The sequence below is a fragment of the Pholcus phalangioides genome, unplaced genomic scaffold (assembly GCF_987345545.1).
Source record: "Pholcus phalangioides strain wild (caught in Gottingen) unplaced genomic scaffold, Ppha-v1.0 ptg000013l_1, whole genome shotgun sequence".
Classification (NCBI taxonomy): domain Eukaryota; kingdom Metazoa; phylum Arthropoda; class Arachnida; order Araneae; family Pholcidae; genus Pholcus; species Pholcus phalangioides.
Genome location: NW_028301606.1, coordinates 25,063,679 through 25,135,767, shown reverse-complemented (window position 1 = coordinate 25,135,767; position 72,089 = coordinate 25,063,679). Strand labels below are relative to the sequence as shown.

Genomic DNA, 72,089 nt, shown 5'->3' with positions numbered 1-72,089 from the left:
GAAAAAAAAATTATCACAAAAATTAGAAACTTTGCCTGGTTCTAATTTATACAAAAATTGCCATGTTTTCAAGACAAATAAAATTCAATTGGTCGACGCATTTCGGCTCTTCAATTCTACTTCATTCCATGCAAGAATTGCGAAAATGGATATATTGGCCAAACTAGGAGAAATCTAAATATTCGAGTTCTCGAGCACCGAAAGCATGTTGAGAAGGGACAGACGGATAGTTTGGCTATTGCCCAACACTGTTGGCAACGTTCACATTATTTTGATTTTGATAAAGCGTTTCTTTTTAAAAAAGCAACACACAATTCCGAACTGAATTTTCTCGAGGGATACTTCATCAGAACATGCCAGAATTTCCTCGTTAATGATGGAAGAAACACGCCACCTATTTCGTCAGCTTGGACAGGCTTTATTAACCTCAGTCGTGACAAAACGTTCAACACTTTGCAACAGATGGCTCCCCAATTCGCATCCAAAGACCACTCGGACGCAGCAAATACAAAGGCGAACTCTTCGGACGACCAGACGTAATATCACCCCTTCACGCCTGCCCACGAGGTCCTGATGACGGCTCTCCATTGAATAGCCCAAACGCGTCGGCCATTCGACCAATTGAATTTTATTTGTCTTGAAAACGTGGCAATTTTTGTATAAATGAAAAAAAAAAAATTGCTGGCGATGGAACAAAAAGTTCGGAAAACTATGGTATACAGCATTTGATGCAGAGTTTGTTCCCTAGTGCCAAACTTCCATTCATTTCAGTCTCGGTCAGTCTGGTGGTCTCTATCCACGAGCTGCTAGAACTGATCGATTTAGAAGAAGGGCCGAAAATTGATTTGGAATTCTTGTACTACTTACACTTTGAACCAGACACTATGAGAATTCCTAAAAGATGTTCACGTGTAGCAAAGAACCATGTTTTTGTGTTGGGTAGGTTATTATATTTTCAAAATAAAACCGAGATAAAAAAGGTGATGAAGGGCAATGCACGTTTTGTTGCTTTTCTTTTCATAGTCGCGCAATGGAAAACACATAATATGGTGGTCTTTTTTTCCGAACGTGAGTGTATATGTGTGTTATTTTTTTCTCTCTACCTCTTCACTGCCCTAAATAATTTATTCTCATCTTATCTCATATCCGTTCGTTGCTCCTTAACGGAAGGCAAAAATCTCTTCCGGAAACGTGATTTTTCTCTCACGTGCTTTTTTAAACTTGAAATGAATAGTTTTTAAAATAGATATCACAAGTATACACTTGATATAGTCTCTGGATGTGGTACCTATTGCCAATGACGATGCTGCAGCTGCCGGACACAAATGACCCACGGAAAAAGTATCCATCAAAATGTGAAGACTTAGATTCCCGCCGGGTGAAAGTGAACTACTGAAATGAAAGAAACTCTCTCGCTTTCCTCCACTTATAACAAAACAAAAAAGTGCCTTCCATTCGAGGTTCACATTTGTTTTTGATTCTGGATGACGCGTTTTCACTCTTGTTCCTGTGTCTATTCCATGAATTCTGATTTGATGGTGGAAGTGAACTCTCTCTCGAGGACATTTTAAATTGCCGACGTTAAGTTACGAGAGTCGCCAATTATGAACCGAGCGTTTCTTCTTCTTCTTGTCAGCTAATTTGCATGAATGCGACATACGCGTTAGAACTGGTCGTTCGAGTCATTTCCCAGAACGTCTGGTTCAGAAAAAAACAAAATCGAAAGCAAAAGAGCCATACGCATCGTTAAGCAGTCGAAAAAATACCCCCCTTTAATAACACATACCGTTTGAAAAAAAAAAAACCCCATGGATTTTCGTTCTTTTATCTCATCCGTTATACACGTAATGGCATCGATATACTTCCCAAGAGGCCTCGGTTTTCTTCTTTTCTCAAAGAATAAGGAAGTCACTTCTTTCTTTATTGAAAATTTATGAATTTTTCGGGGAGCTGTGGATCTGACAGAAATCAGAGGCTTAAAATATCACCGGCGCTAGTATTATTAGAGCGATAAAAAAATTAAGGACAGTGTCCTCTGCTGCATCTAGGTCATAAATTAGACCCTTTCGAATAGGTTTATATGCAAATCAACTAAAGTCTGGTGGATCCCCATAAACCTGCTATTTACTTATAGATTTAGCTAGTGGTTCACATTATCTGAAACAATAAGCTCATGCAAAGGTATGCCAGTTGCAAAGGGTGGGAAAAGTGAGTAAACTACTGTTAAAATCTCTTTCGGAAACGTGATTTTTCTTTCAGTTGCTTTTAACATTTGAAATAAAATAGATATCAAATTTACTTGATATAGTCTGGATATGGGACCGTTGCCGACGATGCTACAGCCGGACACGAATGACCCACGTAAAATATCCATCAAAATGTAAGACTGAAATTCCCGTGAAAGTGAAATAATGAAATGGAAGCATTTCGACTTTCAAAAGGACTCAGCGTGAATGAGTTTAGGAAATCACAGAAGAGTCAACCACGAGAAAGGGTATAAATAAACAGGCTATTTCAAAACTATGAAGGTTAACGTCTAGGTCCACGAGTTCGAATCCGGACAAGAACATCAGAAACATGTTCTTTACCTACCGATCCTGGGACGACCACCGATAGACGGCGCCTTCATTTCCCACCAAACTCCACTGGTTGGAAATTGCCGTATGGCGATATATGACTGGAGTTGGTGTGCGGTAAAGTAGCCTCAGCATATACAGTATGTATCCAAAGATGATGTCATTCTCCACTATTAATACGAAGGTTTCGACAGTTAAAAGCGTAGGGGTGATAAAACAGGCATTTTTTTGCTCGGAAAATACATAGTTGAATATGAAGAGGATTGAGTTGCAAACACATGAGTTGCTGGGATGAAATTAAACTCTTTTAATTAATGCCACAGTAATCCGTTCCTTTCCATACTATAGCCATCTCTCTCCCGACGCATATTTGTTCTGTTCTTCTAAATGGCTTTCCTTATTTGTAATCTTTTCAAACTCTTGTTTTCTTCGGTCACGGTCCTCTGTCAGCTTAAGCCATTAGTTCTTTTCCGACTTTGCACATTCCTCCCAGAAGCCGCCTGTACTTCTGATCTTCGGCTCTCTCTGAAGCGGTCTTCTCTATTTCCTAAATTATCCTTCTTAATTCGTTTTTCCTCTATTCTATTTTGACAACTATTGCATCCCGGAGACGTGACGTTCTGACTCTTCTCTCAGGTGTATATCTGCCGGATTGTCACGACTTACCAAACGTTTCACATGCCCCAAAAGCCAAAAATCCCATGGATTAAGGTCCTGGGATCGGAGAGGCCATATATTAGGGAAGTGCCGGCTGATGACACGTTCTTCCGTGAAATGTGTTTTAAGAACATTCTAAACCAGTAAATCCCTAACGTGGAAGTTAACGCCCCCTTGGGGGCGATGAAAAGTTCCAGGGGGGCGGTAGAAGCCATGGATTTGACATAGGATCTTATGGGTTAGATTGCGTTGGGGGCGATAGAAGAAAAAAATTTCTGAAGAAGGGGGCGATGGGACTAAAAAGGTTGGGAAACTATGTTCTAAACACACACTGCAATGTGTAGAGGAGCTCCGTATTGCATAAAGATTGTGTCTGATATTTCCGTAGACCAGATACTGCGGAATTGTTGTTTTGGTGAAACAATTTGATCAAGAAAGCACGATCTCGTAAACTTATCGTCGTTGTGAGCAGCAAACGCATTGAGAAACAAGATCTCCGCGAATGTTTCTAGGTTTTATAACAGCTGCTGCGTGACATCACATAAATTTATATGTTTACTACAGGTATTCAAAGTGAAACGTCCTCTGGTGGTGACATGTGCAACTAATTTTTCACCCCGAAACAAATTCCCATCACTTCATGAAGTCCTCCACAAAATTTCGCACTTTTCTGTGATGACTTGTTTCGCCTGTAGGCTACTTTAAAATAGGGTATTTTAATTATGAACGCCCTGTACTAACCAGATGGCTCGTAAAATTTCTCTGTGGTTGCAAGAACTTCGACGATCAGCGAATTCCGATCTTCAGAATTACGAGTAGTAAGCACTTCGAGATTATCAAACAAGATTCACATCTCACAGTCCAAACGTGGTTGGACACCTCCACGATTTAAGCAACAAGAAATGCCGTAAATAAAATTATTAAAATACATTGTACGCTTTTGAATCATTCTTTACAAAAATATTAAAGACATAGTTTGAATTCTGTTTGCCAATTTAGATGCCCAAAATACAGCTTATAGATGTGATGCGAATATTACACACACCGTTCTATTTCCAATTTATTTCTTCACTAAAATGTTTTTTGAATCCCATGTGTATCTTATCAGGTATCGGGTTTTTCCCTTGAGGGGGGGGGGGGCTAATAGCAACTCCACCTATCTTATAAGGCAGCAGTGGCCCAGATCGGAACCTTTTAAATCTTGCGAAATATTTTTTCGGAAGCGTTACAGTAGAGAGCAAGCAGATACGTACTTTATGCGTGAAATCGAGGAGCCTCTCGCCACGAAGTACTTGTTCATTCCGTAATGACATATATATGACATTAACATCCAGAGGGAGACTTGGTAACTAGTTTCAGATTTATTTCCTCGTACTATATCTTTTTAGAAAGAGCATGGGGAGCCATAAATCCTCTAAGTAAAAAGATATGGAAAACGCTGCTGTAACAGAAGCTATTGGAGATTTTGGTCTTCTTTCTCGCTTTCGTTCAACTGAAGTCGCAGCAACGTCGTTGTCCGTTGTCGTGCCGATTAAAACTTAGAAATCATACAATGGGGTAGGAAAATGTTTTTTTTTCCTTTTATAAAATCCGATTCAATGAAATTAGTTTGTTTTCTCTTAATTTCTGGATGATTTTCGAAAGTCACCCTCTACAATAGAGTATCAAAATCGTATGTTATAAATCATTGGTTCTCAACCTTTTGAAGCCCGCGGCCCGGTAAATTTCTTTTGCGTGAGTGAAAGGCACGGTCATACACACAACTAACGAGAAATTAATGGGAAAATAAAACTGTGCGAATCACTCATGGCCCGGTGTGACTAATGTTAGGGCCCGGGGGTTGAGAAACATTGTTACAAACAGTACATGCTCTACCAAATGTGGCCCTCGGAGTAATCTGATGTGGCCCGTGACCTCGAACCTAATTTCGCAAAAAAATGAACTAAATTGCACATTACCGGATCATTTAACTAACCAGCGGTGTAGTTCCAAATCACTTAAGTGACCCACGGCATATCTACATAGAGAAAATAGTGCTCGTTGAGACGAATTTGATAATAATGGACGCTCGCAGCAGAAAACAATTCTCAAGGTATCAACTCATCTCGTTTTAATCTCACCGGCTGAAACTCAGACACATACTGTGAGAGGGAGAGAGAGAAAGGGAGTTGTCCTTGAAGAGTAACGGTTCCAGCTCACGTGCATAGCGATTCATGAATTTGTCTGGCAGGTGACCTAACACTGATGTAGTGCGGCTGATAAAAAAAAATAAGAAGAGGGGGAAACCCTTTAGTGCCATCACTTCATGATGGTTTCACCGGTCATGGGTCGTCCTTGCATCTCTCTTTCTCTCGCGTCCTTCCCTGAATCGTTTGTTTCCTTCACATCGCTTCTGAGTTATTGAATGACCATAAAGTGACGTAGGTGAGCATCATGGCAAGTAGGCAGTCTCCCTGGATGCGTACGTAATGAATTCTAGAGATGAATTTGCTGAACGGGATGTGCATAAGAAGGTTAGCTTTCATAAGATGAGGCTGAAAATTAGCTGTATTTTACTACACTATTATGTACTTGGTCTTGAAATATGAAAACGTTGCATTACAGGAATAAAGGTTATGCTACTATCAGAGATCAAACATGCTTTGGAATGAATATCTATGTCGACAAATAAAACCTATTCCAGTGGATTTATCAAGACAAATGAAAAGGCATATCCGATAGAGGGAAGAATTGAAGAAACAATCTATAAACGAAGCCGAAATGCATTTGTGTTCCTTTCAACACGTCATCTTCAGCATTCAGGCAGACATCAGAATTCCTAAAGAATAGGCAGATGCGATACGTCATTTTGTCAGTTTTCCCTCGAAGAACACATTGAGCAAGCCGCATAAAGCCACCACGAAGGTGCAGCATGCTCTTCGACGGTGTGGTTCTGCTGCACGCCAATGCTTATTTAAATACGAGCATTGAGAAGGATGCTTTAGCACAGAAAAGATGGGGAGTTCAGCACCACTGGTAGTATTGCGACCGTTCTTTTACCATGTGACTTTCATTCATTCTCCCCTTTGAGAAAAGCTCTGAGGGTGCAATAATGAAAATGACATGCATTGTGGTGTAACAAAATCATACCACGGTAAAGCATGTTAGATCGCTTAATAAAGACATTATACAGCTCATCCAATCTGTCACACTAACGAGCTGTGTGATCAATGTTCTTATTCACGGAATGATACCGTTATCTTTAAGAAGTTAGTGCCTGTCTGAATGTGTGTTCAATAGTGCATTCTGGCTTCCTAAGGTACGTCTTCTGTAAATGCTTACTTGCTTTGACGTGGGGAAATAAATAAATACCCTAGAGACTTTTGCTTTTTTCTCTTCTCTCCCCCCCCCCCCGCACCAACCAGTTTTGATCCAAAAGGTACAACTCAAGTCTTTTTGATGTACCGATCGATTGTCACAAGTTTGACGTTCATTTAGTGCGAATTGCGTGACTCGCAATGAAATATTTCGTGGCATCCGTACGCATTTTTATGGAAAGTTTCAGCAAACCACTCAAGGACAACGCACAGCACGTGGATGTAAACCACCTTTATACTCATAGATAGCTTTGTTTGACCCCTTCACAGGCATTTTACGGAATATCTCGTCAGCCTCTTATTCGGGCAATGACGAGCCCAAAGATTTTATAGAGTACACTTCTCACAAATGGAAATTTCGAATTCATTCCCCACCTTGTACAACTCAACGTCAGTAGGCGGGATCCTTCGTTTGTTTACATTTTGATAAGAAGGCCCGTGTTTGAAATCGGTCTTTTTTTCTTCTTTCCTTGGTCTAGGTTAGAGCTCCTTGAAATCCTTCGTTAGTCAAGTTTTTCTGGTTCAAGTTAGTGAAAGAATTTATATATATTCACAGTGTATTATAACATTTTCCAGGCATTGCCACGAAGTTGGACAGGAAGAGATCTCAGCAACGGAATAAGTCAGGTGGGAGGCTTCTGGCGTTCATTCATTCAGTATATTATAATAGAAAAAAGATAGAGTACCTCTTTTTTCTAGGATTATTGTTCTTGGAGTGAGGGGAAGAAGGTGAGGGAATTACATAATGTTTAATGGCAGTGAAAAGGTTATACGCCATTGGATATACCTTTTTATGTCTCCTAATAAATCGGCTCCAAGTTGTTTCATTCGACAGACCCGTAAATGTTAGAGAGAACCTTTAGCCTTCGACGCCAAAAGTAATCAATAGAATCTTTCTGTGAATTCCAGGAATACACGGAAAATATGGGAGATCAACAAGCCTAACTCTCACACGACTTCAGAAATGACCCTATCCATTAAACTGGTTCAAGAGTGTCAAATGTCCTGGGGAAATCACTAGTGCCACTGCTATATAACATTAGATCAAACTGATATTTCTCACTAATAGTTAAGTGCCCCGACACCTGTTGTTTTTTCTCGAGGTAGGAAAGAAAAGTTGTTTGGCTGTGATTTCGTAAAGTTTCTGGAAGTCGCAACTTGACTTGAGAATGACTAGTCATTTGCCTTGGGGATCCAAGTCGTTCCTCCCGGGGCGGTTTCAGTTCATAAGGCTCAGTATTCCGACCACATGATGATGTATTTCGTGCATGTGTATGTGTTTTCTAAAAAAAGATGAACTAACTTACCCTCGAAAACCCGAAGGTAAGAGTGAGTGACACCCGATGAGTCTTTTCAGATTCTATTGGAGGGAATCAAGAAATGCATAGCCCGAAATTCCATCAAGGTTATAGGATGTAAGTATTTACATCAAAACACCGTGACATAGCAAGATTTTGCCGAGATAATGTCTAGTTCCTTGCCAAGAAAGCGAGAAGGAAACTGGCTGATGTCCTCATTCCTCATCTGTCGTAAATTTCTGGTACTTTAAATATCCAGAGCTAATGGCTTCGTAGCCAATTTAGATTCGCATTTGTAAGCATAAAACGTACCCAGATTGATTTTGCCGAAGGAACGTGGCTGGTTAGAACATCTGGGCATTGTACGTCTTATAACACCGATCTGGTTTTCTAAAATTCTGTCGAATACACAGACCTATGTCTATTCTCTCACTCTTACTTGATATTTTGATATAAAAACTGTAAAGACAATTCCTTCCAACGGAGGAAATCACATAATAATGTTATCGTATGCTATAGGTATAGAGCGTTCATCTTCAATATCCACCATCATTCAAAGACCCACCATCAGCAGGTATTTACAACAAGACTAACTGAAATACTGGTCTAAGATAAAAAGGATAAGATATAACGGGACTAAAAGAGTAATATGTCCTCCTTAGTCTTGTATTAAAGTAACATCAAGCAACGCCAAGGAGAACGAAGACAACACTCACAATAGCGCCTCCACACAACGTGGATCTGTTCTAATCCTTTTCTGCAACAGGGTCAAAACTGCCTGACCCAGAAGCCTTGTAATATACTTACACATAACAGTGCCTTATAGTCCCATAGCCATCATCACAGCTTTATCAAAGATCGTTTCGCTTCCTACTCACTACTTGCTTACTTATTTACTATCCCATAATCGCCAACGTCACCCAAGGACTCTAATCTATCGAAACGTGCAGAGTTCGGAATACCTCAAGGGGTGGGGTATATACCTGTCACATAATGTGCGTGAACGAGAGCTTGTGTATGTGATCCCTGCATCAACACGTGTTTAGTCCTCACGTGTATCGAGGATCGGCCAATATTCAGTTGCCGGTATCACATTCTGGTCTTCATCTAAGCAGCTACCAACGACAACGCAAGTTAGTTATTTCACTGGACGAGTTCCGTTAGGTTAATGACCGTGGCTCGATCAGCAAAGAGAAAGGTTTACCTTCTTTACTTTTTACAATAGCGCCAAATATCACGTGAGGGGAAGTCGGCTGGGTGAATTCCTAATGAAGGAGAGATTTTTTTTCGTATTATGTACATAATGTTTACTTTTTATTTGAGGGAAATTCTCGACTTATTCGGAAAGATAATAGTGACTCTATTAGGATCTCGCTCGACTTTTTTGATAAATAAGAGGATCACTCTGTGAAAATCCTCTCTCCTAACACGGAGACTGGTAAAGCAAATGGAACTCAATTCGTTATTGGATTTTGGAGAGTTCAGTTACTCGACTCCGTTAACTCCACACAAGTCCGAATAACAGTTCGAATCCAAGGGGGGATGGTAACCCGGACTATATAGTTAATTGTAAGGAATTTTTTTTTTTTCATCTCTTTGAAAAAACGCGCTCGCCGTCCTTGCTCAGATGGTGTCGGAGCTATGATGGTCTTTGATCAAGCACTTTTTAGCAGACTACAAGCGAGAGAAGAGCAAACAGTCGTAGCCTACTGTATTGAAGAGGATTATTTCAAATTTTAGTCGCTTATTTTACTGTTTCAATTTAGTGATCTCTCGTTTATAGCGTTGTTTTTGTTTCGCGCTTGTGGTGTTTTTATAATATTTTTTTTTATTCTCTAGTGAAAATGAGAAAACAAAATATGCGCGAGTTCTTGTGCGATAAAAACGTGCAAGAACTATACCCGGAGGACAACGAATTTCGGGATTCAAGTTACTTATAATTTTCGTAAAGATCCCAAGAGACTCACAAAGTATGGGTGTCCGAATGTAAGAAGCTCGATCAAGTAAACTGTATGTACGCTCATATTTGCTGCAATGATTTTCAACCTAGTGATTATGAAGATGACCTGAAGAATCGTCTTCTAGGTTTACCTCAAAAGAAAATGTTTGAAAGCTTCTGCTGTGAAGTAAGGTAAAATATACCCGGTCAAGGTACACCAAATGATGAATCTATTCTAAGCGAATCTCGAATGAATAAGATACGAGTACGTTTGAATGCTTTGGATAGGATATTATATCTAAGCCGTAAAAAACCAAATCTGAAAACCACCGAGTTTTATTTTTTCATATTTGCTCATATTTTTAATATTAATTAATATTAATACACAATATATGTAATTAATATTATATATATTTTTATTATATTTTCTTCCCATGTTTTTATGTTGCAGTTGTATTGGTAATTACGAAGTTAACACTTCTAAAACCTACAGCTAATTCAAATGAAAATAACATGAGGTAACTAAAAATTATAGAAAGTTCGAAAGGTAATTGAAATTATTTGTCTCGAGTTAGCTTTCAATTAATTTACGTACGTGATTCAACTGAAATGGAGCCGAGAAAAATATTCTGAGTGGAAATTCCGTCATAAGCAAATGCAAAATATTTCTTACTTTAAAGGCTTAAATGGTTGGACGAAGCAAGCAAATAAATATACAAACCCTAATGGCAATAATCGAAAAATAATTTTGGAAAGAATTCAATAAAAAATGGACAGTAGAGCGATTGCAAATTTACAGGGTAGCAAAACTGGCGCACTCTCGGTTCTGCTTGATCAATGACTTCACTCCTGACGTCCAGGGCCGTCTTAAGAGAATCGTGGGCCCCCGGGCCAAGTAATGTTTTTGAGGCCCTACCTGGAAAATTTTCGAAAATTTCACCCACTTCTCATTTTTGTGAGGCCCCTCTCCTCTTGAGGCCCCCGGGCCGTGCCCGGGTGGGCCCATGCTTTAAGACGACTTGCTGACGTCAGCTGGTACCGACGCCAGCGCCTCATGAGACACCCCCTTATTACATAGCCTTGGTGATAACACTTCGAATCGGGAGCTTTCTCTTAGGGAGAATATATATATTAATCAATCGCACCAGTGAATCATTTTCAACTTGGGAAAACACACTCCTTAAATACCTAATTACTAACACTGCAGTTTTTGGATCTTCACATTATCAGGTAGCAGCATTAGGTTGCGGACCTTTGAATGTTATCCCGTATCGTGCCCACTATTATCGAATAGGTAAGGACGAATTAAAAATATAAATCTGGTTTCTCGTCCAAGGTGTCCTTTTACGTGTTGCTTTCGCCAATCACGTTTGTTTCGATTACAAGGGCGTTGGGTCATTACTATTCATGTCCTCGAACATCTTTATTTGAACTCGGGGGGCCACTTTCATCTTCGATATACCACGGTTTCACCGACTTGGTGTCACCGATATATCGTTCCGATATATCACACGTAACGAGTCCCGAGTTAATATACAATGTAAATGTGGTGTAGCTCTTTCTCTTTTCTCTCTCTTTCTTTGCTTTTCATTGGACGTGAGGGATATGTACCAAACCTGTATTACTTTCGATACCCCCCCCCCCCATTTGAACTCATAGTAGATTGTTTTAGTAACTGGATTTTTCTACACAAATTAATCAGTCGATTTCTTATCAGGTGAAGTGTTGCATTCCTCAAGAATGACTCGGCCAGAAAAGTTTGTTCTTTAGATTCCCACTGCATTGTTGCAAATAGTGGGAATTTCTCGTTAATATTATATAATACCCGGCGCTGCCCGGGTATCCTTCAATTACTGGGGGAATTGAAAAGTGACGAACCATTGTAAAGGAATGTGCATGTCTGAAACGCATTGTTAGGGAAACCACGGTAACCGAAGTAAACATTCCGAAAGTGACTGTTGGAGCCCAGGAACCATTGTTGCCCGACGGTTTTTCTCCTATTTTGGGCATTTGCCTTGCTCTGATGAACTTTGAACTTTTAAAGTAGCCTGTGGTTCAATCCCGGTCCTGTTTGGTATATATATGAAAAATTTGGCGAAGATCGGTCTAAAATTGTGGACTTTGTATAAAGGACATACAAACATTACATACATTACATACATACTTTCACATTTATTTATAAGATTATGCCATTGAATTTTTTCAATTCAATCTGCACACATACATAATATATCGACAATTTCATTAACATCCATGTTCTTTGATTAAACTGCTGACTTCGTATGTGTTTCATTGGACATTGAAGTCCAATGATCTCCAATGTCATGCATATCTTACCTACTTTAATATTTCACTTTAGTTAATTACTCCATATTTTTATATAATGCACATTTTCATCATATGTGGTGCATGTTCTCGATGATGGTGAGAATTTCTACTTTATTGTTGGTGGTCTAAGGTGAATGACAATATAAAATAATTTCTGTAATTTTTAATTCCTATTAGCGATTACTTCTACATTGTTATATTCTCAATTGCTTTTCTATTCATTCTATATTGCATATTTGATACGAATAGTAAAGTCTATGGTCAAGTCCGCTTGGGGGCCAGAGCTTTGGTCTGCTGGTGGTGGTGGTGGTCAGAAAAGTTTAAGGTGCGTCTACATATATAGGCTTACTCGCTTTAACTTTTTTTTTCCGCCTTGTGCTTTTGATTTCCTTCTTATCTTTCCCCATCTCCACGAACTACCGGTTCCGAACACCGCCTTACTATACAAAATCAAATAGAAGCAACGCAATCTCCTGTAATGAATGCATCGTCGGCGGGTCCTTCCGAGTTCGACTTCGTCTAGCGCGCGTTGCTTGGCCCGCGATGGAGAATTCCGTGATAGGCGTACACACATGTTGAGAAATCTCAGCAAACCACTCAAGGACAATGCATAGCGTGCGCATGTAGACGCACCTTTATATACACTCGTATAATTTGAAATTGAAATTACAAGGGTTACGACGATCGATGTGAAACTTTGCAGGATAAGAAGAGCACCTTGAAATATATAAACGATTAGACTAACAATGAATATGTAAAGCATATGCGTACGCATTGGAAAGGCTATTTCTAAATTCATATCGATTGAACTAGATTCTGAAAATATCACATAGGTGTACAGTTGCCACTTCGCAGGAGAAGACAACATGCGATTGACTAAAACTCTGAGAAGGAGAATCATTCGAAGGTAGTTTCTCATTTCTTGTGGAAAACGCCAGTACCGTAGTGTGTGTGTGTGTATCACCAATGGACAGAAGGAAAAGAAAGTACCACAAGGAGACCTGGAGATTCCGGTGCCCAAATGCTCACGACAAAACTTGGCGTTCTCCAGCACAGCTCGTTAAAGATTGCTCTCGACAAATCTGATAGCTCACCGTGCTTTGCTCCGATTGTCCTCGGCTTCAAATCGCTAGTGTAAAACGACTACAATGGAGCAGAGAACGAAGCTATTGGATCAGTGTATAGAGGGGAATTGTCCTTTCGGATGAATTCGGCAACAGGTTGATGCACCGTGATGATTGTATGCATTTCTGCAGATATCGTGACCTCAAAAGCTGCATTTTGGGAAGTTATGGTGGCTAAACGCCCAGCGTAATTTTATGTTAATATAGGAGATATAAGGGTAAGAGAGGGAAACACTATTTCTTTCCCACTGACATTGTGTCACGTGACTGTCGTCTTCTTCTGTGGTGTGGTAAAGTTTCTTCTACAGCCATTTACTATAGTGAACAGGACGAGCGGTTTGAAAGTACAGTAGACTCTCGCTAGTCAGCAAAATGTTCTTGATTTTATATATCTTATCTCTGTATATTTATGCTATTTGTAAATTGAGCGAATGAATATAAAATTTTTCGACACGGTCACGCCCTCCGGAGCAATGTGCTTAAATTGCGCAAGCGACAGAGCCTGGCCGTGTTCGGTAAGTAAGTAAGTATGTATGTAAGACTCTCGCTAATCCGGCACGTATCAGACAAGGTTGTGACGGGTCACCGAAATCACCGGATTACTGGAAGTTAATTGAAAAAGCCCATTTAAATAACATGAAATTCTGTGGAAAGATATGCAGTGACATGTTTTCCTCTTCTATACTCGATGAAAACCCGTCTAAGAAATGCCGGATTACCTCACGTGCCGGATTAGCGCATTCTTCGGTTGTTTGAAGTAATTTTAAAAATTGTATCTGTGTGTGTGGGTGCGCGTTGTGCTTACGGCTGTTTTGAAACACAAATCAAAGGAGGACTCTTTACGTTTCACGGGTGTCTATATATTTTCATGTTTTTGAATAAATAACGTAAAGCTTGCGATTGTGAAGGATGTTCATCAAAGCTCGTATTTTCTAGCACGATAAGTCTTTAGATCTTGCTTTTTAAAAATAATTGTTGTAACTTATGAGGCTATTAATAATTAGTCGAGAATAACGACGCATTTTTGAAATTATATCTGAAATTAGTTACAATTTGGTCCTTTTGTTTGAATGCTGTCCTAGTACGTTTACATGTTTCTGACCGAGTTTTTTGAGAAATGAGATTCGTATTTTCATAACTGAAACAGTCACATCGCCGTTAAATTTTTCCTTTGTAGGATAGCGAAATTTCAGTTTGTGGAAATAATTATTCACACATTTTTCACCATCTTGCTAAAATCTTGTAGCGAAAATTGAATGATCGAAAAAACACATTCTCTTCTTCAAACATATAAATGTGCAAATACGCCGCATCTATTATCTCCACGCTAATTAGGTATGGAAACAAAATCTTGTGCCACCAAATAGTCTAGTCTAATTTTTAAGAAATTTTTCCGGAAAATGCTCATATCTTTCCTTAAATTTTCGCTACAACGAAACGATGATTAAAAATTGTTCTTTCAATGGAACAAAAAGTTTTTGCTATTTAGAGACACACACACGCACACTAATGCACTGCGATATATTAGTAAACATTAACGATTTGACAAAACCTGAGAAATCACCATATAATTGCAGTAATTTCAAGAGCCCTTACAAATTTTCCATTAGAATTATTTAAAGAAAGGTAAAACTCGATAGTAAATTGAAAAATCAAGTTTAATTACCATAATATCCGGTAAAGAAACTACTGGGTTATATGCGTCGCATTAAAATAATAATAAACTGGAGAAAAACTGTTTTCGTAGAAGCTGCAGCTTCGTATAATTAGCACGTTAATTTTCATTCTAGAACCTTCATTATTTTTTTCAAACAATGCCGGTCTCAGGTCTATGTAGCCAATAGCCAGTTTCAGCCATTGCATCTGTTAACCTTTTATCGGCCGAATTGAGATTTGAATTCATTTCATCAATTGTTTTCTGTTAAATATGTTACTGCCAAAGCCGGAAGTTCCACCACTTCGCGAATTGACCAAAGTCAAAATTGCAGAAATCGTTCTGACTTTGACCGGCCATTTCGCGAAGTGGCCGGGGTCTCTGGCGAAAGCTCGATGTGCTGATATAAGACGACCTGGTAGGAGCCAAATCCATTCTTTGAATCGCCAACGTGTGACACGACTATATATATGGCAGCTGTATTGGATTTGCTCCATGAGCGAGAGATAAAAAGAGAAATTTGAGAGAAAAAATTTAAAAACAATTATATATATAACCATATAGTTTTTGGAGAAAAAAAATTATTACCGCATCGTGATTACAAGTTGATGGGTTACCATAACTAACGTGGACATAATTATAACGGAAAAATACGCCAACTTGACGATGATCCCGAATCATGTCTTTTGTTATCTGACTTTGGCCAGGGATCACCGGTCACTTCGCAAACTGGCCGGCCATTCGGACATTGGCTGGGTCAATATTTAACGAAATTGACCAATTCGCGAAGTGGCTGGCCTCGTAACGAATCGACCAATTTCAGGCTTTGGCATTAACATATATATTCATATATTTTTCCTCCCGAACCTTTAACCATAAAAGTCGTGAAAAAAAATTGCTTGTATATTTTCTGCATTTCTCATGTTCATAGAAACAGCACTAAAATTTAAAAAAAAAAATTAATTTTATTCTTTCTTGAAAATAAGTGATTTGAGAAAAATTTAATTCGTGACATAAGTCACGCCCTCCACACACGGGTTGCAATAAACGCCATTCGGACTACCTAGCAAGTTTTCCACATTTTGAAAAACACAGTATCCATCTTTTTTTGGCGTAGAATCTTCCCGATTGGCTCGCAAATACCGCATGGTGACTGGATGTGGGGGCATAGAAAACACCAATTCTGAGCCCGATCATTTCTTTTCCGTACAAGGATGAGCAGGGAATTTTTTCCCCTGGAATATTCTGAGGGAAAATGGACTACTTACTAACGTTACAAGCAGCGTGTGGAGTCCTTACATCTGTAGGAGGTGCTACATAAGTGCTGAAATGAATGAATCTTTTTTTTTATTCTGTAAATCAAGTTTCGAGGGTAGAACCGTGTCGGAGATAACTTTATTTATTACTGCACATATACAAGTGGACACTCACAAGCGAGACGATACAAAGGCTACAGACAACACAAAGGAGCATGGAAAGATGTATGTTAGGCATCACAAGAAGAATCACTTGGATAAGGAACCACACGAAGGTGTATGATATCATGGAAAGAATCAAACGTTTAAAATGGAAATTGGCTGGACATATTGCAAGAAGACAGTACAACAGATGGACCACAAGTCTTCTAGATTGGTAGGTACCCTCGTGGTGTTAAACGTCCGAGAAGGCGTCCCCACGCAAGATGGATTGACGAGATCAGGAAAGTGACAGGAGTCAGCTGGATGGCTAAAGTATCAGACAGAGCAGAATGGAAAAATTTAGAGGAGACCTTAATCTAGCAGTGGATTGAAAATGGTTGTTGATGATGGTTGAAATGGTTGATGATGATGATGATGATATACAAGTATAACCCAAAAAAAAATCATATTTCAAGTATTTGTCATAAGGGGTCATTCAAGTATTACGTCAGCATCGAGGGGGGGGGGGGGTCCGGATTTGCTGACTTTTGATGACGAGGGGAGAGGGGGCGTTTGAAAGTTGCTTACGCCACCAACCATCCTTTTTGAAGATATGAAATATCCTAAGCTGCTGACGAAATTTTGCTGACAAGGGGGGAGGGGGGGGGGGGGGTCAGTGTTTTGTTGACTTTTGCTGATAAGGGGGGGGGGGTCAAAAATGGCTAAAAATCTGCTCACGTAATACTTAAATGGCCCCTAATTGCAGTAAAATGAAAGCATAGCTATTGTTACATTAAGAAAAGTTACAACGTGGGTGCATGTGTGGTGTAGCAGTAGTAGGTAGGGCCTCCAAAAAATGGCTCGGGGAATCCATGATGTTCTTAAGTCAGCCACCTCGTTGGGCAGTTTGCCTGTTGTGGCGTTGTACTTGTATTTGTATTTGTATAACGTTACAAAGTTTTCAACATTACCCTAGAATAACAAAAAGAAATATATTTTTCAACAAAGTATGAAGTAGCCTACATGAAAAAACGTTGACAAAAAATTCTTCGGAAGTTATCAATAAGACAGTGTGGCTTTGAATAAATAACAATAGATAAAAAATTAACTTCTAGAGCCATATAAGCCACTGCATTACTACGGGAACTTGAGATAATTAGGTTTCGTACCCGAGCTAGAATGAGAGAGAACACCTATGCAGAAGAGTAGCATATAATAAAATAAAATATACACACACACACACACAAGGTGACTTCGGCACAGTCGCCTACAGCCCTGGAATATTTATTTATTTATTTATTTTTCGCAACATGCGTTCATATATTGACTTGATAACCGATATAGCCTGGGGTTTCCAAGAGGCTGCTGAACTGTGTTTGTAAACAATTTTAACATCGTCCACTGTTCCATGAGCAAAAGGTGACATTGAATCTCGGAGAAAAGAGAAAGTCACAAGGAGAAAGAGGGAGAGAACAACTTTTCACCACAGAAGGAATGTATCTCACCGGGTATCTCCGAAATTACCCCATTGCATGACAGGCCAATTTCTTTCTATTTTATTTATTTATTTTTTTTTAGGAGAAAAACAAAACTATTTTAATGCTTTTTAACCCTTTCTCTTTTAGTTTTTCTTCTCTATCTGTTTGCGCGCAGTCGTCGAACAACATTCTGCAGTTGTAATCCTTCAAGCCCGCTTTTAATTAGATTCTTTGCCTTTGGGTCTTGTTTCGCTTTAAGCTACAGATATATATATATATATATATATACCCCTTTTTTCTATACTATTTTATTTTTTAATCTTATGTAAGGTTGACGACAGATGATAGAAAAAAAAAAAAATGTGCTTGGAGCCCAAAAGAAGAAAAATGCTTTAGCAACAGCAACGCTCCAATGATTGTTATTACAGAGATCGAGCGGCCAATATTATGAGAAATAATATACGTTAGAGATACTGTGTACTTACTTGAACGTTTGCGACAGCTGAAACTGTCAGTTGAAATTGATAGTTTTTCAGTTTCTTCCCACGGAAGGGTTGCGTACCGTGTCGTATCCGTATCGTGGTTTCGGTATACACTTGATTTGCTAGGAGAACCAGTAGGCAATCCATTTCACATTTCGTTGTAACGTCATTTGCTACGTCCACTTTGTATATAAACTGATAAATATCGGAAGAAGCTCTTGTAGAGAGGTTTTTTTTTCCACGTGGAAAGTTATCGAGTTATCTCGGCGTGGCTTAATTGTAAGAACTCGTGCGCGTGTACCGTAAATAACGAAAATTCCAGGAAAAACATCAAAACGTGCTCTTTAGCAGCTTCGACACTGGAAAGAATTATATGTCTTTATAGGCGTGCAAAATTGCGCCGGGTAAAACCGAATTTCAATGATGAAACCTCATCAAGCACCAGTTCGAAGACTGCGCAACGTTTTTAGATCAGTGCTCTTCAAATGCTGGTTCGTAGGAGTTTTTTGCTGGCCCGCGAAACATTCCGCCGTATTCTTAAGCCATGACTGGGGAGAGAAGGATGCTTATATGATATTTCAATTTATTCAGAAAAAAAAAATTGTTCAGCCATGTCTGTAATGAAAACCAAACAGAGGAATCGAAATGAAAGTTAATGCAGCTTTCTATATCCCGCAAACAACACCGGAGCCACATACAATTAATTTTAAGAAAGAAGCAGCGGATGTCTGAGTACAGTAAAACCTCCTCTCACGGCCACCTCCGAACAACGGTAATCTCCGAATAACGGCCACATTTTTTTGGAACCGAACGCGTCCCATAGACTTATCATTACACGAAACATCCGAACAACGTCAACTTTCGACATGGGGTCGGGAAAAAAATATGCGTATCGGATGAGAAAAAATAATTTTTAAGCTGGTTTTTTTTTTTTTCAGGGAGTTTTTATGCTCTCCGAACTTTATGGGTTGTTGTCATCACTCTATTCACTAGACTCTAGTGACTAGAGGTATATGCAAGTTATCCGACTACAAGAAACTCTTTGTTAATTTGGCGCTCCCTACTCCAAGGGATGGTATCGTCTAAAAAAATGGTGCAAGCAAATAGAAATAGAAATGTGAAGTGTATTAATTTTTTGAGAGGGACGTGTCAATCTTTTTTTAACAAGAACCTATGTTAGCGCCTATGTCTTGAGCTACCGGATTAGACTTAGGAACGCCAAAAAAAAAAAAAGTCTAGTTCATTGTTTCCCAAAGTGGGCAATATCCCCCCCCCCCGGTGGGCGGTGGGATGGTCCAGGGGGCAATAGGAGCTGCGGATTTAACATAGGATCCTATGGAGTCACTTGAGTTGTGGGGGATGATGAGAGAAAAAAATTTCTGATTAAGGGTGCAGGGGAACAAAGTTTGGGAAACTATGGTATTGTTGAAGGTGCAGTGTGAACGAAGAACTATTTGGAGTTGCTGGTACACCGTCTTGGTCCTTATCAGTTTCTCTCCCTTGTGTTCTACCTGAGCACTACAAGCCTTAATTTTAGGATAGGATGTCATAATAGTGATGTTGATCGATTAATCAATTATTATAATACATTATCAACTTTGTAGTATCAAAATATATTCATATATTATAAAATAATCAATTATATAATTGTCGTAATCAATTACAGAATGGATTGTCATTTCACGTGCTATACATATACATAGATCGCAAATTTTTGTGTTTGTTTTTTCCAGAAATAAAATCTATCTATCCCAATAACGGCCACCTCCCAATAGCGGCCACATTTTCACGGTCCCGTTAGTGGTCGTTGTTAAGAGGTCTTACTGCACTAAAAAATTGTAATTCGGTACATCAAAAAGTAATTGCCAAAAATTTCGACAAACATGAAAGTATAGTAATGGGTATTATATGGCGCATATGAAATTTAAACAGGTATCCAGCATAAAAATTAAACAATTTTCGGTATTATATTCATTTTTATGCTACACTACACCGGTGATAGGTTCCTAGTGTATCAAATGTTAGGCCTGTGAAAATAAATAGCGTTATCCCAATATTCACGAAAATGGGCACAGTGCCTTTTAACTTCGGCGTACAGATATAACAAAATAAACTGAAGGCCAAAAAAACTGGTACAGGCATGCGTATGCAAATAAAGAGATATGGAACCAATCTGAGTACGGCGCTGCTGTCGGCAACGCCTATATAACACAATAACTATATAACACACTGGGTGCACGTGCAATTTTTCTCCCTAGTCATTGGATTCAGTCACCCATTTTTGTCAAATGGCTTGTACGTTGCATCGAGTTGATGGCTGTCTTCATGGGGAGAACGACGCGAGTAATTCGAAACTTGCGAGCACGGGGCAAGGGGAGCCACCACTATAAATCTTTGCTAACTTTTCCGACACAACTCTGCCTCTTTTGAGGTAACGGAAGTAAGGTGCTTTGCATCAGTCCGGGGCTGTGAGCGGTTCTATCTATATATCTATATAACACAACATGTGTCTGGCGTAGTTGTTAGATCGGTTACTGCTGCTACAATGGCAGGTTGTCGAGATTTAAGTGAGTTTGAACGTGGTGTTATAGTCGGCGCACGAGAGATGGGACATAGCACCTCCGAGGTAGCGATGAAATTTGGATTTTCACGTACGACCATTTCACGAGTGTACCGTGAATATCGGGAATCCGGTAAAAAATTAAATCTACGACATCGCTGCGGCCGGAAAAAGATCATGCAAGAACGGGACGACTGACGAGAATCATTAAACGTGACAGACGTGCAACCCTTCCGCAAATTGCTGCAGATTTCAATTCTGGGCCATCAACAAGTGTCAGCGTGCGAACCATTCAACGAAACATCATCGATATGGGCTTTCGGAGCCGAAGGCCCCACTCGTGTACCCTTGATGACTGCACGACACAAAGCTTTACGCCTCGCCTGGGCCCGACAATACCGACATTGGACTGTTGAGGACTGGAAACACGTTGCCTGGTCTGACGAGTCTCGGTTCCAATTGCTTCGAGCTGATGGACGTGTACGGGTATGGAGACAACCTCATGAATCCATGGACCCTACATGTAAACAGGAGACTGTTCAAGCTGGTGGAGGCTCTGCGATGGTATGGGGCGTGTGAAATTGGCGTGATATGGGACCCCTGATACGTCTAGATACGACTCTGACAGGTACGTAAGCATCCTGTCTGATCACCTGCACCCATTCATGTCCATTGTGCATTCCGGCGGACTTGGACAATGCGGCACCCCACACGTCCAGAATTGCTACAAAGTGACACCAGGAACACTTTTCTGACTTTAGACACATCCGCTGGCCACCAAAATCCCCAGACACGAACAATATTGAACATATCTGGGATGCCTTGCAACGTGCTGTTCAGAAGAGATCTCCACCCCGTCTTACTCCTACGGGTTTATGGACAGCCCTGCAGGATTCATGGTGTCAATTACCTCCAACACTACATCAGACGAGTCCATGCCACGTCGTGTTGCGGCACTTCGTGGTGGCCTTACACGACTTTAGGCAGGTGTACCAGTTTTTTTTTGGCTTTTCAGTAGATTAATGCTTGAGATATTCTGGAGGACAAACCTAAAAATATATGAACCGGTATTATACAATTTACGTCTCTGTGCAGCATAAAAATAATTTATTTTTTTTTAACATCATACTATATATTGTTTATTTCGATGCTGTGTGTGTGTGTGCATGCCATTTTTTAGTTTTGAACCAGCAACCGATTTTACTCTCAAAAATTTAAGATAGTTCTATTTGTACTCAATAGGTGGCAGCAGACTTTTTCAGCTCAACTCTGTTTTTTGCATTTTTAATAGTAATAATGCATTTTAATTGCAATAGTAATTGCATTTTTAATTGGGTTGCTGTTTTTTTTTTTTTGTAGAATTAAGAATATCTACAACGTCGCCAGGAAATATGTTGGCGAGAACCAACAGTTGCCAGAAAATCGCGTGCCAATCGTGGTACGTATTCACAAGTACGTGACACGTATGAACGTTCTGACAATGTTCAACACTGCAGCGAATCGCCTAAGTTCACGTATGGTCCCATTCAGCGCACACGGGCTTTTAGGAAAGATCGGCTCGTTGTCTTTGTGGTCTAGTGCGCTCACGTGGCAAATAAGAGGGCGTGAGTTCGATTTCCCGCAAGGGCAGCTGAATTTTCTTTCTTCTTTAAATTCGTCTCCGCATCAGCCAGCTGTTGAAAAACTTTGTATAAGCCATTATTAGTTGATTTTTCCCAGCGTAAAACTATTTCCGCTCCGTTATTTGAAAACTGACATTGATATTTTGACGTCATAAAAAAGCAATATCCATATAATTTTAACAGATTGTGAAGAGGGGGTCTTGGTAGCATCGATGTATCATTGTTTTTTCATGAAGTCATTCGGCTGGTTTATCATGCACTTTTTCTTTTCATGTTTTACGTGAAATAACCTTATTATTAAACACTTTTACCCATAGATTACATCACAGATGATTTTTGTACTTCCAAATTAACTGAATTCAGGTCAGAATTTTTAAACTGAACGAAAGATATAGATCGGAAAAATCATGGGAAATAGAATATAATCTTTGTGTGTGTAAGATACACACACGCACGCACGCACAAGGAAAAGAGTTCAAGAACTATTTTCTCTATTCCATAATTTACTTAGAAAGCACTCAAAATTCTGGGATGACGTAGTATATATTATTATATTCTACTGCAATATAACGGATTATTGTGAACACTAGTAATGCTGAATAAGAACTGCTCCTGATTGGCTAAGATGAAATATCCAGTATCTCAGCTAATGGAGACGTGCTATTATATTCAGTTTATGAAACTGATCTCCACTGACCCTGTTCGGTCATCAACTCTCAAGAGTTGTTTTTTTTTCTCTTTCTCTTACAGCTAATAAATATTATTTCATAAATACTGTTTTTCCCCCATGGTCAGTAATGACATCTGACGTTGTATCGACTCATGCTCTTGCACCATATAGCCAGGTTTTCTAGTTTCGTATATAACCTTGATTTTTTGGATTTTTCTTTCTTTTTAATAAAAAAAATCAACCTTTTGGGATTACAAGCTCGTATTTCACTGATTTCAATAAACCTTGTGAAAAAGTATTGGCCAAGATACGAATGAATTACAAGCACGCCACACGCTTACGTACGCGTGAGTATACTACTGTGTTCAGATACTGTTATTTGACATTAGTAAAAGATCATATTTTCGATTCCATCATGACCTTCGGGAACCCGACCTTGCCATATAGATTTTTTTCTCTCTCCCTCTCTGATGTATTTTTGCGATGAGTGCAATCATACCTAATCAAGTGTGGATGCTCATGTACGTACGTATAGAAGAAAAATAATCTGAAAAGAATGAGTCGCGTGTGTGAGGACGTTATCATTAACACGTGATTCAGGATCATATGCACTTTCTTTTTCACCTTTGTGTATGTGTTTATACGTTGAGAAATTCGTACGAAGATAAGCAAAAGTGTGAGTTGGAATATTATAACCTTTTTTTTTTTAATGTCGTAACGTTGTCGTATTTTTATGTAAATTAATTATAAGGCATACGCTTGAAACAATTATCGCAGACTTCACAAAAAAAGAAAAGAATTCGTTTCGAAAGACATAGGCATGTTCTTTTATGTATTTTGGTTGATGATGATGGTGGCAATGACTGTCAAATCTCACTGCCACGGATGTTGCCCAAGTGTGTTCACCTTCCAGTATATACATACTTCCTTAACTGTCTTTAAATGTCCTTGTGTAATATAACCTTCTTCTAGTTTTCACCACCCTACTACTTACTCTCTCTCTCTCTCTCTTTCTCTCTTTTTCTTTCTCTTTACTCCCTCTTTTTCATTGCGATACCTGCCAAAGTAATTGCAAAATGAAAGATCCGTGCCCGAACTATAAATGCTACGAGAAGACATTTGAAAACATGCGATTTTTCTTCGACAATTAGCGAAGATGTAACTATGTCATGGCGGTATTATAATCTCACTTCCGCTTTTTATGCGTGCTTACGAGATCAAATTTTAATGCTATTTTATTCCTCTTTTCTAAAAGGTGGATTTACTACTAGTTTTTTTTGGTTTGTTTTTGAGAAAAAAGATCAAATATATAAGTGAAGACATACTTGATTTTTCAATCACTGGAGCATGAAGCTACTTAGAACGATGGTCATTGAATATTGACATGCGTTTGACATGCGTTTGTGGAATAAATTATACTAATTCCATGAATATTTCTAGAAACAATTTGACTATTGGTTAGTGGTATCATGACAATATGCGCAAACGAACTGTGGATGACGAAAAGCGGAATAGGGGAAATTCAAAAAGAATGGAAGGCAAAAATTTAGAAATGAGGGGGGGGGGTGTTGGAAATTCAGAGAAAAGGGGCAGAGAATCTAAAATTTAGAAAAGCAGGAGAGAACCAAGGTAAGTATTGAATGAAAAAAAGAGCAGGGAGATGAAAACGAAAATTTAGGGAACTGGAGTGAAAACGGGGAAAAAAACAGAAATTCAATAAAGAGCAGTGGAAAAAGCGGTTTAGGAGAAAGAAAGGAAGCGAAAAAGGCATTAAATGAGAAAAAAGAGCAAGGATGAAAACAAATATTTAGAAAAGAGCAGCAGGGGTAAAAATGGAAGTTCAACAAAGAGCGGGGAGGGGGGGGGGCCGGAAAAAAGAAAGGAGACAAGGAAGTCATAAAATGAAAACAGTGATGAAAACGAACATCCAGAAAAGAGTAGCGGTGAAAGTGTAAATTTAACAAAGAGCAGAGGGAGGAGTTAGGAAAAAGAAAGGAAGCAAGGATGGGGTATAAAATGAAAAAAAAAGAGAGAGAAAGAGCGTGGGTGAAAACGTAAATATAGAAAAGAGCAAAGGAGAAAACGGAAATTGAAGAAAGAACGTTGGGGGGGGGGGGAGAAAATATAAAAAAATGAGAAGGAAGTAAGGAAAGTATAAAAAAAATGAGAAAAAAATGAGCAGGAATGAAAACGGAATTTCAACAAAGATCAAGTGGAGGGGGATTCAGGGGAAAAAATATAAGCAAGGAAAGTATAAAATGAGAAAAAATGAGCAGGAATGTGTGAAAACAGAAGTTCAACACAGATCAAGTGGAGGAAGGAGGACTCGGGGGAAAAAAATAGAAGCAAGGAAGGCATAAAATGAGAAAAAAATGAGCAGGAATGAAAACGAAAGTTCAACAAAGAACAAGTGGGGGGGGGGGGATTCAGGGAAAAAAAATAGAAGCTAGGAAGGTATAAAATGAGAAAAAAGGGCAGGGATGAAAACAGGAATTTGGGGGATTTAAAAAACAAGAGCAGAGAGAAATGACGGAAATTTAGAAAATGGCTGGGAGGGAATATTCCAGCAACAAGAGCAGCTGGCTAGAAGCGAAATGTAAAAATGGGAAAACATCATAAAATGGGAGAAAAGCTAAGTGGATCGATAGAAGTTTAAAAGAAAACAAAGGGGCAGAAACAAGGGGGGGGGGTTAAAATAGGACTGAATTTCAGAAAATAGGAGCCAAATACTCATATAAGTCAAAGGAAGCATAAAATCAGAAAAAATACTGGACAGAGGAGGGAGGAATTAAGAAAAAAAATCGGAGGGGAGGTGGACACACAAAATTTGAGATTCACCATCACTCGCTGCATTTCCCTTCGCTTGCACCTAATGGAGAACATACTTTTAGATAAAGAAAGATCTCCACCCTTATGTAAGAATCTCTAATAATATATTTAACCATAATAACCGTGGGAAATTCCACCATTTAATGACTTTTGATAAAAGCTGAAAAAAAATAAAAGTACAGAAGTTTGTGTAGTTGTGTAGGTCAAACATTAAAGAAATAATACGAAAAAATTTCATCCAATGTGTTAAGTAACCAGCCTCACTTTCTTAAGAACATTATTCAAGATCACTATCGAGAAAGAATGACTGCAATTTTTCTTAACATTCCACGAGCGAAAGATATCCCGCTCTAAAATAGTAATGTAGGTAGCCTGTATTCTCATATAGGAGACCTTGAAGAGCAAAAGTGAATGCCTGTTACAAGGGTAAACAGAATGATATATGAGGACCCGCGATCAGAGAGAGACAACGGCTTTAACAGTGCCTCTCGTATTTCTTTCGACTTTAAAAATAGCTGATACCCAAAAGAAAACAAATGCTGCACAAGTATACATATAACGCCAATCGGTACAATCTTTACGTGGCAGAAATAGAGGAAGGGACCTAAATTAGTTATAATTATTGAGTTTCGCTGCAGTTTCAAAATGATATGATCATTGAACAGCCATCTATATGTATCTGTATTAGGCCGGGATTACGCTATAAAAGTTTGATCAAATTCCTTTTATAAAGCTTGAAAAATCCAGCCAATTCAGCTCATAGGTTACATTCGCGCTAATGCAACCTATAATCTTACTGGTTGAATTTTTCAAATTTTATAAAAGGACTTTTAGAAAACTTTTATAGTGTAATCCCGGCCTTAGAATGGATATTTTCTCATGTGCGTCCATAAATACGTAGCGTTTCCCACGAACTCTTAGCGGATGTGCTGACTCCGGACACAGATAGAGAGGAAGGGGTGACGGGGGCGATCGCCCCTCCGAAGAAAAATTATTAATATGGGAAAATTGGTTGGTCCCGTAAAGTACGGGATGACCCAACGAGCCTGCACAACAAGTCACCCTTCAAACACATTGCCCTGGATACCTTGTTTGACTCTTGAATGGTGACACTTTCCACGTTAGAAAGATCTTCTCTCACTCACATTCATGAATATTATTTTCAGTATCAGGTTTTTCATTAAACTACCTTCAGCTCTTCACGCTTAAACAAACAAATTTGACGATATCTTTTAATAAGTACTTCCGATTCTACTCCCTCTTTTGGCATTTTTTTTTATTCTACAGTTCTGCGAAATGCAGGAAGAAACTAAAAAAAGTCAGTGCCTTGAAAATTTGTGAGCCCCGGGCACATGCCTGAATAAGCTTTACCATTTATTCACAACCATGTTAGAAAAAAATTTCCTGACATCTGGAATGGTCCCTTACCGATCCATAATTGTGTTCCCTTGTCAAAGCACTCGCAATAACTCGTACTCAATCCAATCCATCAAGTAGAAAATTTTGGTCGCTTCAATCATACTGCTATCCCTTCCGAGGCAGATTTAACGGAGGGCACACCAGGCGCGCGCGCGGAATCCGCCACTGCTTCCCCCCCCCCCCCCGGACACAACTGCGTTTCTTCATAGTTCATCTCCAATAGCTCATGCACCGTGTGCCAACAAGGGCCCGGGTTGCTCTTCTCTGCTTTTTCGACCATGTCTATGTCTTTCTGTCAGAAGCGGATTTTAGTCGGTTGAAGCTTCGGTGGCATTGCGTCCCTTAAATTAGAAAAAAGTGTAAAGTTTGATTTTTTTTTCCTGTCAGTTCAGAAATCGGAGCACTGGGCGCCCAGTGCACCCGCCGTTAAACTCGCCTCAACCTTCTGCCTTTTGAGCCAAAATGAGCCACCATGCACTTACCAATGCTAAACGTCATGCTCTATTCATTTACCCATGCTGCAATACTATTCAAGTTCATCTGGAGCATCTCATTATAACTTTGACTACCTCCCAGCCCCCATTAGCTTTACGTCATGTGCTAACTCGCTAATAACCCCATTGGTATCCTGATCGAATTATCGATGTAAAGTGAAAAGATTACGTGATCAAGGACACTTCCTTGCGGCACTCCACTTATAACACCTGACCAATCAGAAAATTCTGCATTCACCATAACACCTTCATTGTCTATTTCACACCCACCATACTATCAAATTCAACAAGATTCCCGCAACGCTATTTATTTATTTATTTATAAACTCACACAACAGGCATATGCCCAATTACAGTGGAGTGAAGAGAAAAGTAAAAAACAAACATAAACAGCACGTTGCCATACAGAAAGGTAAAGAATAATACAAATAATAACGACACAATAATAATAACGCAAATAAATATAATACAAATAATACCATATGTGTGTACAAAAAAAGGAGAAAAAAAATGTCAAAAAAGCACATGAGAACTTCCACACATGAGGAAGGATATTATGTAAACGCTTTAACAGTCTACCATGTTGGACCCAATCGAATGCTTTTTTGAAATCCAGATAGACAGGGAAAGTTGATTACATGCGCCTTTCCCTTTTTGAACTCATAATGGTTAACCGCTGATTTTATTTTTATATTATTATTAATTATTCTCAACCCATTTCAAGGGAGCATGTACAAATCGCAAATTTTTCAAAACAGAGTACTAAGACGCATCTCAAGAGCTCCAAGATACCTCATACTATCTGAATTGCATAAGGAACTGAAGGTGGAATCGGTTCATAAATGCGTCAAAAAGATCTCAAACATTTTTTTACATGAGACGGAAATCCAATAAGATAAATTTCCAAGGTATAGTGGCATTTGATCAAAATGAGCTAATACAACTTCTCAGGCCAAAAAATGTACTTATGATTCAGTACAGAAAGAAGTTCTGAGGAAATAACTGGAATATCCGGGTAAGTGTATCAGGATTGGTGATAATTGTACATGGTGTAAATATGTCACTGTATCAAGGATAGATAATAACTCTTTTTCTATTCATATTATAGCTTAATATGTTTTTTTCGAAGATATTGAATTTTTTTTCATTAAAATAAGGTATAAGATAATATACAAACATGTTATATGTAACCGTAATTTATCCTTTTTCTCCTCATTTATTTTTAGTAACATATTTTGATTTATATTTTGAGGTACAGTACTAAAATACTAGAAATTGTTTTTGAATAAATTTGAATAACTAGAGTTATGTGGTTTTTTTTATTAATTACTATAATGTGTAGTGAATTGTAAGAATAATGTATAGTGAATTGTAAGAATAATGTACAGTGAATTGTAAGCATAATGTATAGTGAATTGTAAGAATAATGTATAGTGAATTGTAAGAATAATGTACAGTGAATTGTAAGAATAATGTATAGTGAATTGTAAGAATAATGTACAGTGAATTGTAAGAATAATGTATAGTGAATTGTAAGAATAATGTATAGTGAATTGTAAGAATAATTTATAGTGAATTGTAAGAATAATTTATAGTGAATTGTAAGAATAATGTACAGTGAATTGTAAGAATAATATGTACTGATTTATATTAGATTAATGATGAGTGCAAAGATGCTAGCAATTTTAATTTCAAATGAGTGCAAAGATGCTAGCAATTTTAATTTCAAATGACTGCAAGATGCAATAAAAGTATCCACTCTCTGTAATGGATAACATGAGGAAAAAATTATGATGACGAATAACAGAAGAGCAATGATGACAAGCAATATAATGCTAAGTGGAAATGCTAATGATCTGAATCATGGGCAAAAAGTAAAAAAGGGGAAAGGAAGTGAATTTATGATTCAATATACAAGGTAGAAACCCTGACCAATGATAACTTAGAAATAAATTATAAAAAATTTGAGTATGTATCGGAAAATTGACCGATCCCCTGCGTGTTGGCTGAATGCGCAGTGAAGGGTGTACCAAGAGTTTTTCCTATGGTTTTAAGCTTAAAAATAGAAATATCTGTAATTATGGGCTCACAAGCTTGCTTAGCCCCTAAATGTTTTGTAACTGTGTTTAAAAATCTTAAATAAAGGAAATTTGAATTTTGTTCAATAATAGTGATCATGCCATTAGTGATCCCAAAAATACAGGAGGTGTAGATCAAGAATAACAGTTAATATTGATCTGGCGCTCTACTTCATAACTTAGTCACGGTCACGATCAATCCATTTCACCAGTTTCTATTTAAAGATTATTTCCAGGAATTTTCGAGAGGGAGCTCGTCAAACTCACTGTATAGATATTGCACCACCAAGCATGGCAAAAATTGAAGTACCGTGATTATCTGCATAGAATCCATGGATTATATGTAAAGAAAAACTGTATCTGAATGTTTAGTGCGTATTATACGTCGCTTAGAAAAAGGTCGCCAGAGAGAGCAACAGGTCCACAACGGTACAAATATTCAATCATTACACTTCACTCACTTCACTTCTGAAATATAGATGGCAGCACTGAAATATCAAAGACACAACACTTGAGACACACTCGCACTGTTAGGTGCATACACTCACACTTCCGGCACGACTCACTCGATAGTAAATTGGCCATGGCGGTAGACCGGAGTTGTGCGCGCAATGAAAGAAAGATAGGTTCTTCCATCTGCTGAATGTAGTTTTGAAACGAAACTACTTGTCTTTAAACATTATCTGTCCAGTGACATATCTCCTGAACCGAATCAAGGAAGGAAGCTCTGTGTCTTGCATTCGGTAAATTATAGTCGGATCGGACTTAGACTATTACAGCTTCTTAGACTATCACGGTGTTGTTCAACCTTTTAGCACTTGCGGTCCGGTGAAGTTAGGTGAAAAATTTCGCGGACTAGTATTAATGGGGAAAAAAATAATATTAAAAAAATATATTAGAAAAAAATTGTTAAATTATTTGCTTATAGTTTATATTTTGAATATCTGTTACACACACACATATTTATAAAGGTCTTTGTGGATTATTTTTTCCAGCAATTCATATATGTATATTTTTATATGTATATTATATTAATATTTTCATCTTTTCTTGAGGTGGTCATTTTCTTGAGTACGCCAATGTCTCACATATCGTATTAATGGACAAAGGCATTCACTTTACAATATTAAAAGCCTCTGTGAATTATTGGAGAAATTTTACTTTTTTCAGATCAACGAAATTCGTAAGTTTGGTTTATACGCAAGGAATCACACGGTAAAATATCTTTGTGAGTGCAATTTCGATCCATCCCTCAAACAGCAACAGTATCGTGAGAAAATAAATGTGTTTGTTTTTTCCAATACATTTTTTTCCGGATTTCTGATCCGTTCTCTCTCTGTACTCACCTTTCATCTTTTCTGCATTTTTTTGCACTTTTCTATTTCTTTTTTCCCTCTCCCTGTAATATAAGCGACTTTCCCAGGTTTCAAGGTCAGCCCAAAGAAGTCGCAGATCTTGTTCCCGTACAGACCTGAGGAGACTAAAAACGGCCTATATTACCTTGAAATGATATTTCTCTTCTGTCTTTATTTTTCTTCTTCATCTTCTACTTTTCTACTATCTATCTATCTATCTGTCGTTTCTTCTTCTTTTTTTCTTTCAGGTAAAGTAAGGTAGATCAGTGAGACTGCCTGCCTTCTCGAGCCCCCGTTTCCCTTCATAGTCGGAATGCCTGAAATGACCACTTTGACAGTGCTATGTTTTTTTTTTTTTTTGTTTTTTTTTTCAAAGATTAGTAGGAATCACTTCGAAAAAAGAGACCTCGAGAGTCATTGGGACGGGCAGAGGTACCCTAAACACGTCCAAAAAGTTACCCTTCCCTCTCATAATGTAGACGACAACAACAAAAAAAGTACCGCAAATTCACCTTCGAATTCAGAAGGGTGATAATATTTTTGAAAGCTTCGCCTTTTATCTATGTCACTTGCCCATTTGTTATCGTACTATCCCGTTAGTTTTTTTCAAAGGCTTTTTTATTTATTTTTAGTGTACTTGAAAGCCCCCTATTTTTTTCTCCCCTCCCCCCCCCCCCATAGAAGAGGCATGAACGTAAACACTTTAACCCCTTCCCTAAATAATATTATTTGTTTTTCCTGTTGTTTTCCTCCTAATTTAGGGGATATAGTAGAGTTACCTTGAAGTGAGAGTAAAACTGATTACGAAAATAGAGTAGTAGTGTCATCTCATATCAATTCGTTTTATCGTTAAAATTCCGAATAGAAGCGTTGTTGTTAGGGGCCCCCCCATAACAGTACACTTCGATTTCCATTCGGTGATTAAAAACGATCACGTTGGATGGCATGTGCCGAAGGACTTTTGCGCAAGGTCAATGCTGTCTTAAGGCGTGGGCCCACCCGGGCACGACCCGAGGGCCTCAAGAGAACAGGGGCCTCACAAAAATTATATCTCGTTGAGATTTTCGAGAATTTGCCTGGTAGGCCTCAGAAAAATCATTTGCCCGGGGGCCCATGATGCTCTTAAGACAGCCTGCACAAGGTGTGTGAAAAATAGCGGTTATCAAAAATTAGACATTCGATATAAGTTACCTTAAGACCAGAAATTTCAATTAAAAAGACATATTCATAACAAGAAAACATATATAAAACTCGCGTAATAGAAATTTTATAAAGTTAAGATAGAGTATGTTGACAGAGCAGGCTGGACAAATATCTCTCTCCAAAAATGTACATGCCCAGTCGGGCATGTACCTTAATAAGAGATGCCCGAATCACAATATTTTACATACGTGAAAAATATTATCACTGAATTTAGTTACTTTGAAATTTTAAAAAAAAAATTGATTTATCTCTGAATAAAAAATATCGAAAATGATATAATTTTTTAAAATCGAAATTTTGAAAGAAATACGAAGATTCGAACGGAGTGTAGTCACAAATTAGAAAACTAAAATTAGTCGAGCCCGCTAATTATGATATTTCGCATGATTGACGTCGAAAAAATTGTCGTCTAGTGAGAATTCGTTTATAGGATAACCGAATCACTGTACATGACCGGACGTCAGGGGCGGCCTACGATTTTGACCAGATCATGCGACTGAGAACCCGGGAAAATCCTGATAAAAACTCTGACTTGACGCAAATTCACTGATGAAAACCGGGGCATCTTAAAAAGAAACTTCAGAGGATATTATAGTGTTCAATTGTGAGGCAATGTAGATAAAATTACTTATTATACTAAAAGTCCATGCCTTCCTTTTACGGTTTGGTATAGACTTCACTTTTTATCATTGCAGACCGCTGAAATGCAGCGAAAATTTTTTACGGACTGTCATAAATGGGAGAAATAATTTGCGAACAGGTGAAAATTTTTTTTTGCTTTAAAACCTCCAAACTTTTTGACTTACTATATATTTATACTTTGATGTTATAAATACGAGAAATCGCGTTAAGCTAGGACTCATGCTGTCACCTATTGAATAAAACCAAAACTATCTGTTATAATGATTAAAAAAAATAACATGGTTGTTGGTTTCAAACCGATGTGCAAAATGAAAATAAACAGCATGTGGTATGAAACTGTAAATTTTTTATTTTTCTGTCTCATACCAATGTAAATTTTATGGACCAAAATACCGGTTACGCAGTAAAACATAGTAACCGGTATTTTGCCGCATAAAACTTACATCCGTATGCTGCATATAAATAAACAATATTTAATATCGCAATACATTTTGTTCGTTTTCATGCTGCATATCGGTTTGAAACCAGCAACTAACGCGTCCCAGCGTGTTTGATGAGTAATGACATAATTCATGCATCAATGGACGTTTTCGTCTACAAAAGGCGATGTTATTTTTTATATGTCCCAAGATGAAAACGCCGTGATATATCTGTTCTTAAACTGCGAAAAACTAACTGAAAAAGCACTAGGAATTATTAGGGGTCACATCTATTCCTTTCCTAATCCAATCGAGAGTCTATAGATTTTGTTGGAGAGGAATCTGCGGAATCATTCAATCATTCGTTTCTTTGTTGATCCACCAAGGATATTTGGCGTAACGATAATACTAATACGGCTAGAAATAAGCGTTGTGATATTGTATGCCCACATATAAATAATGTTAAGTGAATGCGTGCTGTAATCCGTATTAAAGGATTGCAATGTATATTATATCACTGAAATATTTTTATAAGATGCGCATATCATCTACATATTATACGCACAATAATTCAAGAACTAACTGCAGGTTTTTGAAATATTTCTAAATCAAAACACTTTGAATTGGACAGAAATGATTGCAGAGTGTTATTCCACCAATCAGAACTGTGGTTATCTGGCATTGGATGCACTCAAAATCGGTCTTTTATGAGATTCTAATCAATCTTTCAAGTGTCAGAAAAAAATTTATGAATAAAAAATTTATTATAATTTTTTTAATGTAAATTTCTCTGGGAAAACATATTCGGAAAAATGGGCCTCATGATTGATCAACTGAAAGTTCGTGATCTACTTGATTGATCGCCAATCAATATACACTATCAATCACACACACTACTAAAACAAATTGGGATTTTTCAAATTATGTAATATTTAAATATAGGTTGATTTCGTATGTTCATAATGTTGTCGTAATCAATTGTAAAAAGTATATACAAAATGGCGCAATGTGAGTTAAAATGTTGGAGTAGTTTTAGGTAATGAACCTTTGCTATTAAGTAATATACATACAACTGTGTTTATTAATTCTAAAAATGTCTCTGAACGCTTCGAAAATGAAAACATAAATACTAACGTATGAAAATCATAAAAATTTTCAGTTATGGCAATACAGATGAAGTTCAGATCATGCTGAGGATACCAATGAACATAATGATAACATGATTCAAGTACTAAGCTGTTGATTTACTTAGACCATCGTTTTCCATAATATTCATGTGTATTTCTACTAATATAAGCAGCATAAACTACCTCAGTTTTAAAGCTGAAATTACTCTTTCCTTTTTCATCTTTATATTGAACAGCTGAATTCAAAAAGATTAAAACTACATTAAAAACGATAAAATTCAGACTAGAAATTTTTCAGTCAACTTACCAATGTTATCGCAAAATGTAATTTCAATGCGATAAAATAACAGCAGCAACATGCACCAGCAGTACATGCACCTACAAAAAAAGCTCAAAACTTTCGGGACGACTTGATAGAAATTTCCTATAATACACTGCTTGGCAAATGCTAAGGAACAATGCTATTTTTCTTGCAGTTCAATTCAAATATCTGTAAAAAAAAAATAATTTTCATGAAATTTTTTATATTTGAAATTTTAATGAATATTATTTTAGCTTTCAATTATAATTTTAAAATTTCTGTTTGCATCGATAACGGCACAACAAAAAAGAAATCGCCGATACAGACAAATAAGAAAGGAAAAAAGCCCACGAATTCCCAAGACTGTTGTTCCTCCATCGTTGGTTCCTTTACTGAATTAAGACAGAGGGAATCAAAAAAAACTCCAGGAGATCGCAAAAATTCAAGAATTTCCAATTCTTCTTATACTAAAAAAATAACTCAAAATAGTTCGGCTACATATCATTCAAATTACCAGAACCATATAGTCAACATCTCTAACGCATTTCGCTGATGTCTCGGATAAATGCTAATAACGTATCTTCTATCCTCGACTTCCGTCAATAGCCGACCCACCGTTAAAAATACATGCGTCGACGTGTCACGCGCCACATCTTAATACTACGGACAGAGGAAAAAAATTCACAATTTCTTCATTAGAAAAGCAAATAATGTACACGAGATTAAAATATATACCCACAGCTTTTATTTTTATATAAATAGTAGATATAATCCGTGGAAATTCCCAGCCGTTACTTCACTTCAGAACCATAATCGCCATGATAATCATAAAGAAGCGTCAAGCACTTACATTCATCTACACACACACGCGCGCAAAAAGTATTTTCCTTTCACTCTATTTTTTTTTTCCGTTTTAAAGTAAAGCGATTCGGTACTAATGAAATACAAAGATAACATCGTTTGCGGAGAATGATGGTATGATACTATGGTATATATATATAAGGCCTACTCAAAAGTGTATTTGAATGTCAAGGACGAAGAAGCAAGTTATAGGAAATGACATAAGAAAAAGAAAATATGTGTAACTATCCACTTTGGCGGCACCTAAGGTTTCACCTATAAATATATTTTCAGGGTCACACACCACAAGAAAAAAATATAAATTGCTGGAATTTTTGGATCTGATACAATTTATTTTATTTTCTTTTGGAGGCCTTCGACAAGGCCATCCTAACGGAACTGATCCGTGCTTTTTAAGGCACATGTACGAGTATGGGACTAATACGTGAGACGTATTGTCCATTTCCTGTAAAAGAACTCTTGATATCTTATCACGAGGTGTGTATTTATTTCAGTTAAATATTGTGCAAATTTGTTCTAATAAGAAAAAAAATTTATTCTACTCAGTATCGACTGAAATTAACGCTGAAAACGGGAAAACCTCGGGAATATCGTTTCGTAAGTCTTATTTGATATTTTTATTGCTTGATAATAGACAAAAACTAAGTTCTGCTAAAAATTTGAATTTTTTATTCGATTTTGCTCAAAGCAGAGAAGTTTAGGATTTTAATCTGTACTTTTGTGAAGTATCGTCTATTTTTAGGACTGGAAATTTTAGTAGACGTTCTAGTGATGAAACAATATTCATTTCAGTTTGATAAAAAAAGGCACAGCAGCAACTTAAATGAACGTTCAGAACTCTTTAATACAGTAAAATTTTTCCGTGAGTAATTAAATATCGTCAGCACGAAATAACATTTTTAATTGAATTTTCTTAATTTGAAATTTCGTATGATTTTAAATTTTCAATATCATTCGGTATTGACACGACAAAAAAATAAATCAACAATAAAGAGCAAAGAAAATCATGAATTTCTAACTTTTAGATGCTCAAAAAGGGGTTTATTTCATTCTCGTTATTCTTCTAAATCAGAGGTTCTTAGCGTTTTCCGACCCAAAATCAACAACAAGATCAGCTTCGCGACCCATGGCGCTGTTTTTCGAAATAAGTGAAACCAGTGACGCAATTACTGCTATTATTACAGCACTATAAGTGGATTTTTACGACTCACCTTGGATGACGCGGTGAATCAAGTTTTGGTCGTGGACCCATAGCTCAATAATCCCTTTCTGTTAGTGGAATAGTATACGGCCCATTTCAGAAACTTCCACGTTTGTGTCGTGACTAACAGTTCGAGAATCCTAAGCTGTAAGTGGATTTGTATGACCCATCTTGGAAGGTCCCGGGAATCAAGTTTGGGTCGTAATCCATTACTCAAAAATCTTCGACTGTAATTACATTTGTACGACCCATTTCGGAAACCCCACGAATCAAGTTTGGGTCATGGCCCATAACTCAAAAAGCCTTGTCTGAAAGTGGATGTGTACGAATCATCTCGGAAGACTCTGCGACCCAAGTTTAGGTCGCGACCTATAGGTTAAGAACTCCTTAGAGGCTCCGCAAAGGTACATGCGTACATGGTATGGTTTAGTAGTAGGTTAAGAACTCCTGTTTTAAATTTCAGGGTTAAAAAGAATCGAGTTTTTTTTCAATTTAGGAAACAAATGTGTAAGTTATACGATTGCTTCTTTTCCCTACTATTTTTTAAAATACATATACAATACATGAAATTGAAAATTCGTATGTGTAATACCAGCATTATGAGTTTAAAAAAGTTTTGTACACATACAAAGCTTTTAAGGGTTAATACCATTTCTTGTTATTTGCCTTTATGGTTGGTATCTTATTTACTCTGTCAAAATCTCATCCAAAGGGCATTTACTCCTCCATATCGTAAATTTTCAAGATTTAATCAATTTTTTGTATATAATTAATATTATAAACCTATGCAATACAATAGAAACCTTTTTTTTTAAATTTTCTACAATGTTTAATAAATTTTCGAGATAGATTAGATAATTTTATTTATGCAGTTAAAACACAGGCACAAAACATTTTGGGACTAAGCTAACTTGTGAGCCCCGAAAAACTATAATTGTTATACGTCTGTCGGTACAAATAATGAGAGGGGGGGGGGGAAGAAAAAAGAAATTCACATATGCATATATTGTAATGTAAAGAAATAAGTGCCAAAACAGGAATGGAGTGGATAGATTTTAAAAAAAATCGGCATTTAGCGACGTATGCAAGATGAAAGAAGAATACATTACAAAATCCAATAGATAATTTTAATTTTCTTGGGTTAATATGATTTTAAATTTATAAAAAAAATGTGCATGAAGATTTTTCAATTATTACCTGAGGAATTAAATTAGACATTGTGAGAGCGAAATAAAAAACAAATTTTTGGAAATGAGTTATATTTGGCCTTGGCGGTATTTTGGTAGCATGCATGGTAGTACTGTATAAGTATGATGTCTAATTCCAGATTGATGTAACTTCAGATATATATATTGAGATAGCCACTTCTTTTACATTTATTTATTTATTTAAAAACACAAAGCAAACGGTTGAAACCCAGTTACAGCTTGCAGTGAAATAAAAATTAGCACAGAATACGAATAAATAACAAAATATACAAAATACAAATAAATAATAAAAAAACACAAAATACAAATAAAGTAACAAAAATTTCACAAAATACAAAAACTCTACACAAAGATATATACGACGCAATCGCAACAAAAATCTTCTAAACTCGGTAACAGACGAATGAAAAATATCAAGACATTGATGAAACTAATTATAAAATTCAGAAAATCTGTTTACATTACAGTATATTTACCAATATTAGAATGTATTTAATGACTTGACGGCAAATAAGCAATTTGATAGTGTATTGTGGCGTATAGCATTAAAACTTATTCCGTTAAGAATGGATATATGCAATCAATATGGTTATTCAGCAGTTCCTTGAAAACAATAATAAGCAAGTGATCTCTGCGTTTTTGTAAACTAATAACATTGAAAGTGTTGCGTAGATGAGTGGCAGATACAAATATCGTTATAAGGACCACGTAACGTTTTTTGAAATATAAATACCTTAGAAAATTGTTTTCAATGATTTCAAGACTCATAATACAGTATAGCAAGTGTGAAATGGGTTCCATATGATTGAAGCATATTCCAGCTTATATTTTATAAGGGTATTAAGAGAGATATTAAAGTATGAATATCGTTGAAATCTCTCGACATTCTTTTAAGCAAACTAAGATTTTTATATGACTCGGAACAAAGATTTCTAATGAGATCAACAAAATTGAAATTGGTACTATAAAAATAACGCCCGAATCGGTCGCATAGGTTCTAAGAAATTAGCTATTACTAATGTTGTAAGTATAAAAATCTTTTTGTGAGTGAATGGAAGAACAAAACATATTATTATGATACATTCGTTTAATTTATCAATAAATGTATCGGACAAAATTATTACAAATTATATATGTTTTCGTGAATGATAAATTATCAGAAAACTACCGAAAAAAATAACGTCATCGTCAATCTCCTCAGAAATGTTGATGTATTAGTATGGTCCAATCGCTTACATTAAACACAAGGGCACGAACGGTACCTTCTGCTATAACAGAACTGTCTTTTATCTCTTAATTAAAAATCCGATGCTGATTAGAAATTTTTTCTAGCCAAACCAATGAAGTATCATTAAGTAATGGAAAAAACGTGGAGTATATAACTGCAGTATGTTTCTTAATGAAACAGACCTTGGAAAGAATGCGGGGGTATTCAGCGACTGACCAAGGTGTTAATTGGGATGGACGGCGACGTTAAATATACACTGACACTTCTCGAATCGTCCTCGCAGAAAACATCTTTATTACTACGTATTAACAGCTCAGAGGCGACACAATTCCATTCCATATTACTTTACACATAAATAACGTGACACTGGAATTTAATGGGCTAATTTTCTTCCCTGGGCTCCGATTTTAAAAGAAACAATATGACTGGTCCATTTCTATACCGTATATCTCTCCTCATGTAGGATGTGGAGACGGATTTCCCATGGTACGTATATGTATATTTCTTAGTTTCGCGAAGTTTCAAATCTCTCTGAAACAAGAATTCTTTTGAGCGTTTTTTTAAATCTCTTACACGGTCACGAGGTTACTAATTGTCCGAAAACCGTGTGTTAGAACTTGAACTTGGATGAACTGACGTCCTCTCGTTCCATTCCTCGTATATATGTAATGTTTTTTTTCTCTCTCTCTCTCTCTCTCACAGCAGTTCCTTATGCAGAATCATTACATAATATACTCGTAGAATACATTATGTTAGATTATCCTATTTATTTAATTTTTTTTTCTTTTAAGGGGTAAATAGACGATAAGGTTAACTACACACATACACATGAACTTCAGTAGGAAAAAAAAACCAGCCTTTTGGACGAAAGAGAATATTTAATTATTCCAGTGGAGATTTCGCTCGCAAATTATACTCTTTTCATATAAAAATGCATCTGGTAAATTCGTTGCAAGTTTCACGTCTTGAGGAAATCATCCTTCCCCCCTTTTTTGCAAATGATACATTTAAAATGTCAGTGGCGTAATGGTGGTAGTAGTAGTAGTTCTGCTCACCGCGCAAGCTCCGGCAGTGTGTTTCCTTGCTCTTATCGAGTATAATAATAAAGACCGGTGTAAGCCAGTTTGGATCATAGCAGTTCCTTAAGGGCTGTAGGGAAAAGATTAAAGAACAATAAATAAAAGCATCGGCATCCTGGAATATTGACCTAATACGGCATATACGAAGATGTTCCGGAGATGTCTTTTGTGTAGGAAGCTTGATCATTATTAATTTCTTAGCAAGCAACTTTGTTTTTGCAAAATTTTCGGTACCAAACGAGCAAATTTTCTTGCAAGAAATTAGCTCTGTAAAATTGAGGTGTGTCACGACCCCCAAACGTCAATTTTTCATAAATGACATTGAAAAATACCGAATTTTAATACAAATGAAATGCAAGAAATTTCGTATTTAAATCTGTTAATTTTTTCTTCTAAAATCGAAGAGAAAAGAAATACAGCGTAAATGTGCACAACACAAGAAAAAACACCTTTAACGGGATTTTTTTTCAGATTGCAATTTTTGAGATTGCTTATGATATTAAACAAAAAAAAATTATGAAATTTTATAGGAATATTTCTACGACGCGCGTTAAAAAATGTACCTTGAACTTGTATATCTGACTATTTGTTAGAATTTGTGAATTTTTAAGGTTTCAAATAAAAATATAAATTTCAAAAATCTGAATTAAACTTTTTTTTTTGAATACGTACTTTCCATTAGTTAGTCGCTTAATAGGAGGTTCTTTTTACTAACACATGTGAAATGAATATTCCTACAAAATTTCAGAATTTTCGGTGCATTACTATTCTTTTTTTTATCTCACTGATGAGCGGTAATAACTTCAGAAAATTCTGTTTCGAGAAAAACATACTCAAATTTTGTTGTCTTGTATACTTTAACACTGTCGATCATTTCTTTTATTTTGGAAGCACCAACTAACCGATTGAGGCAAGGTTTGCATTCGATTTGTAATTAAATGAAACATTTCTTAAAGCCATTTTGAGAAAAATCCAAATTTTGAAGCCTGTTAGGTAGTGACAGCTTCTTAAGTACAGGATATTTCCATTTTGGAATGCACGGAATGTCTATACGGTTAGTATAGATTAGTCAAATTTGTCCCACACTTTTGTGAGCATGTTTGCATCCACTGCGAGTGAATTGCTGTGGACTACGTGCGAAACTCTGTACATTATTCTATCAATTACTACCTATACATTATTCGATCAAAGCGGATTAAAAGCTGAATAGTTATGATTTTTTTTAAATCGAATGATTCTGTTTGAAACACCCTGTATAAGACTGATACAATCACTAAGAAATCAAAAAGTTATTTCTCATACTTTACATTCTGTGCCAAATTAAGGGGTGTCCCAAATCCTGAAGTCAATTTTTCAAAAGTGACTTCAAAAAATATTCATTCAATTGCAAATGAAATGCAAAAAAGTTTGTGTGAATTGATTTATCCGTTCTTTAAAAATAAAAGAAAGACGCAACGAATTATATAGTGTAAATGTATACAAGAGGAAATACTTTGAACGCGATTTTCTCAGATTGCAGTTTTTTGAGCTCATCCGTAAGATTTAAAAAAAAGATTCATTGCCCCATAAATTCTGAAATTTTGCATAAATGTGTTAGGCCGGGATTACACTATAAAAGTTTGTTAAAAGTTCTTTTATAAAAGTTGAAAGTGCAACCAATAAGAGCATCGGTAACATTCTAGCAAATGCAATCGATCACCTTATCGGCTGTATTTTTATGAACTGAGTATTATGAATTTTCATGAAACTTTTATAGTGTAATCCCGGCCTTAATAAAATGAACCTCCGATTTAGCGATTGACTTGAAGGGAAGTATTTTTTTAAAAATTGTTGAAAACGAATTCAGATTTCTAAAATTTATATATTTTTCAAATTTTTAAAAATTCGTTAAACTCTAATCATTAGTCAGATATCCAAGTTCGAGGTTAATTTTATTAACACATGCCCAATAAATATTTAAGCAAAATTTTCATAATTTTCGGAGTAGTAGTATCTTTTTTTTTAATCTTACGGATGAGCTCAAAAAAATGCAATTTGAGAAAATCGCGTTCAAAGGACCTTTTCTTGTGCACATTTACACCAGAATTCATTACTTGAAAGAATAAATAAACCAATTTTGTGCAAAAACATTTATATTCGATTAGCGATTGAATAAAATATTTTTAAAGTCAAGTATGGAAAATTGCCTTTATGGGTAGTGACACCCCATAATACTGATATTGAATCACACTTTGCAATTTTCAGGAAAAGATGGTGAGAAGGAAAACTAATCGTCAGTTGATTATTATTTTATCATGGCCGTTCAACCTCACTAGATGGAAAGAAAGAGCGATCACAGAACGTGCTTTGACTAAATAGCAAAATAATGCATTTCTTTGTATCCCTTTGACGTCAACGTCATGGATGTAATCTTTGGAGATAGAAACTAAAAAAAGAATTATGATACAAAAATTCACATTTTTTTAAAAAAAATTGATTTTTCTTCCAACTTTCAACGGGATGCCGATCTATAACGGAATTATACCGCTCTACTTACGGTAATAATCCTAATAATACGATGAATATAAGATCATCAACGGTAAAATTTTCGCTGGATTTTCCTACGAATTCTTTCAAAGACGTCATTGACGAAAAAAGCACTTAGCAAAGAGAGTAAGAAAAAAAATATATCTTACAGGTTTTCTTCTTTTTTCAAGGATACAGTCATAGCAACTATTCAGACCCTTTTCACAGGCACCTGAACTATCACAAATCGGTTTACGTTGCTCTGTTTCTGCTTCTAAAAGCACTTTACTGATAGACATTTTACGATAAAATGATGCGAGGGGCATTCAGCGAGGGATACTACTTGCTGCTGCTTTTTATTTTGCTTTTCTTCTTTTCTTTCTAAGGCTTTTTTTTTTCAGGATTTGTTTTCTTTTTTTTGGCAGTGTAGTGTAGTTCCGAAACAAATCCAAAGAGGGACAGTTCAAATAGAAAGTTTAACTGAAGAAAGGTACGAAAAATAAGAGTATTTTCCAGTGGAGAAGTAGGGAGTACGCAATATAACAACATCCTGATGGAGGTGAGTAAGAAACCAATCGCAAAATTTTTTCGCAATTTCTTATATTTATATTACAGGATGAATTTTCGCCCTGAACTAAATATTTAGATTTGAATATAGGCAAAAAAAAAACAAAAAAAAAAAACAAAAAAACATCCATATAAGGATCTACGTATATTTTGATCTGATGTTTTCCCGTGAGCATAGAATACAACTTGATGATTCATTTCTTAGAGCAGTGGTTTTTAATAGGTGGGTTCTTTCTTACATATTTATTTATACATAACTATATTATATTGATATGGTCATGTATAAATATACCATAAACATATTATGTACATATTATATTACATACAACCCTAGAAGGCATGAATGTACTTATACTGAGCAAGAAAAAAAAAACACAAAGCATTTAAAAATTTATGTAACGAAAGTCAACCAGATGAAAAAAATTCTCAATTTCTAAAAAGTAAAAGATAAAATGATTAAATACGTAAAATATACTAAAATGAATAAACAAGTAAAATATACTAAAATGAATGAACAAGTAAAATATACTAAAATGAATAAACAAGTAAAATATACTAAAATGAATAAACAAGTAAAATATACTAAAATGAATAAACAAGTAAAATATACTAAAATGAATAAACAAGAAAATATACTAAAATGAATAAACAAGAAAATATGCTAAAATAAGTAGAAAATTTTTAAATAAGTAAAAATTAAACAATTAAAAAGATGATAAATAAGTAAAAATTAATAAATGCTGGATGTAAAAAAAAACACAACAAAATGAAAAAGAAGCAAAAAAAAAAAAAAATTAAAAGAAAAGTAAATTTAAAAAAAAGGGGAAAAAAGGAAAATACTAAGAAGTAAAGTAAAAAACATAAAGTAGTTTAAAATATTTTCAGTTATTTATAAGTTTTTTACAAGCTTAAATGTTTAACCCTGGCTAATTGAAAGCTACGGTTTATCAAATTTTTGAATTTTGGAAATTCTGTGAATTCTAGTAGCAAAAGCAAGCTTTTGCAAGCTTGCCTAGTAACAAAGCAAGCAATAAGCAAGCTTTTTTTTTAAGAGCTTGTGCATTACGGGTCTTGAAGATACGTGCAGACAAAAAAACATGCTTGAGATTAGTGGCTAATGAAAGAGTGTAAATGATTTGTGGACAAATTTTGTTAAATTTATGTAAAATTGTATATCAAAGTTTGTGTGGCGTATAATTTAAGCAAGTAAATTTAACTAAAAGTAACTATAAGCTTATACAATCCGCATGTGAAAATTTCATCATCAATAATGAAATAATAAGGAATTTGAAGTGTTCTTTGTCACGTTTTTGAGGAAAAACTATCAATTTTTCTACTTAATAACGCACATACCATTTATAAGCCTAAACATTAAAGAAATTTATTTCTATTCGAACCTCTGAGAAAACGAAACGAAGCTGAAAAGATGATACGCGGCGGTAGGCCTATATAATTTAATACACTAAGAAATTTTATGATGACTATTCAGCTCAATTTGCGAGTTATAAGCAGGGAAATACGGTGTAAAATAAGAATACTGAGTGTGAAATATAAAATAACAAACAAATTTGTGAAATATTTAGCCTTTTATTACGTTCAAAAATCTTACAATAATTTTAACTCTTTTACAAACTCTTATGGAGATCATATCAGAAACTTTACTCATCTGAAACAAATTTAGTCCCGTTCGGGTAACGATATATTCTACCTCATTTTCTTTAATAATACGTTATTACGATATTAATGATCAAATATCAAAGGACCTTTGAAACTTGCAAGGTTTAATTATATTCAGACGAAAATTTATTTCAACGTAGTTGTTGTACTATGTAGTTTTTTTCTAACGTAAGGTGTGTCCCGACCATTGAAGTCGATTTTTCAAACATGACTTTAAAAAATATTTCATTCAATTGAAAATCAAATGAAAAAAAATCGTGTCAGCCGGTTAATTTGTTCTTTCAAAATAAGAAAAATAAGTAATGAGTCTATAGTGTATAACACATAAAAGAAAAAACACTTTGAACGCGATTTTCTCAGATTGTAATTTTTGAGATCATCTCTGTAAGGCGAAAAAAAACCTTTTTCTGCCATAAAAATTCCGAAATTTCATAGGAATATTTATATACGTGCTAGCAAAATGGACTTCTGATTCATCAATTGACCAATTGGAAGTATTTATTTTCAAAAATGTTGAATCCGGAATTTTTTTCCCGATATTATTTTTTTTTTTTCCAAACTTCAAATAACCATGAAATTCTAACGAACGGTTAGATATTCAAGTTCATTTGATCATTCATTATCCTAAGTTCAGTTTACTAACACATATAGTATAAATAATTTTACAAAATTTCAGAATTTTTTTGTAGTAGTTTAATTTTTATCCTACGGATGAAGATCAAAAACTACAATCTGAGAAAATCCGTTCAAAACGTTTTTTTTTTCTTAAAAATTATATGGTTTACACTATAATTCGTTTTTTCAGGCAGAATATCCATGAGAAGTCTATTTTCTTGACTAAATCATTGTCACGACCGTTATATCGATTTCGGAATTTGTTTTTCATCAATTTTTAAAGAAAATTCATTCTACCGCATTCATATAATTAAGAACCATGCACAAAACTCAAATATTTCTCTCTGATTTTTTCATATTCTACCGTATTTCCATGATTACGTGGCAGGGTTTGTTACTTCAATCTCCGTCTCCAAAATCGAGAGATCGTCTTAGAGTAAAAACGTCTATCGCGCTGAGACTGCTCTGCGTTCGAACGGATACAGTCGTATTTACAGGGAGGCCAAGCGGGCTATAGCCCAGCATAGTAAGTTCAGAGGGGAAGCAAGTTCAAGTAATTGGTGGTCAAGAACATTAAATTAGAACGGGAGAGGTTCGGAAAAATTTGAATAGACCGCAAGTCACGAAACTACGAATCCGTCTCTGTGGTTGGATACATCTTTGAGAAACTTGAGAACCATGCGCAAAGCATTAGTATTTGAACTCGTAGTGCTGACTTTATGTGTATAAATTCCTATTTTTTGTGGTTCTTTTTTGAAAAAAATATTGCATAACACTTGCAAATTTATGTATCTCAAAATTACTAAAGAAATTATCATACCCTTTCCTTTTAACCCTTAAGTTGAAACAATAATTAATATGAGGTTGAGCATTTGAGGGTTAAGCAGCCGTATTAAACCTCATCATTATCAAATTTAAGCTTGTAATTATCATAAGTAAGTTTCAGTAACAATATATGTAGAATTATTATACATGTTAATAAAGCTGCAGCTGTTATTATTTGTCATACAGTGGCGTATTTTTCTCATCTCTATCTATCGCCATCCTTGGTCTTTTGAGGTACCACAATTCGATGGTTGCATTGCATGCCGATCTGAAACAGCTGAAGTTATAAACATGAAATTTTGTCAGTAGTTTTATTTCGTAATATAGAGACTCACTAAGAAGGGATTTTTCAAAATTCAACCCCAAGGGGGTCATAGAGGAGGGGGTACAAGGATTATACGGGGCAACATCACTGAAGCTACAAACATGAAATTTTGGCCAGTATCGTATTAACTCGTGTATAAGCCAACCCAACTTGAGTACCACCAAAACGATAGATAATGGGAAACCCTAATGTATAAGCCGATCCTTAAAAATTAGACACATTTTGGGGGGGGGGGGGGGCGAATGTATTCCTTTAAAGCATAGTTTCCAAACTGTTTGCTCCATTGCCCCCTTCATCAGATTTTTTTTCTCTCATCGCCCCAACTCAAGTGAACCCATAGCATCTTGTGTTAAATCCGTAGCTTTTATCGCCCCCCCCCCGACCATTCCATCAACCATCGGGGGCGATATTGCCCACTTTGGGAAACACTTCTCTAAGACTGGGATGGGATTGCACTATAAAAGTTTTATAAATGTTCTTTCATAAAACTTGAAAATGCAACCAATAATCGTATCGGTTACATTCACCCAAATGTAATCGATACGCTTATTGGTTGTATTTTTAAAGTTTTATAAAATAACTTTTACCAGACTTTTATGGTGTAATCCTGGCTTAGTAATTAAGACATAAATTTTTATTTTAGATAAAATGAAATCTTCAGAAACAATTTACACCAGCAATTAAAACCTTCCAAATACCTTTCCTACGCCCATTTACTCCACTTTCAACTTTACGAGACGGCATTAAAACGTTTTCTATCGTATACGTCAGACAAAAAATCATGGTAGCACAAAAATGTTTAGTATGATAGTCGGATATAAGAGATGGCTACTGTTCGCGGGTCACAAGCTGTTGCAATTATCGTGCTGTGTGAGAATATTGATTTTTTTTGGAAACCCCCTTTTACGTAGAACCGTTTTAACGTAGGGGCTCACCTGGGCACTTCTTGTGGGCCTCTTGGTACACGATAGGCCTTAGATGACCTTGCATAAGAATTATCATAAATTTTGTTCTAGCCCAGAGGGCCACCATAATGTTGAAACATGATGTCGATCCCTCTTTGCAAGCTTGCTCAAGCTTGCAAGTCAGGATTAGTGCACTTGAGGGAAGGGGGGGGGGGGAGAAAGGGAGAGCTTATAAAACTCGGGCTGAATTTTTTTCTTCAAAAACTGATCCGTGTATAAGCTGACTTGGTGTAGAGCAGGGATTATTAAACCTTTTCAGCCGCGACCCAAAATCAACAAGACCAAAGTCGCGACCCATGGGACGAAATTAGTGAAACCAGTGACGCAATAAGAGCATTTATAACAGGACTGTAAGTGGATTTGTACGACTCATCTCGAAGAGCCTCTGCAAATCAAGTTTAGGTCGTGACCCATAGCCAGGGTCGCAGCTACAAGCTTGGTGAGCCGGGGTAAGAACGCATTTTGACGTCCCTCTTGTAATATTGAAAAAGAGGTTGAGAAGGGTGAAAATTATATCCTTTGGTCCGGTGTCCGGAGCACCAGATTCGTCTGCCTCCCTCCCTCCAAACCTGCCCACAGCTCAAGAGTCTGGGAAGTCGACGCATCTGGTAATCGAGTGTGAATTAGGCTTGGCTCATGACACATATCTGAAGAGCTCTTGACTGTAAGTGGATTTGTACTACCCATCTCGGACTCCCTTGCGAATCAAGTTATGGGTATGGATATCTCCATAGCTCAAGGACCTGACTGTGAGTGGATTTGAATGACCCGGTCCGGAAGCCCTAGTGATCAATTTTCGGTCGTGACCCGTAGCTTAAGAATCTGACTGTTAGATTTGAACGTCCCTGACCCAAGTTTGTATCGCGACCCATAGGTTAAGACTCCCTGATGTAAAGACTTACTATATAAGAGAGGGAGAGAGAGAGAAAAGGGATTTTTCAAAATTTAACCCCTAAAGGGGTTTTGGGGGAAGGGATAATTTTCAGATTAAAAAATCCACACGACTGAAGCCGCAAGTAACAGCCAGTCATTAATATTCGACGATCCGAGATGTGACATGATGCAAACTTCTTTGCAATACTGGATTTAATTATATAAAAACACATTTACAGGAAAGATGTAAGATTTTCTTCCGGTCACACACGATAGCCCCGTTTACATGGGAAATAGAATGTCTCGGGAAGTTACTGGTAACAGGGATTTTCGCTACAACCCGTTTACGTGGCGATAAGTTATGCCGGTATTCCCCCAATTCTTTCCGGAAGTCGTCACTCAAGATGGCCGAGCTAACAGTACTTTCCGCGGCACAAAGGATTATGGGAGAGGAAGTCGGTGTAACTCACCATTAAAACCAGGTTTTACTAGGAGCAGGTTTTCTGTCCCACGTGCAACGTCAATCGCTCAGCGCAACACGCCCTCCACTCACCAATAGGAAAAGCGGTACAATTTTTTTCCTGCAGAGCACAACACGGCTCACGCCAGTGGTTTACGTCGATCGTGACTGTGCTAGAGGAGTTGAATGCGTCGTGCGCAGCGCATTTCGCGGATCTTCACTTTTGTTGTGTTTTCTTTCTGCCTCCCCTTTTTATTGTGCAAAATAATAAAAATACGTAGATGTGCAGACGACAGAACAGATGATGCGCCACGCTAGGAAAACACCAACGCGTAGCGTGATAAAGTTACACGTTTCTGCCGACGCGAAATGATCCTATTGGGTTCACGCGGCGCAGAAAAAACTGCTCCTAGGATAACCCGGCTTTATTCTTCCTTAACAAAGATGGGACTCTTTTGACGGATCTGTCCCTCGTTTTTATTTCCCATTGGGGAAAAAGTTGCCATGCAGGCAATATTCACCAAAGCACATGCAACGGGGCTGATGAGCGTATCAATATTGGTAGTTTCGTTTTTGTACTCTGTTGTAATTGAGACAGAAACGACAGAATCACGCACGAATTATGACGTGGGGGGAGAAATTGAGAGAACACATTCACGGTCATTTTTCGAGCATATTTTGTGTGCTTGTTGTTGTTGTTGTTGTTGCTCTTTCGCTCGAACTTGCATTTGATTTAAATGTTTCGAGTTGGCTTTGACCGTCGTGAAGTAGGTGAAGGAGAATCGCTTTTTTTTTTCTTTTATTCTCTCTTAATATTCATTCTGCCCATTACGTGTGGGTTCTTATTTTTTCCCCCTTATTCCGCGTGTTCTAGTTAACATACGTACGTACGTACAAGCCGCCTCCGGAACAAGACATTCGAAAAAATAGTCGTGTAGTTACGCCAGCGAAATTCATCACTCCATGCGTATGTCCATATCAGACTGCTGCCTACAAAGAGAAGTTAAGGCCAAAAGTCTTGGCTAATTTTTTTTTTCTTTCCTATATTTTCAATATCTACCATCGTCTTCAAATATTCCAATGCGGTTTCAATTATTAAACCCATTTTTTGCCATCCAAATATTCGAAGGAAAAACATACAGTGAAACCTCGCTACAATGATTTTAGGTATATAACGATGTAAAACCTCTACAACGATAATTTTTCAAATCTTGTTTAGAATCGCCTATAGTCTAATGTTAAACACACCCTGATATTACGATAGCCTTTACAACGGATAATGCTCTCTATACGAAATTTTGTGAGGGTATTTCGAAACCGTTACAGAGATATATTTTATATTTCGAAATATTTTGAAATTATTATCGATATTTATTTCACTTGATATATAACCGAAAGTGTTAATGATGGTGTCGTTATTTCTACTTTCTGTGTAATGCACAAACGTGTTGTGTATTAAAGTACTTTACAGGAAAAAACAACTGAATTTTATTCACATCGAAAGAATTAGATTTTTTTTGTACTTGAATGCGTTTTATGATGGAACTAACAACGCCAATTCAGAAGAGATGCCAACAACGGCATGAATTTGGTGTCATCTGTTAATAACGGTGCATCTAGATATAACGATAACCCCCTCTACAACGATATTTTTTCTTGGTCCGCAGAGTATCGCTATATCAAAACTTCACTGTATTTTCAACATGAATTTTTTTTTTTAGATGACTGCCTAACTTCGGGGTACTTTTTTTTCTCTTCAAAATATCATTTTGCAAAAATCATAAACAATAAAGAAAATAAATTTCATTTCAGGAATATTTTTTGCGGAAAAATATATTGATAATTTTATATGCAAAATTAGCATATTTTCAGACATTTGTACTTCATAAACTACTGTGTATATCAACATGTTTTTCACACAGATTATTGCGATGGCATTGTTCTGTGCTACGAAGTAAAAGTTTTGGAATATTATGAAAACTTTTTGAAATATGATTGCATGCGCGAAAATAAAAATACACATTTTTCGTTAGAAATCCTTGATATTCTCAATTCAAAATGTGTAAAAATGAAAACGTTTCAAACACATTACTTAGTTTTTATTCATTACAAAGTCGGAGCTTTTTATAATTTAGTTTCATAGAGATGTTTTGGAAAATGCTTGAGAAATCCAGTTTTTTGGTAAGTAAAAAAAGCAAAAAAAAAAAAATTCAAAAAGTGAATTCAAAGATTTCATTATCCATTAAGATAATTAAATTCATTAATTAAATACTTAATAGGCAATAATTACGCGTCTGATTGTTGTAGAAACAAAAAGGGGAAAGTTTTGGATTTTAAAATAATTGCACTTTTAAATAAACAAAGTTTTAAAAATTTTGAGAAAATTTTTTTATTGAATATTTTTATTGAGAGTTTTTATTGAATATCTTTTACATATGTCTTTAAATAATTAAATTTTCATTAATATTGAAATTCACTTATACAGTAATAGTAATTTTATTGTAGATATCGAATGTAGGTATTTCGAAATTTTATTATTCTTCTATTTTATCTGAGCCAAAAAATTTGCATTTACTTTTTTTTCCGTTTCAAGTAGCAACAGTTATCAGAGTCTTCATGACGTCATCACCCTCTGAAAAAATTCTTGAGTATGTGCGTGTTGATAACAAGTACCAGCGGTATAACAGTAGCGAGTGGTAGATAAAATTCAAAGATAGTATAAAAAATAATAATAATGCACTCTGTGGAATGAGCCCGTCCATTATTCTATCGCATTGCCGACATGCATATTGATGAGACCCATGGCCTACGGATTTAAAGAAGCAAAGAGTGAAAGAAAAAGGCAATGCATATTATACGTATGGCGTATTATGCACGCTATGTTTGTTTTACAACAGAAGCTGCTGTGGTTAGGAAAAAACAAATTCCAGTCGAGTTCCGGATACTGACAGATGACGTTTTTCCTTCTAAATCAGAATAAAATTATTCAAATTTGATAGTTATGCGTAGCCAGTTAGTCAGCTTATACTTAATTATGATACATGATTATTATCTATTTAGTCAGGCTGTTTTTTCCCCATAGTTACTTTTCCCCGACATTACTTTCTATTACGTCAAAATTACTTGATTACCTGGGAATGCGATATTAAACCTTGAAATATTGATATTTAATTCACATAAAAGTTTCATACGTTCAAGTGACTAAAATGTAAAAATGCCATTGAAATTAAATTTTTATGCCTTTCAACTGCTAATCATTTTTGACCGCTCCTGCAATTCATGATCAAATTGTATAATTTTTTATGTATGATAACTGGGTAGGCTACCATTAATAACATATATGAGAAGTTTCAAAATATTGGGTATTGATTCAGCGTGTTTTAGTTTTTAGTTAATGTAAGTTTCCATTTCTCTAACTTTTTAATCAGTAAAAATTTAATTAACTTAATTAATTAAAATAGTTATTAGTTATGATTTTGGGAACCTCATGCATCATGTAACAATAAAAAATTGTAGAAAAAATATTTTCTCTATTTTTAAAAAAACAATTTCTGTTGATAGTTATCGAAAAAATTTCCAGATTGAAAATCAAGATGAAAATTCCGAAAATTTCATTTTTGAGAAGTCAAAAATTAAATTTTTTGTAGAAAAAATTTTGAAAATACTATGGCTCTCTCTCTTCCCCATTAGAACTCTTAATTTCTGAAAATGTTAATTTCATATTAAAATTAATTTTAAAAAAGCGTTGTGCAAATGCAATGTCAGTAAAAAGTAGGATAACTTTGCCTTAACGCCCCCCTCCCCCAACCTTACCTGAACCCATTTTGGGCAACTGAAAAGTGCGATATTTGTGATTAGACAATTGTTTTTCTGATGTGAAAAATGAATGTTTCTTTTCCGTGAAGGCCAAACTGAGAGAAAGTTCGTTTATCCTTTTTATTCATATTGTTACGTAAATTATATAAACAGTCCTTCTTGATTATTTATTATGGTATTTTTTGCCTGTAAATAGCCGTTATCGCATTTCTCTGTTAATCTCGCGAAATTAACTACAAACTTGGCATGTATGGCGACTGCTCCGATGATTTGGCGATGTCATAGCGCCAAGAGAAGTGTAGAGATCCCGCGAGAATCATGGATATTGTTCTGGAAGGTTTCTTTCACTAATATAATAGCGCACCTATGAGTTTTCTTGAATTCGAGATCTCTTGTATGTTAGAGAAGTCACTCTCTGTTTTTAGTGCGTTTCGTCAAAATCTCTGCTTGTAAATACGTGTAAATAGTTGTTCTGTGAAATAATATGTGCTGTCCTTCGAATTGCTTCGTGCTTCGCCATCTCGAGTGCTAATAAGAAACATTATCCAGAACAGTATAATGCATGAATGTATAAAAAAATTCTATTTTTGGATGAAAATTCGTCAATTAAAGTGAAAAAAAAGAAAGAAATATTGTTTAAAAAAAAATAGGCCTACTGCTAAACATGCGAAAAATATATCACCAAAATTTATTTATTATTTATCCTTAAATATACTAAGATTGAATCATCTCATGCTATTTTAATCTCAGCGGTGAATTTGATTATTCAAACTATTTTCAGATGATCGCCTGTATAATTATGTAATTTTATTACATCATTATTTTGTATGCATAAGTTTCGGAGAATGTGATAAATACGGTAATTACGTGCAATCGCTGGTTATTATATATAATCACTGACCATTTTGGTAAGTTTGATAAATTTCGCGAATTTATCACATTTACTGGTGATTAGGTATGATGCCCAGCTCGTATTGGTAAATATTAATAATATAATATAATTAATAAATATAAATAAAAATCGTCAATGTGTGAATTACTTAAGAGGGATATTTTGCTGAAACTTCACTCTAGGATGATAGATTCGATCAGTGGTATTGATCGTGCTTGAAAATGCTGATAAATATGAAAAAGTGAAGATTATAATGTTGATAATAATTGTTATCCTTATAACACTTACTTTCATACTTCTGTGTAGTGCACTCTGAAGACCAGACAAGACCCCGGACTCTGTCCCTTGAGGGATAAAAGCCCTTTACCCTATTGGGATGGATCTTGCTGTAGTGTAGTGCACCCATCACATACGGGAGATACTGGATAAGTGGTTGAATTGAAATTATATTTCAGCATGATTTCTTCCATATTTACCGAGGAATTATGCATAAAAGTGATAAATGTAAGAAAAGTTATCAAACTTACCGGGACGATTGGTGATTATACATAGTAACCGGTAGATGGATACATGAATAATCATTGATTTAGCAGACTTACCGTAATATGTAGCCTATAGGCTACTGTAATGATACGCTTACCAACGTCCTCTCCTTAATTATCTTATAAAAGGGATTGGAGGTCTATGTGTATATAATTTCCCAAAGCCCAGTAAAACAAGGATCAAAACTGGAATTTCTTATTTTTATTATTTTCGTCATTCATTAAATGATATGACAGAATCCGTAGAAATGTCTTGAAATGATACACGTGTATCCCAATATTTTTATAAACCCCCATGTCATAAAACATATGTGGTAACGAATACGGAGGATAGAAATAATAACCACTATCTCTTCACAGAACGTAAAAAACTTTACGTTATTTTCACCGACGGTAGGCTTACTGTATTGAGAACGTTTGGATCGAATATGCATAACTTTTGTGCTGATACCTAAGAGAAATTTTGGGAATGAAATACCCTTTCAATGTTCTAAGCAGTGGTTACCAACTTTGCAAACCATTAACACACAATTCTGAATCCCGTAGACCACCGATACAATTTTGGTTTTCAAAAATATTATAAATCGGTAAATTAATTATTATAAAAGTCCCATTTAATTAATATAAAATACATTTGGTTGATTTTGCAACTATCCTGTGTTTTTATGCAAAAGCTAATAAGACTAGAATACCAGGGGGAAGTGAACACTATTATTGCGAATAGTATCCAACATTTTTCACGGACTAATCACGAATCATCACAATTTTTCCACGATACTAATTAAATGAATAAATGAAAATGCAATGACTATTGTTCGGTGACCATCATTTCAAAACGATTATCGGTGATTTGAGATCTTGGTTTGAATCCCGATGATATCGAAGCTTAGACATTCGGAATAGGCTTCGAATTATAAAAGTTCCAGTCCAATTAGGACTCATGGACATGGAAAAATGGTATATTTGTGATGAAAATTACCAAGTTAAAATATAAAAATGATCGTCCGTACAACGTAAAAGCATAAGGAATTAGAGTAATATGGTTTAAAAGCTTCCAAGAATTTCATATTTTATTTGGGAATAATTCAGAAATTACGTAATCAGTTAATTTTGCAAATTTCAAGTCTTTATAAATAACAATGTTCCAGGTGGTAAAAAAACATTTAAAGGGAGAAAATTTCCCCTTTTTTACTTAATCGCATTGTTTCACTTCCAAAAAAAATGTGTTCGTATCAAATGTTTCATAAAAGACTGAAGAAAACATATGATTTTGCATTAGAAAAGAAACGGGTTACGTAAAAAATGACATAAAAATTCACAAAATGGTTGATCTTTGAAGCAAAATTTTAATTTACGAAAGCTTAGTCTCAATACAATGTTTTGCTGTTTAAATTTTCCGAGAAAAGAAAGAGGAATTTTTCAATATAGAGCTAAAGTTAAACAACATATACAATGGATCGTGCTTATAAGGTTCCCATTTAGAACGTTTCCCGCTTAGTATGACTTATTTTCATGGTCCCAATTCTTACTAATAGGTTACTCATCGAGAATTCGCATTCCCCGATTACGTTTTTCCTGACTGTTCTTTTTTTGAAAAACGTTATAAGCGGGATCCACCGTAATGTAAAATTACCTAAATGTTTAAGATTTATTTATCAGCTTCGTAATTTTGAAAAAATATAATTCTGTCGGGCATGATTTTATATATAAACTAAGCAATAAACGTTTTTCTATTTTAAATAACTTATAACTTGTGGTGAAAACGGTAACTTTTCATGAGCTTTATAAGATAACATACATACTTTATGGATTGATGAAATTATAGTGCAAAAATTAAATTATAGTGTTAAATTTCGACTGAGCATGTATTTTACCACTACATGCCCGACGTGAGCATATAAAAAAAATTTGTTTTTTCAATCAAGTATGATGTATGTTCCTATACATATATGCGTGAAATTTAACGGAAATGCTTTCTTTGGCAGCCGTGATACAAATGTGCATTATGCTATTTTGATTTATTTTCATGCTCCTAATAATGTAGCAGCTCGGCGCGGTAATAGACTCTCATATAGGCCTACTGCAAGTGAGCTCAAAATGGAATCATATAGGCTACTGCAATTGGGCTATTCTGGAACAGCCCATTGAACCTTCTCGAAAACGGAAAACCTCTCTTCAAGCGAAATACAGTCAAACCTCGTTAATAAGTCACTCTTGGGAGACCAAAAATTATGACTTCGTAAGCAGAGTGACTCGTTAAACAGAGTAAGCCATGGCCTCGCTGATTCCTGTCTCGTATTGATGCATTCATGGAGAAAAAAAAACAAAATTTCAGTCACCCAAAAGAGTTCAGTCATGAAAATTGATAACTCGAGGTTGCTTAATCATTTAATGTTTATTTGCTACATTATAACGCATTTGAGTAACACAAAATACTTTCACAAATTTTTTGCTCATGTTTATGGAAACCAAAGTATTGTGGTCTTGTATTGCAGTTTAATTCTTTTGATTGAAACTGAATGAAATTGAAATTCTAAATGAAACTGAAATTTTTTTCACGAGTTCGAAAAAATAATTGTTTTTTTTTATTGAGAAAACACTGGTGAGTTTTGTTTTAAACACTGGTGATTCATCGGTACTTTTCTCCAAAGATAGAAGTTGGATTGGAAGTCTCTGTCTGTTATGCTTTGCAGTCCCGATACAAATTTTATTAACAGGTCGATTTTTCATATCCCTCCTCTATAACGCTGCTTTGTCTGTAAAGGTGAACGAACGTTTTTTAAATTTGGAGAGCATTGTGTCAGTAGAGTGAACACAGGATTACATATGTTCGACAAACGTCCAGCTAAGATTTGTTAATCTTTTTATAGCCAATGTTCCCCCTATTGGGAACATCAGTTTTATTAATTAGAAAAAAAAAAATTTCTTACATGAAAGCACGTGCTTTTTTTTTCCTGAACCAGTGAAATTCCAAAGTTGATTTACAAATAAAAAATTTCATTCATTTCAGCACTTTATGCCATAAATTTCATTTTTTTTTAAGTCGCCTATTTTCAAGGAAGAATAAAATTTAATTTCTCTTAATTTTAATGTTGTTTGTATGTGCAAGCCCAAAAAACATACAGGAATTTTTTTTTATGAATTTTATGGTTTATGTCTCTAAACTAAAGGATCAGAACAGGAAATAACAGAAAAAAATTTAGAAAATCAATTCAAAAATCTTAATTCGGCCGGTAAAATGTTAAAACATGTGAAGAGTGCTTTCACAAAATTTGTATCTTGAGTAGAGTGGGTGGCATTATCAGGAATTTACTAATATTAAAACCACATAGTGGATAATTGGGATATCCAAAAGTATCCCGGTAAGCGGAGTTAGCGCGTTATCAGGGTGACACACTAACGAGGCTTGACTGCAGTAGGCCTACATCCTAACGGTAGGATACTCATGGAAGAAAAGAAGAAACTTCTTACTGTGCCTCTCTAAAACGTAAAAATATATTTTTTCCAAAAAATTATATAATGGTTCTATTATACAGCATTTAAAGTATCCGGCATGGATAAAAATTCTGAGTTTAATTCTGAAATTGAGGAAAATATTTATGCATATTTCTCTTCCACAAGAAGATATCAGGAAAAAAATATCCGCAGCAAAAATATGGGGATTTTTGCTGCCATCTATTAAAAGCTAAACTATCTGGTATAATTTCTTAAGTGAAGTTAGTTGTTGGTTTCTAACCGGTATGCAGCATGATAACGGATATAAAATGTGTTATAATATCACATATTATTAATTATTTTGAGGCATACCGGAGCAATATTTGTGCACCAAAATACCGGTTAATACATTTTTATGTTTTTTGATTGAATAAAATTTTATTGTTATCAATACGACATAGCAATGGGTATTTTGTCGCTTAAAATTCGCATCAATAACACGTTACCCATTTTCATTCTCAACATTGGTTAAAATCCAACAACCATTTTATTTTGAGAATCATAACAGATAGTTTTGATTTTATTCGATAGGTGACAGCAGCAGGCTTAGCTTAGAGCGTTTTCACGTATTTATAATAGCAATAGAAATGAAATATAATAAGTCTCAGAAGTAAGAAATTTTCCTCCGATTTCCCCCCCCCCCACGGATTTGCCAATTAATTTTCTTATTTATGCTGGTTCGTAAAGATTCTTGTTTAACTTCAGCGGTCTGCCAGCAGAAAAGGGTTGACGAACAATGAACTAAACCGTACTAGGCTTAGGCTTTTTATGCTAATTGGTTATTTTATTCATTTTGCCTTACAATTCGGCGATAATGCTCTCACAATTATTTCTTTGAAGATGCCCGGTTATTATCAGTGAAATTGCCTTATGTCCTGGTTTTCTCAGTCGCATGATTTGGCCATTCTATCCTTGCCTCGCCTCGCACCAGCTCATGTTTGGTCCCGTACTGTAAATCGACCACGATGCTATAAGCGAGTTGAATTGGTGACTTCTTTTCCTACGCCAACAGCGCAGAAAATTGTAATTATCGTTTTGACCAATTTTCGATTGATGACTAAATTCCTTTCGAATTTTTTGTTTTTCTTTCAAAATTTCGATTTAAAAAATTCTATGACTTTCGATATTTTTTGTGCAAATAAATCAATTTGCTTTTAAAATTTTTCACAGTAAGTAAATCCAGTAATAATATTTTCCGGGCATATATACAAACACGTGGAGATTTGTCTAGCTCTGCTGAACAAAGTTTTTGAACTGAAAAAAGTTTTGTGATTAAAGAGTTTTCACACTTATTCTGACTGTTAGTAGATTAGTATAACAGCTCAAAGAGTAAGCCTACGTTGAAAATAAGTTTACAGTACGTTAACCTTAGGTTTAATGTTTACTGGAAATGCTATCATAATAAACAGAATACAAAACCACGGAAAAACGTGCTGGGAATTTTTTATTTTAAGAAACAAAAAAAAAGAGTAGACTATAAACTGACTGTAGAAAAAATAATAACTTTTTGGAACCAAATTAACATTTTACAACTTATAGCCAACGATACATTATTCATTTTAACAAAAAATCCTAAATATTTAATTAAGTGAATTAAACACAAATATCAGTTTATTAGAATTATGGTCAAAATAATTAATTTTGACAATAATTCTAAAATATAAAAATGAATAATCATAATAACAACGCTTTCAACGAGAACAGCTCATGAGAAATCTGTCAGTAGGCTATCTAAATTAGCTCATTGTCTCTGCAATCGCACGTGACGTCTATTCAATAATAGTTGATGTTTTTCCCCCTGTAAGAGCTAAAGCGCCGTAAAATCACTAAACCTAAGAATTGTTTCATATCAAGGTTTCTGGAGTATGTAACATATTTTACGGTAAAAGTTTTGCATCGAAAATTTTGCATAATCACCAATCGTCTTGGTAAGTTTGATGAATTTCACATTTATCATTCTTACCAGTGGTTATGCGTACCTAATCCTTAAATGAAGGTGGTGAATTTTATAAATAATGGAAAAATCATACACCAATATCACTTTAATTTAAAAATGTATTTGTTTTTCCCGTACGTAATACGTAGGCCTACACCATACGCCTTTTACTATAAAAATTGAATGCAATTAAAATAAGTATGAAAGACCTATAGAAACATAAATTTTCCTATCTCAGAGTTGTAATTTTATCTTCTCTGCATTTATCAACATGTGTAAACATAACCAACATTAGGGATTGAATTTGCCACCCTTGACCATGCATCTTCAACCCGTTGCTCGCGATCACCACGGTGCTCTCTGAAGCATCCAGAGGGCTCGATGCTCGTGTCCGATTTCATGCTTGAGAGCACTTGGCCAACGTTCAATTTAACGCCTTGTAGAAATTGCATTCAAGGATTGAAACCATCCTAATTTCATGCATTTCCATGTTAAATTTACCGTAAGGGATCCTCTTCTTTTGATGATGGTTATAGGCAGTGCTCGTGACTAGAAAAAGGTTGAAGGGCTCTCCCCTACACCGAAGTTTATGCAGAATGTCTGGAAAATTTGATTGACGATTTATTATATTTACCAGTACGAGCTGAGGATTATACATAATGTCAGGTAAATGAGATAAAGTCTAGGTGTAATTTATGTTTTGTCACTTTTATTGTAAGATGCATATGGGCGTATATGACATAATGCGCATATAAAAAATAGGTCCAAATCCAATATTGGAGGGAAAAATTGCAGGGAACCATTACTATTAATTTACAAATAAAACAAAAATTTACTGTATTCCCCCTCATTAACCGGCATACCTGTAAACAGTGGAGACCAGCCGGGAAGTTCGAATCACATATTCCGGATAATTCTCAAATATTTGGACTCAAAGAATCGATTGATTCTGACCCTGTCTGTTATACGAAATGCATTCAAATGTCAGCAGCTTCATGTTTTTGCTGCCACTAATCTTCATTAATATATATTGGATTGCAAAGCACATTCGTTCATGTAACTTACATGAATTAAATGGGAATATGAGTGAACTGCGAAGAATTTTTGTATTGCTTGATCATATGCGTGAGAGAGAGAAGAATTAAAGTATAAAAGGATTAAATATAACAAATTAAATTCAAAAGTAACAGCCTATTTCTTCAATCTTACGACACGTAGAAAAACGTGCGAAGTAGGCGTACAGTATCGGTATTTCCTATTAGGTTAACGGTAATTAATTTGGAGCAATAAGTGCTCAATTTTCATCATCGTTATCAAATTCCATAAATCGTTATAAAATTTCTATAATTGTTAAACAGGATTGCTTTAGTGAATGACTTCTTCTTATTCGATCATCTATTTTAGTTCTTAGTGATAATTAGCATACGGTAGGTATTTCGAATGTATTCTGTGATGCTTGTCGAAACTCGCTTTCTCCGGCATGCTGGGAATTGAACAGACATGAACCTTCAAAAAGCTGGTGTTCCCCGATTTTTACTGCACTCTGGCTAATGCGGGGGAATGCGGTATTAAAGAAAAGATGAAATATAAGTAATAGAGTAGGCCCTACAGTTTTTGTTTTACCTGTTTTACAAATTAATTGATAATGATATTAGGACATCCAAAAGCACAAAATGATTACTTAACTGTTGTTTTTGAAGCGCTTCTACCATTGAGACAAGTAGCCATAATCAAGAGTGGAAAATCCAAGCTTCTCACAAAAAAATTATCAGCGAAGTAGAAATAGATAGTCCTGACTTCTCTCGTTACAAATACAAAAATTTTATTGTTTTCACTATTTAAAGCATCAATAGCCTATCTATTCTACGACATTATTGATGAAAATTCAAAACATAGAAATAATAATAAAAAAAACATCCGCGAACACAATACTTAAAGAAATCCAAACGAATACTATTTAGAAAAAAAAATCGAAAAGTGCCTAAATCCCCCTTAAAAGACCTTGTAAACCACGAAAATCAAATACAAAAGGGGGAGAAAAAATGTTTACATATAAATATACAATGTGAATACTCTAATCATGTCGGCTGTTATTCAGATTTATCGTGAGAAAATCCGATGAAGGACACGTAGGGGAGAAATAGGTGCAAATAAGATAATAACAATTAATTTAGCCCCTCAAGGTATTCATGCATTGTATGGATACGCACGCACTTGAGAAAAATCCCAAACCGTTCGCGCACCAATCGGATCTTTGAGACGATCTGATTGGCGTTTGTAGGTATCGTGTCTCCTCCCACTTCGCATTCTTTGGCTGCCATTCTTGCTTCTCTTTTCTGTTGTGTAAACCCTCCCACCCCTTAAGATTTCCAGTTATGTCATTCCACCTCCTTTTTTTTTTTTTTTTCCTTTCTGGTCATAAGTATCAACCAATTAAAATAGACCTGGCGGAGCAAAATGGTTCATCCATAAAGAAATGGTGAAGAAAAAGAAAAGAAGTAGTGTGTGGATAAGTTAAGAGCTACCTCAGATCTTGTATATAAGGAAAAGTTTTCGGCTGAATCAGTCCGTGCAAAAAGTACCGCTTGTGCGCGTGCATATGATTCAGGGGAGCACATCCTGGGGTGCCTTTAAGAAGAGAGAATATCTCTTGAAAAAAGTTTAATCGTCTTTAATTTGTTTTAATTCTCTTATTTTTTCTCCTGTTCGAGGGACTACTTCTCTCCCGAAGGTGTTCCGCAAATATTTCAATCAGGTAACGACTTTATTTCTGCTTCTCGTATAAATTTAAATATTTTATTGCGTATAAGAAAATGTACAATTTTTAAATTTGTAACTATGTAATGCTTCTAAAGTCTGTTCGAAAACATTTTGTTCTTTATGGAAAGAAGTCAATTTATAAAACTGGAAATAAATATTTCAGAGCCAGATGAAAACAACTAATATTTTAGTTTTTTCTCTTTTTTTTTAGGATTTTACGTTAAATTGTTTATTTTTTTAATTATAAAATAATGAAGCAAAAATATTGGTTTTTTTCTTGCTGCAGAAAGGATCGAAATGTAATTTTGCTCAATACTGAAAAAAAAGAGAGGTATTTTTTTTTTGTCCCGAAAAACCATGTTTTTATGGACTTGCGTTCCTCTGGGTCTGAGATACAGTAAACTTACTTATTCGCGTAGTAAAATATTTCTATTGCTAGAAATAAATTTATGAAGCAAGAATTACATTTTTATAATGTTATTATATTTGGTTTATTATTTAAGGTAGCTGTATTTCGGCCTATGATAACCATAATTTTATGGGCGTTTTTCTAGTAGGCTACCATTTATTTATTTTTTATGTCTCCTTTTTCCAGCCAATGTGTTGGGCAATTTGCCTGTCGTGGTTTTCGAATTTGTTATAAATCAGTTTATAAAGCCAGAATGAAATATTTTTAATGATAGAAATCAATTTATAAAGCACTAATCAATTTTATCATTTGGTCATGAGCACGAATCAAATATTTATGGATCAATAAATAAATTAGTAAAGCTAGAGTCAGAGAGGCCTACTGCAAAATTGCATTGTCAAGTTCTACTTGTTTTGATTTTGAATAAGAATACAGTGCTCTTTTATGAAGCATCAATAATTATTTAAAAATTAATTTAAGCAACATGGAGTTGAAATTAGAACCGTGTTATTGATAGATAATGAACAGCAAAACTTCCTTCATCGGGAAAAGCTTGAAGCCTATAATCAACGTGCATATCAATATATTTGTAAATATAAAAAAACCTCTTATTCTTATCCCGTACGACGATTTCTTGTATACAATCATTAACTATATTTCTTTCTCAATTAATGCGAGAAGAGAAAACGACGTCCTAATTCAAATTAAGAGAAGTGTAACATGGCAATAACGTCGAAAAACATAAAAGGAAACGTTCAAAATGAATGACGACACGAAGGAGGGGGGAGAAGAGAAAAAAATAAGAAAATAAACGACAAAAAAGAAGAAAACTTGAAGGAAAGAAAATGAGAAAAAGAAGATATAGGGTGATATTTTATGAAAATGCTTGTCGTTATGTGTTAGTCTTATCTACCTTGTCGGTTGGTCGTGTCTACGTATGCCATTTACCTACTTAATGTCGCCCGTGGAAATCTCACGTACATGCGAAACAAGAAAGAAATAAAATAGAATCCATACGGACAGGCGAGATAGATAGTAAGTAAGTTGCGAAGAAATCAAGTAACAAGAAAAGAAATAATAATAAATAAATGGAGAAAGAAATTAAGATTATACGCAAAAGGAACCGAAAACATTAAATAAATTTATTTCTTTCCTGGTTTTATTCTATTTATAAGCATTAAAAAAAAAAAATTATCATATTCTACTTTTTCTTCTTCCGGATTCCACTTCCTTCTCCTTCTTATCAAAAATAATTAACACAGTAATTATTTTCTACCCTTCAATTGATTGAATTTTCAAGAAATCTATATGATCGCTGAAATTAAATAATTATAATGTCACTGAAATGAACACAAATTGACGTATCAAAAATTTAAAAAAAAATTAATTTTATTGCCAGTGTAATCTTATCTTAAGTAATAGTTTTTCCAAAAAAAAAAATATTATTTTCTTTTACGTTTATGACTACGTATTCCGCTTTGAGTCAAATTACAACCGCTTTGATTATTAGAGCGGGGACAGCTGATAACCAAAAATGCTTCCATTTTTCCATAACAAATAGTAATTATAATGATAACATCGATATTAGAGTCATTCTTATAAAGTTATTTAGCCGAAAAAAAAAATAGGTCGATATGTTTGCGATTCCAGACCTAAATATTATGATAATTAGTGAATGTTTGTAGTATCAGTAACCACTAAGACGGAAAAAAAAATATTTATATTGGTTTACATACATACGTTCGAGAAATTATCCCTAAGTTCGTAAATAAGACGGAATATCTCACAGTGATGCAGCTTAGAAAATAATACAGTAATTTACTGTCTAATTTGTGGTTAATAAGGTGATTTATAGGGGAAAAAATCCACGCATGTTTTCCTCGTATTTATCTATATATTGCTAGAAAAATCATGTTATAAGAAATTCGGTATGTTCAGATTTCTCGAAAAATTATGTGGTAATTATGTTTTTTTCTCCCTTATGTTTTAGTTGATATCTGACAGAATCGAGTTTCCAACTGGTATACTAATAATCGTCACCATGTCGTCAATGCTTATGATTGTGTCTCCCCTGACCGTGGCTTTGACTCTATTCACTTTATTTCTGGCCGTTATCGTTCTCGTACAGAGACGTAGAAAGAGTTCTGCTCAGAAGTGGCCGGAAAACCTGAAAGATCTGCCCGGTCCGAGGGGATTGCCGCTCATCGGTTCATCTCACATAATAGGTAAGAGACATTTCGATTCATTAATATAATAGTAGTATATAATCGGTAGTGAATTGCCGGTGGAGATGGAGCGGAGTTGTGCTCGGTTCCAAAGAAAGAAAATATAATAATATGAGATGAAAGAAAATTTCTGATCAGGGCCACAACTAAGGTAGGGGGGGGGCACGGTAGCCCAGGTCAGGGCCATAACTAGGATTTTTGCCTCCCGGGGCAAACATGATTCAGTCGCGCGGGGGTAAGCATTATTTTGCTGCCCCCACAACTTCAAAATTCGATAATTTTAAAACGGTGTTTTTTGTTTCCACCTAAAATTGCCCCTCTCCTAAATTTTGCCACCCGGGCAATAGCCCCCACCCCCTCTAGTTCCGGCCATATGGCCCAGGTTAATAAGATACTTGCCTAAAGTAGGCTACCAAACGATGTTTAAAGGTGTCACGAGTTCGATACCCTATTCGTCCTTGTCAGAAACTTTCCTGACGCGGTGGTACAACAGAAACGGCAATACCATGATCCCAGAAAGAAATTGTAACCGAAGGATGTCTTACATCGAGAGGTTAGCGCACCAACTCCTCGGTGAGTATTAAAAAAAAATTCTGCCGTTCGGAATCGGCAATAAATTGTAGATCCCTGTGTATGAAAAAAAAATGACTGGTGCGACAAAATGATCAAAAACTGGCTGGGGAGGGGTCTTTTGCATATGGATGCTGAGTTTATTATTTTTCGTTCGAAATTACGGAGAAGGAGGCAAGGTGGGTTGGTGCCTTAATGGATTCTGCCCCCCCCCCCCCGGGCGACCGATTAAATGCGGCCCTAGTGAAAATTTATCTAAGCTCATTGAATAAAGTTTGAAGAAGCTCCGTGAAAAGCCTATAACACGGTTTTTATTGTCGTTACAGGTCGCTACAAAAAACACTGGGATGCATTTTCGGCACTGCGTGCAGAATACGGGGACATCTATGGGGTTCAGCTTGGCTCGAGGAAATGCGTTGTCGTGAGTTCGATCTCGCTCATCAAGGAAGTTCTTGTGACCAAGAGCCATGACTTCGCTAATCGACCTGATTTCCTGCGCTTCCACGTCATCTTCAGAGGCGACAGAAACTTGTGTAAGTTCAGCTAATAATTTTTTTTCTTCTCTTTTTTTTTGTAAATCGTAAATCTTTCGAATTCTAATGTTAAAGTATCAAATTTTCAAATAATGCATCGCTATTTTTTTTTATTCTTACTTACAGCGATTGCGCTTTGCGATTGGTCGGAGAAACAGAAGACGAGGCGAGAAATCGCTTTCCCATTCATGCACCCGAGAGCTAAGACACTCGACTGTGGAAGAATGAACAAGTTCATCACGTCAGAACTCCAGGAACTAACGACTGAACTCTCAAAACTCCACGGCGTATCGATCGATCCACGATCTTACATTCTCTTCTCCACTGCGAATATATTCTACCAATACCTCTGCAGCAAGAGATTTTCGTCCGCCGACAGCAACTTCATGAATGTCGTTCGGATATACGATTTGGTCTTTAGGGAACTCTTCCAAGGTTACGCCATTGATTTCATGCCCTGGCTTAAACTCTTCAATCAGGGCCGGCTCCAGGAGCTGAAGAACCTCGCCGAAAACGTCTCGAATGTCACTTCACCGATATTTGAGGAACACGAGAAAGACATCGACTGTGATAAGCCCAGAGATTTGGTCGACATCTTTCTAGCTTATCTTAAGGACCACGAAGGCGAGAGTGATTCTGCACTTACAAGGGAGGATGCCGAGGTCATCGTCGAAGATCTCATCGGTGGTCATTCGGTTTTGGGAAATCTTTGGCTCTGGGGACTTTACATGCTCGCCGGTAACCCCGATGTCCAGAAGAAAATAAGGGAAGAAGTTACCAGGGTGACCAGCGGCAGCAGACATCCGATCATTGACGACAAACCTGAAATGCCATACACGGAAGCCACGACTCTTGAGCTACTTAGGTGCATCGCTTCACCAATTATTCCGCACGTCGCTACAAAAGACACCGTAATTCAAGGTAAGCGAAAAATTTACAATTTACCGTATATAACCACATATCCTTTGCTTTTATCTATTTACCAATAAAATTTGATAAAAAAAACTCATACATATTTTGCATGCATTTTTAGATTACAAAGTTTCCAAAGACACAATGGTAATGTTCAATACCTACGACATGAATATGGATCCGCAATTATGGGAAGAACCAAGGAGATTTAATCCTCAAAGGTACGTTTCCCTTCAGTATTTTCATCAAGTTTTTTTTTTTGTAATTTCTTTCATTTGGCTACAACGGTGGTTCTCAAATTGGTTCATCTCCCTTTACCCATGGTTCACCTGCGGCTCCGCAGAAGACTAGTAGATACTCCATAATCTCTTTGATCCAGGGGGGTACATATATGTGTGCCTTATTTTTAATGGTTTTAAATGGTTTTTAACGATTCTTTCTTGAAATTAAGACCTGAAATACATATATTAAAGGTATCAAGGAAGTTAATTAATTAAAAATAATTTTTTTAAGGGAATTTTGACATACAATAAACGCAAATCAATCAAAAAAATTTTTTTTTAATAGTGAGTGTTGGCTCAGTTATGAAGAGGATAAAAGAACCACTTCAAAGCATATACAGGGTGTCCCAAGACCGCCCAAACTCTGCCTGGCCAGATTCCTCGCTTGGAATACATAAAAAATGCCCACAGAGCTGTACCTGTACGACCCATAGTTTTCGAGAAAAATGCGAACAAAAAGTGTGACGTCATATCCGATGCAAGAGAAAAAAATACCTTTATTGGAAACATGAACATCGGCATTTGTGTGTGTTTACATAGGAAGATGTTCGGAATTCAAAATGTCCACCGCGCATATCGAGGCATGCCGTGGAATGACGTCAAGCCGTCCAATAAAGTTGTTTCCTTGCACTGGATATGACGTCACACTTTTCTTTCTCATTTTTCTCGAAAACTTTGAGTCGTACAGGTACAGACAGTTCTTTGGACATTTTTTATGTATTCCAATCGAGGAATCTGGCTGTACAGAGTTAGGGCGGTCTTGATGGGACACCCTGTATAGGCGTACACACACATATCAATATTTCCAGCTCTCCGCAATGCCCCTAGGACAAGACCGTTTTAATCATTTAAGCGGTTTTTAAAATTTTCCTGATCCTTGTTATAACTGCCATATTGGAAGTCACTGAGCCTTCTGAAAATTGCCACCTATTTTCAAGTAAAGTTTTTTCCCTGATTGAGCAGATATATGCTCCCCCCACAACAACAACAAAATAATTAAAAAAACAAGCAAGGGGGAGACTATTTCCTGTTATTTATGCTGCATGCAATAATTCTATATTACCTCGAAGGAAAGGAAAAATATCCTTTCTCTCCCCCTTTCGTCATCAGACTTTGAACAAAAACTGACTCATCCTCCTAAGTAGAATATCGCCCTCCATTCAGAAAAGCTGACTCCTCCCACTGGCGATTGATTGACAGGACGGAGGGGGGAAAGAAAACTTACTATGATATTTAAGCTCGGGGTTGCCGAAATAACAGAGTTTCAAGAGTCCGAGATATTTCGGGATTGCCAGTGCAAGGGTCAAGATCATCATGGGCCCAAGGACTAATTGATTTTACTGAGGCCCCCTACTTGGCAAAAAATGTCTGCTTACCAATCTACATGCTTGACCTGCTCTCGAAAGTTTCAACTAGATCTCATTTTTATGAGGCCACCGGACCTTTCCCTGGTGGGCCCATGGCTCATAACTGCCCTAGGAACCACGATGCACACTTTAAGAAACACCGGGCTACAAGAATATGGTCATTTTTTTCCTTGTCTATTCAATTTTCAAAGAAAAATGACAAAAAACAAGCTTTATTTGTCCATGCACGCGCCTCTCTCTCTCTCTCAAAGAACCAAGACACGAACTTCTCTCTCTCTCTCTCGTTATTACAGCATTATCTAATCTCCCGTCCATTTTTCTTCTTGAAAAAGAACCACAGAGATTTCATGCCAGAGGCGACACGTCCATTTATATATGTCCTTGTCTCATTCTCTCTCCCTCAGGTTTATCTCAGCAGCAGCAGGTAAAGTGACAAAACCTGACTTCTTCTTGCCTTTCGGAACCGGAAAAAGAACCTGCCTCGGCGACGGTCTCGTCAAGTCGACATTATTTCTCGGGCTCTCGACTTTATTACAGTCCTTTTCCATCAGCCTGCCGGAAGACATGCCAACACCTGACCTCTACGAGATCCCTGGAATCGTCGTGCCCCAGAGAGAGATCCGACTCGTATTCAATAGATTAGACATGGCGGAGGAGGCATTGCAGCAGCAACACACGACTTCCATATCGATGTCTTGAACGGGAAAACTTCTTGCTTTACAAAAAAATAATAATTCCACAACAAAGAGAGAGAGAGAAGAATCCAACAAAAGAGTTTTGTCTCTCTGGTCTTCAAAAACTCTTGAGGTTTCAACTCGGTAGCGTCGGAACCTGAAGAGATGGCGATGGACAACAACGAGAACAAAAATACCACCTACAACACTAACTAGGAGACATGTCTAGTGTCCAAGATGGAAACTGAATTCACCAGGTCGATGATGTTGACGAGGTCTGTTGCTGGCAACGGGTCATTCATGTGAAAGACACTTAAAAAAAAAAAATCTATGGGGTGAACTGAAAATTTTATTGTAAAACATTCCACCGATTTATACAGTACATATACTATATACTTATACGTAATAATAACAATGATTATTGGTATTATCAATATTCGTGTCGGATTACGTAGTGATTAGATAGTTAGCCAGTGTTGTATACGCTTGTAATTATACTAAAAAAAAAGCACGTACTTGTATATTTATACGTACTCCTATTCGTAATTGAATGATGATGATGACAGTATTATGACCGTGTGTAATAATGATAATCCATTTAGATTGTTATCAGGTATTTCAGTATTAGTTTCTTCTACAAAAATTTAATTTATCAGTTTATCTTAACATCAATAGGTAATTATTTTTCAATAATTATGCTTTAGATTAGAGGATGCACAACCTTTTCAGTCCGTGGGCCAGAAACTTGTTGTTATAGGGTGACCATATGACATTTATTTTGCGGGACATTCCCGTATAATTCTGATCGTCTCAAATTTTTTTAAATAAAATATTCCTCTTTTTCTTCTTTGATTTCAATGACATTTATTTGAAATTTGAAATCAAGAATTAAGATTATTCAAATAATTTTGACAATTTTTTGGCTGTAGATGGCAACTTCACTTTCCCTTTAACAATTTTTTTGCAATAATTGGTGACATACCGGTCCGCAATTTTACGAAGGCCAAAATGAGCAGCCTAGGCATCTATCGTGCAGTCTGTATATTGATACTTTTCTACCAGAACAATCTTTTTCACGGGCCGGAGGTTGTACATTCCCCTGCTCCATCTATATATAGGAATCTGAATCATTGCAAATTTTTAAGCTGGACATTATTCATGTAAATTAAAAATATTGAAATTTAAATTTATTTAATTTTTTCAGTAATTCTTAGTGAATTTTTGTGCGTTTTTAAATTGAATACAAAAAAAATAATAATTTGTATATAATAAGTTCGTGAATTTTATTACAATTATATTGTTATTATAATAACTCATGTTACCATTTCGAAAAAAAAAAAATTTCCCGCATGTTATCAATTTTTTTCCCCCTCGATTGTTATGAAAAATTCTTTGTTGATTATTTAAATGATTTGTATTATTATTATGTGTTGTTTTCGTAATAATAATGATAATATTACTATTATATTATCTCATATGTCGTGTGGCGGAGAGTATATATATATTATATATTGAATGAGGCAAGTTGTTCTTTCTTTTTTATTTTTATTTTTTTTTCATGTGAACATGAATATAACAATAATATTGTCGATTTGGTTCCTGGATATACGTAGCTATGCTAACTGCACGCGGAGAGTGTTATGTAAGGAAAGAAACTCAGTTCTGATCTCCATTTATCTCATTCATGTTAGAGTCAAAGTTGAAATTGTTATCATGTTTCTCATTTTTTTTTTTAGTGGATACGCCGAAAATGTTTATTTTTTTCCCCCCGCATCAAATCATTCCGTGCAATAAAAGAATCATTTTATAAAATTTTGTATGTGGTTACTCTTTTGTTCTATTCGTGTAATGATATAGATAATTTGAGGGGAAATTGGGGGTAAGTGGAACCCACACATGATTTGTATAATTCAATTATCATCTGGGAACGATCTCTTTTACGGAATTTTTCTTTCGTACTTTTTTCGTATTTTTCGGTAAAAAATATAATTGGTACAATAGCTGCTCATACAAATAAACTATTATACTCAGAAGTCAAGTTTGTGGTCAAGGCAATACCCGCTGTGTCTTTACATTTCAATTACAGTGAAACCTCGCTACAACGATGCTCGATACAACGATAAATCTCTCGACGATGATATTTTTTTCAAATTTTGTTCGGAATCAATTATAGTCTATTGTTAAACTTCTCCCGATACAACGGTATTGTTTACTGCGATACATCCTGTTATAACGATATTTTTTTAGGATATCTCGAAGAAAAAAAAACACCTCTCTACA

At 35.9% G+C, this 72,089-nt stretch overlaps 1 protein-coding gene across 2 annotated transcripts; it reads left to right on the top strand.

Annotated features, from left to right (window-relative positions):
- The first annotated feature begins 43,290 nt into the window (after nt 1-43,290).
- LOC149078848 (cytochrome P450 307a1-like) lies at nt 43,291-71,621 on the top strand. 2 transcript variants are annotated; one of them, XM_089241003.1, is made up of 6 exons: nt 43,291-43,649; nt 65,238-65,472; nt 66,369-66,575; nt 66,702-67,496; nt 67,609-67,708; nt 69,540-71,621. In XM_089241003.1, exons 1-6 carry the CDS (start codon nt 43,644-43,646, stop codon nt 69,832-69,834), a joined length of 1,638 nt encoding a protein of 545 aa, XP_089097129.1. In that variant the 5' UTR covers nt 43,291-43,643; the 3' UTR covers nt 69,835-71,621. The 2 variants fall into 2 exon arrangements, with proteins under 2 accessions (XP_089097129.1, XP_089097130.1); XM_089241004.1 differs by lacking the exon at nt 43,291-43,649 and adding an exon at nt 62,646-62,833.
- Nucleotides 71,622-72,089: the final 468 nt, after the last annotated feature.

What these genes read in the sequence shown, in the direction of transcription:
- LOC149078848 (XM_089241003.1), top strand. An exon ending in CAGAGGCGACAGAAACTTGT is followed by an intron (nt 66,576 to 66,701) that starts GTAAGTTCAGCT and finishes TCTTACTTACAG; the next exon opens with CGATTGCGCTTTGCGATTGG. An exon ending in AAAAGACACCGTAATTCAAG is followed by an intron (nt 67,497 to 67,608) that starts GTAAGCGAAAAA and finishes ATGCATTTTTAG; the next exon opens with ATTACAAAGTTTCCAAAGAC.